This window comes from Aphidius gifuensis, linkage group LG2 (genome assembly GCF_014905175.1).
Source record: "Aphidius gifuensis isolate YNYX2018 linkage group LG2, ASM1490517v1, whole genome shotgun sequence".
Classification (NCBI taxonomy): domain Eukaryota; kingdom Metazoa; phylum Arthropoda; class Insecta; order Hymenoptera; family Braconidae; genus Aphidius; species Aphidius gifuensis.
The window spans coordinates 20,786,546-20,858,634 of NC_057789.1; the positions used below are offsets into that span (position 1 = coordinate 20,786,546).

Consider the following 72,089-nt stretch of genomic DNA (forward strand, 5'->3'; position numbering starts at 1 on the left):
AATTTTTGTATATTTTCTTTTATATTTACTGATATTTATGTGATATTTTCCAATATTTATCGTATTTTTATGTATTTTCCTTTATATTTACTGGTATTTACTAGATATTTTCCCATTTTTATCGTATTTTTCTTTATATTCAATGATTTTTTCTTTAAAATTTCTCATAAATAATTTATATGTTCCCATATTTATCGTGTTTTTCTTTATATTCAGTGATTTTTCCTTTAAATTTTTCATTTATATCGTATTTTACTTTATATTTAGTAATCTTCCTATGAAATTTTCGTATATTTTCCTTCATATTTACGTGATATTTTCCCATATTTATCGTGTTTTTCTTTATATTCAGTGATTTTCTTTTTAAAATTTCTCATATTTATCGTATTTTTCTTTATATTCGGTGGTTTTTCTCGATATTTTCATATATTTTTCTGTATTTTCCTTTATATTTACTGATATTTTCCCATTTTTATGGTATTTTCTTTTATATTCAGTGATTTCTCTTCATATTTACCAAATTTATCGTATTTAAATAAATTAAGGGACTTAGAATATTTTCGGGGGGGGGGGGGGTCCAGCTGAAAAGCGAAAACAATAGGAAATTAAAATTCCCTAAAAAAAGATGTGTGTTATTGTACGCACAGGGAAGTGAAACTTCTTTAGTAATTCTAATAAATAGTAATTGAAAGATCTCTCGTTGCATTAATATATTTTTGACTAGTTGTCTGTTCGCTCACCTTCCGAGTGAACTATTATGTTCATTCAGTCATTAACAATTATGATAGAAACTTTTTAATTTATTGATTAGTTAAAATATTATGGTTCTATGTAAATGAAATTCTAATTTAAAAACGTAACACAGAATATAATTTTATATAAATATTTATATATTGAACAACTAGTCAGCCAAACACTTCTATTACTATTTTATGTATACTTTTTATTTTATGTATATATATATATTCATCAAATACTGAGTTTTTTCAGTTGCTCTTTCATCTTTAGGATTTTTGTCGGGATGATATCTTTTAAGATTTTCCCGATATATCAACTTTAGATGACTTAAGCTTTCAATATTATTGAATATTGAGTCAATTTCAGCCTCGTAATCTGACATATTACAGCCTGAAAAATATAAATGAAATTAATCAAGAGGCACGGTAATGCCTCGCGTCAAGTATGAAAAAAAAAAAACAAGTGGGAGAAACGAGATTAACTACCGTGCCTATATATTATCGACACAAAGCTAACCCTAACCCTCCAATTCCTCGGGAAATTATTTTAAAATATGATTGATCAAATAAATATATTATGTCTTCTGATCATTTTATTAAATCAATATCAAACTTTTTATTAAAAAAAAAATCAGATTTTTTAGTTGTATACTTTTTTTTCAACTTTAAAATCAATTTCAGAAATTGCGTTTTTCTTGATATTTTCTTAAAAACTCAGGGCACTCTGACAAACATTAAAAACCAAAATTAAATCAAAGCATTATGGCTTCCAAGTCCAGAGCAATTCGCCAACCTTATAAAATAAAATTGAGCAATAATAGTAGAATGGTGTGAGAGAACCTTTATTTATATCAGTACAGTACAGTATTCAATATCGCAGCGATGGCGCGCGCGCCTTATGCCGTTGGGATATGGGCGCGAATTCTGCTCATCAGGTGTGCTAATGTACTAATATACAACATACACATGTCTGCTGATAAACGTAACCTTTTGTTTATACATCCTTTTGTCTTTATCGTGCCTTTGTTTTTTGTGCTTTTGGAATATATTATTTGATTGATGTGAAAAATATTCTGTCTTCTGATCATTTTATAAATTAATTGAAACTTTTTAATAAAAAATAAAAACAGATTTTTAAGATGTATACTTTTTTTTCAAACTTCAAAATCATTTTCAGAAATTGCGTTTTTCTTGAAGATTATTTAAAACCTTACTGCACTCTGACAAACATTATAAAACCAAATCAGATCGAAGCAATATGGTTTCCAAGTCCAGAGCAATTTGACAACATTATAAAAATAAAATTGTGCAAGGTCATAGTAGATGGTGTGGAAAACCTTTATATTTACTGCAGTATCCAATATCGCATCGATGGCGCAAATTAAATAATGATATTTTAAGCTATTTTCCCAAGTCACATGTTATTGTTTATTTTTCTTTCCATCAAGTTTAATGAGTTTTTTTTTTACATCATATGTAAACAAAAATATAAAATATTTTTATTTACGAAAGGATTTATTTTCGAATATCTAAATCAGCTGCCAGAAGCATCGGTCTATAGAGCAAGAAAGCTAACATATTTAGATGGTGTGAAAAAACCTTTATATATGTCAGTATAGTATTCAATATCGCATCGATGCGCGAATCAAATAATGATACTTTAAGCTATGTTCCCAAGTCTCATGTTGTTATTGTTTATTTTTCTTTCCGTCAAGTTTAATGAGTTTTTTTTTTACAGGATATGTAAATAGAAATATTATTTATTTTTATTTAAGAAATTATTTACGAAAGGATTTATTTTTGAATATCAAAATCAGCTGCCAAAAGCATCTGTCTATAGAGCAAAAAAGCTAACATTTTTAGATGGTGTAAAAAAACCTTTATATATGTCAGTATAGTATTCAACATCGCATCGATGGTGCGCGCGCCATATGTTGTTGGGATATAGGCACGAATCTCAGGTCTGTAAAGTTAGCACATACATTATAGGACAATCAAACCAGACTATAAAAAAACAAAAAAAACGCACAAAAATTGCGGATTCCGCACAAAAAACGCATATAATTCGCAAGTAACTCCTGATATAGTCCGGTTTGATTGTGCTATAATGTATGTGCTAACTTCACATACCTGCAAATCCTGTCATGCTAATTATGCTAATATATACAACATAAACATGTTTGCTGATGTACGTAACCTTTTGTTTATATATCTTTTCTTTTTTATTGTGCTTTTGGGAATATATCAAGAGACTCGGTAGAGTCTCGCCTCAATTTTTAAAAAACGAGACTCTTTACCGAGTATAAGTATTTTAAGTCAGTGGTCCGTGACGTCGTCGTTTTTAAGTTATCAAATGTCGTTCTAATTATTTTAAAAAAAAAAAAAAAAAAAACAGTTTCATTATATATATCGATGCTTCTCTTTCCAATGAGCCTACTCTCGATTTTTTCCAACAAATAATAAAAAAGATATAAGAGTCAGTAAAAGCCAGGTATTAAATCTTACTAAAAAATAAATTTTCAAGCTGAAATGTCTAATTTCTTCGGATACGTTGCGCATACCCCGCGCTTATCCCTACTCCTGAATTTTTTTTTACATGCATATATGTGCGTGTATGCAGCCGCATGTATTAGTTATTTATCATTGATGGTATAGCAGAATTTGTTTCTTTTTCCTTTTATATTTAAAGCGTACATATATAGTATACATACACGTTTAAATTTTTATATTCCAGAAAATTAGTATTCGATTAGTTCTCTACGACTTCACAGCTCTATGGTGTTATTTATTTTTCATTAGCAATGTACAATTGTAGCTACGAACAAAAGCATTTAGAAAAATGTGAATCGTGTTCATATGCAAATGTTTCCTTGTCGAACGAATTTATGATAAATCTTTTAATACCAAATAAAAATAACACATTCACTTTACAAGAACTTATTGATCAATCACTATCATTGTGGCACGAAGGGGTTGGTACATGTGTCAATTGATTTAGATCAACGAAAATTCTAAGAAAGATTGAAGTCCTTAAAATTAATGATATCATTGTTTTAAGTCTACTCTACATCAATAAATTTAAATGGTCAAGTAAAAATGATAATTGCTTAATCAAAGGAATACCCACTTCTCAAATTCACATTTGTGGTTCTACCAAGAAGACTAGAAAGAAGGAGAGTCAACTCCGTACATTGGAAATGGGACAAAATATGTCCTGTACCTCGAGCTAGCAATAACTGGCGAAGTAATGCAAAAAATGAAGGACTTTACAGAAAGATGTGATATCTAAACAAAAAAAAAACAGAGTTTTTTTTACAAAAAGGAGCATCAAGTATTCGAAATCCCCACTAATTATGTGATTATAGTAATTTTATTTTATATTGATGTTTATTAATTTTTTAGATACAAAAAGATATAATACCAAAATGAGTCAAGAAGGAAATATTTAACGCATATAATTAAGTCTTAATCTTTGACAAAATTTTATACTTGACCCCGCCCGGTTCTTCCCAAATAAAATTTGAAGACTTTCACACCAATGCAGATCTACTGAGATTTAGTAGTCTTTCACTTTCAACATAAATGTATGCGCAGTCACAACCTCGCGACTTTATTCTAGTAGTTTCATATACAAGAGACAAGAATAGAGCGTGACAAGTGTGATTTTTTTGAAAATCTATGAAAAGTATTTGAATGATATTAAATTAATGTCTTAGAGCTCAAACGCACGACAAGCTAACTTTTGCTTGTAAACATGGCTGACGTAATTCTGAGTGATCTAAGCATGCGCAACACGTAAAATTACTAGAAAAACCACGATGGCTACATATTACTAGTTTTATGGGAATTAGGACGGCCATGTTTACAAGTTTGACACAACCCAACTTGTTGCGCGTGCTCAGTGCGCTTTACAAGCAAACGTTAGCTTGTCGTGAGTTTAGGCCTTAACCTGTTACACATGCTAGTGCGCTTTACAAGCGAAACTAGGCTTATCGTGAGTTTAAACCCTTAGCTTATTAGCATTGTAACTGAATTAAACTAGATTTTTTGATGATATCTAGGAAAATTGCATAGTGGACACCACTTTTTACACTGTAAAATATATATTCGGCGCTCGTGTCATATTGTGTCATACGCATTCATTATTGAATTGTTGATTGACGAAAAAAGTATATATATGTATAGATATATATATATTAGGGTGTTTTTTTTTTCGATATTTTTTTTTCTCTTCACCCATCTTTATACAAGTTCATACAACTCTGAATCATGCCCAGAAAAAATTTGAACTCAATTGAAAAATATTTAGAGGTGGTTCAGGAGTCATTTGTTTTTTCCATTTGATTAACATGGGGTTAATACACTTCATTCACTATTTTGATCATGGAGGCTTTAATTTTCGACCGTTCAAGTTCACGTTGGTCTCATTTGATAGAGTATTAAATTCTATAGCATATAATATTCATAGTTTTGATCATTTATAATTAAAAAAAATAGTGAAATAATGCTTCAAAAAGGTAGTATTTAAAATTTTTTTGAAAAACAAAATTGTAAATGATCAAAACTATGAATATTATATGCTATAAAATTCAATACTCTATGAAATAAGACCAACGCGAACTTGAACGGTCGAAAATTAAAGCCTCCATGATCAAAATGGTGAATGAAGTGTATTAAACCCATGTTAATCAAATGGAAAAAACAAATGACCCCTGAACCACCTCTAAATATTTTTCAATTGCGTTCAAATTTTTTCTGGGCATGATTTAGAGCTGTATAAACTTGTATGAAGATGGGTGAAGAGAAAAAAAAATATCGAAAAAAAAAAAAACACCCTAATATATATATATATTTAAACATGCCGACAAGTTAACAAGATTGTACGCTGCCAGTCCTAAGCCTAGATAAAATGTGAAGGGTATATATATTATTATATTATATATATATATATATAATAATAATGGATAATTGGAAAATACCATTTACTCTGTTGTCGAGACGTGTGTAGGTTTTAAATTTTATTTGGGAAGAACCGGGCGGGGTCAAGTATAAAATTTTGTCAAAGATTAAGACTTAATTATATGCGTTGAATATTTCCTTCTTGACTCATTTTGGTATTATATCTTTTTGTATCTAAAAAATTAATAAACATTAATATAAAATAAAATTACTATAATCACATAATTAGTGGGGATTTCGAATACTGTAAAAAAAACTGTGTTTCTTTTTTTGTTTAGATACAAATTATAATGGAAATAAATTTGATTTTAATTCAGTAGCTATCTTCTCAATATTTGTATGAAAAAAAAAAAAAAAAAAAAAAGAAACGAATTATTTGATGTTAAAAAAATTTAATGTCAAATATTGATCGATTTTTTCAACATCTTTTTTATGAGCGAATTAACCACAAACACATGATGGTGCATCATCGCCACCACCATGTATTTGTTCTATTATGATTGCTGTTGTTTATATACGATCAATATTGTTGTTGTTATTTCGATTTCCACTCGGTACATCATTTATTAAATTATTATTTACTCCTGTTGTTGTTGTTTCATTGAATGATTCATCTGTTCCATTTTTTTGTCCTTAACAAATTCATTCAAGATCATGAATTTATTTCGATCATGACAAGCACGAGCACTTGAATAACCACTATCTTGTGTATTATTTGATTATTGGACAGATTCATTTCAAATACTCATTATTTGATCTAAAATGTTATTACAACTACCAGTACAAGTCTCATGAAAATTACCAGACATTGGTATAGCACCTGGTCCTATTCTGAATTTTACTGATTTAGGATTACCAGTACATTTATCAGATGTTTTTGATAATATTTCAGTGTCATTAATTGTCTCTTGAAATCCTATACAATCTAAAATACGAACTTTACTATCTTTACGTTCACGTAGTACCAAATTTTATCCACATATTATTTATTGTTGTTTGGTATTGTGATTATAATGTTGCTGTCGTATTATGTCAAGCACTTGAATAACCACTATCTTGGGTTTTATTTGGTTATTTGACAAATTTATTTTTAATACTTCTTATTTGAATAAAATTATTATAACAACCACCAGTAAAAGTCTCATAAAAATTACCAGACATTGGTATAGGATCTAGTCGTATTTAAAATTTTACTGATTTAGGATTACCAGTACATTTATCACATGTTTCTGCTAATATTTCAATGTCATTAATTGTTTCTTGAAATCCTATACAATCTAAAATACCATCTTTACCATCTTTACGTTCACATGGTACCACATTTCATCCACATATTATTTATTGTTTTTTGGTATTGTGATTATGATGTTGCTGTCGTATTATGTCAAGCACTTGAATAACCATTATCTTGTGTATTATTTATTTATTCAACAGATTAATTTTAAATACTCATTATTTGATCAAAAATAACATAATAAATTATATATTGTATATAATAAAAGTTTTAACCTTAATATTCACCTTTGTCTCTTGAATCTTTTATGTAACTAAAATTTTGAAACAAATTTTAAACAAATTTTTTCGTATCGTTGTCAAGGGAATAAATAAATAAAACAAGATAAAAAATAATTTAAAATTACTTACCTTCATACCGTTACTTTCGTTGCATCCATCTTTTGTTTTTTTTTTTACTGCCCATTCTAAAGAAATTTCACTTCAAAAAATTTTTAAAAAATTATAACAATAAAAAAATTGTAATTAATAATCAATCCTTATCAACAAGAAACTTGAAAAAATCTAATATGTTACAAGAATTATAAATAAATAGATACATAAAAAAGTGATAGAATTTTTTTTTTTATTGATGTTTTAAAATATAATTTTATGAGTGACATATATGCTGTATTCTTCTCACTCGCTCTAAAATTCAACCTTCAATTAATAATATCAATAACTTATCTGGAACTTATGCTTTCAACAGTCAATAATATATTTTTTATTTCAAATATATTCTTTACTATTCAATGTTTTTACTTATTCACTAGACTAGCTATCATTGCATTCAATACTAATTATTTACTTATTTTATATTTAAATAATTTTATATGAATATAATTTTTTTTAAAGTTATTGCTTTCGTCTCGTAGATCTTATAGTCTGTTTTTTCATTTCATACTTTAAGAAGTTGAAATAATAAAACGTGGATTCAAGATCAAAAAGCACAGTCTTTTAGTATTTATCATCACATTTGCATTTGTACCATTCGATATTGTACATATATCGTCTGTATATACACATAAATTTTTCTAATTTTTTTATATTCATGTACAGTCATCGACGGTGCTCTTAATAGTTGGTTAGCTATACCTATGCGTGCAATTGTTATATCATCACCATCAAATCTGTTATATGACCCAGTTACTGTGAGGTATGGCCATGATACCACATATACACCACAGTTGTTGGATCCTGGTTTTTGTTTAGGAATATCCTGTGGTACAAATAAAGTTCAATTTCTCCAATCTAAGTAAATGAAGCATTTGTGGAAAAAATTAACGACTAGTAGCGTCCAATGATTGGCGTTGATGTGAACAGGGATAAACCACAAATCAAAATTATTTTATTTTCTTTGCCCAATTATAAAATCCTTGTGATTATTTTGTTGACTATTCAAAATGTTAACACAAAAACAAGTGTTGAATGAGGCAATGTAGAAGTCAGACTCTCGACCCATTTCATCAACATGTTTCAAAAATGAGTTGATAACGTCACAACATAATTCTTGTTGTGGTTGTAATGATCTCCAGCAACAACCTGCTGTCAATATTTCACCATAACGATGGATATTCTGCTGGATATTCTAAATTTTTATTTATTAAATTTTCAATGAACAAACTATTTTGATGGTATGATTTTATTAAGGGATTTGTTATTATCTATTGATTTATTATTACTTTCAAGTGGTGTATTTGGTGTTATCGTTGATTCAATGTCATCTATTACTTCTTCGTCATTTAAATTTAGAATTATATCATCGATTGCCTTTTATGTATTTGTATCTGTATTTGTATTAAATACTGGCAATTCAATTATTTCTTCTTTTACCTCTTGTTGTACAAGTTTTTTATATTTGGGTTGTTTTAAAAATTTATTTTGACCTCTTTTCTTAGAGTTAATTTTTTTCTCTTCTGGAAACCACTGGTCAATTGTATCTTCCCATGCTTGATTTTCTATACTCTTTGATGTTTTTTTTAGTTTTTATGTTCTTTTTTTTTATTTTACACACTTTGACCTTGGACAATTGATAATTTCTAGCCTTTTTGATTACAAGCTTTACATCTTTGCGTTTAATTATTTTTTTATTTTTTTTGACCTTTCATTTTATTTTTAGTCTCGTGATCCATCGTTGCTTGTTTTATAAATCTATCCAGTTTTTTTTCACGAATTCGAGTTTGTCTTGCTGTTTGTAAAGACCATAACCGCATACAATGATATTTTTTTATTGTTTTTTCCATTCTCCGAATAAATCGTGGACACGAAATCCTTTTTTGATTTTCAAAAAATCATGCTTCACGGTCCTGAACCAATGCTCTACTGTTGCATTGGAATCACGTGTTTGGTACCACTGTTCAAACGTATCATCACTTTTACGTTGTATATGTAAATGACGTAAGATAACAGATGACCATAATGGATAAAATGGTAAAATATATTCTAGCAAATAATTTACGAATTGAGGAAGATAGTAATAGTTTTCCAAGTTTTCAGTTGTTGCTGCACTTTTATTTTCATCATCGTTTTCTTGCTCTTTTTTTTTTGTTTGAATTTTTTTGTTATTTTTTTTACTTATGACATCTTTGAAACTGGTATCATTATCTTGTTTTTTCATTTTTTTTTTGATATTTTTTTTGGTTTTTAATACATTATTCTTATTTTTGGAATCAGGACCATTTTGTTTGTTTCCTATTTTTGTTTCAATATTTTTTTTTTTACTTTTGATAGCTACACAACTGATTTTATTTTTTTGATTTTTTATTTTTTTGTTAGTACTTTTTTTTGGATTTTGTTTTCTTATTACTATCATCTTTGGAATCAGTGTCACCTACTTGTTCTTCTATTTTTGTTTCTTTTTGTTCTTCTCTCTTTTTTTTCTTGTTCTTTTTTAAATTTTCTGTGTTGAAAATATCATTAGTAACTTCTTGAAAAATATTATTAAAATTTATTCAATAAGTGACCCATGTCTCAACTTTTTTCCAATATTATATTCCAGTTCATCTTTTATTGCACCATTATCATCATCATCATTTAGTTCTATGCAAATCACTGGTGTTTTCACTATTTTGACGTAATCTATTACTCTTTTTGATATGTATTTAGTACAAAAAATATTAACTGCATAGGTGAAAATTTGATTTGCTTCATCTGTATTTTCACAAGATATTAACTTTGCCATTAAAGTCTTTGCCAAATGAGATGCCCCCTCATTTGCATGGATATTTTTTAATTTACGTTTAACAGTATTAAATACATGGCTCGAACAAATATGGACAATCGTTGATTTAATTTTTACTTTTTTTTCTTTATTTTGTTCTTCTATATTCCATGCCCACTGTAAGTAATCAGGTGAATTTTTTTTTGAAAACTCTAAAACACATGAATAAATTAACGCCAAACTAAAATCAACCTCGATAACATTAATTATAGTTTCATCCGTTATGTCTCTAATACAACGATTGAGAATAGACAAAGCATATTTAATTGCTGTTCTGTCTTGCCGATTGGTCAAGAACTCTAAAATAGGTAGTTGACCTTGGCCTTCTTCACCAGTACCAGCCAATACCATCGCATAATACATCATTTGTCCGTATGGCTCATCAGGTGAACGACCAGGAGCTTTTCCAGTTGCATCAAAATATACACTTATCATTTTTTTTTCTTGCCACAATTTGTACAAATATTGTATTTGCAATGCTGAAAACATAACAACACAAAATGGATAAATTGATATTGCACGTATATACCCAGGATTAATATCATCTGGCCATCTTTTTTCAGAATCAAACCTTAAAAGTCTTAAATGTTGCATGAAGTCTGGATGCAAATCATCTCGGCAATTATTGTCACTCGAAATTTTTTGAAGAATATTGAATCCACTGGAATAGTTCCTGTTACCAGCAATCATCAACCTGTCTGGAGTGTCTTCTACCAAGTCAGTCAACAGCTCTTTTGGCTTGATGTATTTTAATTTTTCAGAGGATTCTCTTCTTTGCCTGCCAGTACAAAATCTTCGACTGATGAAGGAAGGGTCATGATTTATGGTGCCATGTTTGACTAATACTGTTACATCAGTGTACGGTGGTACAATTGGATGATTGACAAAAAAGCTGAATCTTGTGCATAATGGATTATGGCACCAAGCTCTGGCATAAAAATACGTCTTGCGTTTTTTCAAGTTTTCTGGATGAAAGCATTTATGATTTTCAAAAGTTAAAACACAATCGTATTTCTTTTGAAAATATATGTTAAATTCATGCATCTAATTTTTCTTCATATTGGAGCCTTGTCTCCACCAATCATCCCAAAACTGAGCGTCTACTGTTATTTCTCCTGTATGATTTGTTACTTGATGTATTTTTTTGATACTTTCGTTTGGTTTCATTGTTTTTTCATGTTGATCTGTTATAGAATTATCAATATTTATTGATGACACATCTTGAAGTACTGTATTTTTTAAATTCAAACCCATATGATTATGTCTAGAAGCTTTATTACATTTTGGTGTACTTGAATAAATATTTTTATCCTTATTTAAATTTGACGTCCGAACAGGTAATTTTAAATTAACAATTTCATTTGATCAAGCATTTAAAACACCTTCGTAAAAAGTTAAATCTACTGAACATAATAGTGATTGATCATGTGAATTAGTATTGGATAATTCTTGAATTGAAATTGAAACAGCGTTGTGTAAAGTTAAATTGAGTGATTTTAATGATGATGCTGATGATAATAGTGATGAAGATGGTAATTCTGATGGACCATTTGCTTTTCTTTTCATTTTGTCGTCATTAGCATCAGGTGATTTTTTATTTACAACATGTTCCCATTCAGCTTGGTTCAAAGTATTTAAATAAACAATATTATTTTCCAATGATTGGTTTGAATGATTATGTAAACTAGTATTGGATGATTCTTGAATTGATTCATATTGTTTTGAAGTTGGTGAGCTGGAATATGTATTTTTTGTTCTTTTTGTTATGAGATTAAATTCAAGTGGTGATGGTGGCCTGCTTAATTTTATTGAATTTGATTTTATTTTGACATTTGGAACAGCTTCGTGTAAAATTGAATTGAGTGATTTTAATGGTGACGCTGATGGACCATTTGCTTTTTTTTTATTTTGTTGCCATCAACATCAGGTGATTTTTTATTTACAACTTGTTCCCATTCAGCTTGGTTCGAAGTATTTAAATAAACAATATTATTTTCCAATGATTGGTTTGAATGATTATGTAAACTAGTATTGGATGATTCTTGAATTGATTGATATTGTTTTGAAGTTGGTGAGCTGGAATATGTATTTTTTGTTATGAGATTAAGTTCAAGTGGTGATGGTGGCCTGCTTAATTTTATTGGATTTGATTTTATTGTGACATTTGGAAAAGCTTCGTGTAAAATTGAATTGAGTGATTTTAATGGTGATTCTGATGATAAAGGTGGTAATGGTGGTTCTGACGTAACACTTGTCTTTATGCTTTCATCGTTAGTTGTTGAAGCTAATTTTTGTTTCAAGTTCAATTCATTAATTTCCTTTTGTAATAAATTTGTTATTTCTGATGTTTTGTTTTTGAGTACATAAATAAAAGAATACCAAGATTTTTCTACAGTAGGCAAGCTAAAATCGTTCAGAATTCCATTTAATAAATTTCTAAGAGTTCCTTTTTTTTATTGATTAGTTCATTTATTAGCCAATCGACTAATTCTTTGATGTCACGAATTGCTCTATCATGATATAATTTTATTATACCTTGAGCTATAATTAATGTAGTGACCTGGACCATGCTGGTCACCACAACTGTATAAAAAAAATTAAGTTACAATTAAAGAACTAGATCACAATAATTAAAAATACTGAATACATGAAATAAAAAAAAGAATGATATAAATTAAGCTTGACTTGTAAATAAATGAAAAAGATAATTGAAAACTGTCAGGAAAAAAAATTGTAATAATCAATAAAATAAGAGGAGTTTATTGTCGAACACCAAATTTAATTTATCTAAATTATTTTTTATATTAATTTAATGTAATTAAATCCGAAATAAAAAAAAAAAATACAAAAAAAGAAACCTTAAATAAAAAAATTATTAAAACAGTAGTAGAGAAAACCGAGCGCTTTGGCAACTGAGCGCTCACTCTGTCTATTATTTATTACGATTTTTTTATTGTTATAATTTTTAAAAAAGTTTTTTTTTTATTCCAATTGTTGTTAAACATTATAATTAACAAAAAACTGGCATAAATATTTAGGGGGTTAATTTATTATAGACTCCAGCGTACATCGACTGGAATTTTTTTTCATTTTTTTTTTCCGCGATTTAAAAGGCTTAGAAACTTCAAAAAAAAAAATAACCACCCTAAATATTGATACCAGTTTTTTGTTTATAAATATAAATAGTATCAATTGAAATAATAAATATATTTTTAAAAAAATTAATTCACTAAAATAGACAGAGAAAACCGAGCGCTTCGGCAACTGAGCGCTCGCTCTGTCTATTATTTATTACAATTTTTTATTGTTATAATTTAAAAAAAAATTTTTTTTTTATTCCAATTGTTGTTAAAGATTATAATTAACAAAAAACTGGCATAAATATTTAGGGGGTTATTTTAGTGAAATGTGCTAATTGATAAGTACGCATTTCGTATGATTGCCGGGCATCCGTACATACCTTCTTCTCGCTAACTCCCGGAGAAAAAAAGTCGCTAGTTTCAGTGCGCTGATATTGTGTACGAATATACACATATAATGTCTTAGTAGAAGATCACAATGAAATGTGTCAAAAAAGATGAGTAAGATGAACTTATTTTTATAGCGTTACCTCCACTTTTTAATTACTACTAGCGAGACACTATCACATTATATCAACTACTAGCGAGACCATCACAATTTTATCAACTACTAGCGACATCATCACATTTTTATTAACTAGCGATATCATCACATTTTCTAACAGCAAGCGACCTGATGGCATTTTCAATAACTAACGGCAATCTATCTAAGACAAGTTTGAACGGAATATCGTAGTTAAAAATTAAAAATTAAAAAACAAAAAAATAGAGAATCAATTGAAATTGTTGACATTTTGTTTCTTAATTCATTTATTTATAAGATCATTATTATTTATTATTCATTTATTAATCAAGCATGTTCTTGTTGATTAATGGATAATAAATGACAATTATCTCATAAATAAATAAAAAATTTAAAAAACAAAAAATATATAGAAACAATTAAAATGGTTAACATTTCAGTTCCCAATTTATTTATCTATTTTCATTTATTATTCATTTATTAATCAACATGAACATGATTGAATAAAAAAATTTATTATAAAATTCTAACTTAAAGAAACTTAAGATGTAACAAGAAAAAACAACAACATTTTTAAAATATTATTCATTTATTATTAATAAAAGAAAAAATCTCCCATCTTCATAGGATCACGACATATGCGTCCTCTTCTGGAAACCTCATATGGATTGTACCAGCGATTGGGGTACAAAAGTTCCAAAATGAAAGTTCCAATCAAAAAGTTCCAGACAAAAAGGTCCAAAAAAAAAGTCCCGAAAGAAAATAGTTCCAAAAAAATATCGTTCCAAAAGAAAATAGTTTCAAAAAAATATAGTTCCAAAAGAAAATAGTTGTTAACAAAAGCCAATGCACACATCATTTGGGTAGCTTCTTCGATAGAGCGGTCATTTTCGTCATTGTATTGAACTTGAAGGCCGTGAGATTGTACATTCCGGAATACACTTTGACACAGATGGAATAAACATCCATAAATAATATCTCCAAAGTTCGTCTGAACAGCTTTGATGATAGCGAGTTCAAAATCTGACATAATATATTGCGGGTGAGGTACTGGGATTTCATATTTTGCCATAGCTGCTAACGTCACGTCAAAAATTTTAGAATACGCTTCTTCAGATTTACTTTCGAGAAGCGCATAGAAAAACGGAAGGGCCGATGTTTGCTCTCGTCTATTTACCATTTGAATAACTGAGCCCATGATGGAAAACAACTGCATAAAAATAATAGGAGCAGTTTTGAATGTACCATCTTCGAACCATATTCGTGATTTTAAGAGAATTCTTAAATTTTCTGTTGTAGAAAAGACTAAGATTTTTCCACACTGTAGACTAGAATTTGGATCTTCATACGAATTATAAATTAAAAAATTTTGATCATCCAGGGTATTCCGAAACCTTTCAGGAGTTTCATGGAGCTCATCAATAGTCTGGGGATTAGCTGGCGAACCCTTTAAACGCTCACGCTGAATTCTTTTTCTAATGTTCTGTCTATCTGGTAGTTCAGCCAAGACAGCGGATGGAACGTCCTGCAAACGCCGCAAGACTTGCTCAGGAGGAGCCTCAGGTTGTTCTTTCGCATGATTTTTTATGCCGGCAATTATTTTTAGGGCATCAACCTAATAATATATAATATATATAATATGGTGTATTATATCTAAATACATATATATACCTCTTTCCAGTTGGGTGCATCTTTGTGATTACCTGCTTTGGCACCTTTAGTAATATTGATTATCCCCCCCTCACTGATTGTCGTTGCACGCGCGGAACAACGCGATTTATTCTTGCATCTCCAATATGTCACATTATTATTACCACTGGAATGTTTATAATATAAAAAACCATCAAAATGTAAATATTTTGTTCTTCCAGATTTGATTAACTCTGCCATTATTTTTCACTTGAAATTTTTAATATTAAATATTAAACTTAAAGAAAATATTAAATTTTAAATCATGTTCATATGAATTTATCCACATAAAAAACAAGCGATAAATGATAAATTTGAAATGAAAAAAGAATAAAGTTGACAGCCTTCACGATAAACAAATAAGAGAACAAATTAATTTATTAATTAATTATAATTTTGGAACTTTTGGCATTGGAAAAATGATATGTTGGAACTTTTAGCATTGGAAAAATAATAATTTTGGAACTTTCAGACTTGAACAAATGTTTTGGAACTTATGTATCCCTACCGTGCCAGCAATTATAGAAGTCAGCATCCTCTGACTTTCTTATCAGCTCTTCCGGATCTACAATGATAGTATCATCATCATTCTCATTAAGAGCGATAGGGTTTGGCAAATTGTCAAACTCTTGTTTATCCATAAACTCAGCCGTAGGTTCATCAGGCTCCTCTTTTTTTACTAATAACAAAAAAAAATAAAAATAAGTTAAAAATATAAAACAATAAAAATAAGTAAAAAAAATATGCTGAAAAAATCGTTTACCATAAAGTGGAGGTGCCTCTATAAAAAGAAGCCTTGGGTTGATGGCTTCTTGGTTATAGCAGGTTACCTCTCCATTCTCCTGCTCATCCTGGGGCTCCTTTTTTTTCACTAAAAAACAAAAAATTAAAAAAAAAATAGCGTGTTGCAAGTACGCGCGGGGGAAGTGAAACTTCTTTCAGAGTAGTTTCATGTCACGCTGAATATTAATAATAATAATAATAATAATAATAATAATAATAATATTAATACTGACAATAATATTCAAATATAAATATTATCAGTTAATAATAATTATTAGTATTTATATTTCGAATATTATTATTTATATCGTCACATTAATGGAAGAAGGGCGTAAGTGCCATTTTTAGGAATTTTTTTTCTTCTAAAAGAAAAAGGGCGTGAGTGCGAATTTATAAATTTTCGGGCTTTGCATCCAATTTTAAGGCTTAAAGAAAAAAAAAAAGTGCGTATGTTCAGGGACTTACGCCTTTTTTCCATTCTCAAAATCATTTTTAATAAAAGATGAAGATTTGTAATTATTTTTATGTTTTTCTTATTGATAATAAATTATGTATAATTATCAGTAAACAATCAATAATTTAAAAAATCCTGCCATTAAATAAATTTCAAATAAAATTGAAAATATGCCCTTCATCTTTTATCAAAAATTATTTTGATAACGGGAAAAAAGGCGTAAATCCTTGGACATACGCCCTTTATCCTTTATCAAAGGTTGTTACGCCCATTTTCCTTTTTTTTTAAGTATTAAAATTAGATGAAAAACCCGAAAATTTAAAAATTTGCACTTACGCCCTTTTTCCTTTAAAATTGACGTTTTTGGCACTTACGCCCTTCATTCTTTAATGCGACGATATAATTGATACCATCGATATTATTACTAATATTATATTGATATTATTATTAATCATAATATTATTGGAGTTATTATTATTTATAATAATATTATTCATATATAACCATAGTATAAATAAAATAATAATTTCAAAAATATCATCGATAATAATAATATCAATATAATATTAGTAATAATAACAATAATATTATTGATTTATAATAATATCAGTGATATTAATAATATGAATAATAATATTGACAATAACATTCATATATAAATATTGATAATTATTAGTATTGATATTCAAAATATTATTATTATAGATATTATTATTAATATCAATACTATTGTGAATAATTGGTAATATTATCAAAATTATTGTTGTTATAATTATCATTTATATATATTTATAATAATTTTATTGTTATTATAATAATGATTCTTTAAACCCGCGAGATAACTATTGCTTGATACGTTTAAATGAATTTTTTTTAAAAATCAATTATTTAAGTATTAAACTCAGTTGAACTGTTTAATAATATTTAAATAAATAAACAAACAAAAAGTCGCACACGCATACACACATAGCAGCTGACGCTCCGAGTTTATACGCTATATATAGTGCATGTATAATGCTTGCCGGTATAGCAGAGAGTATAGCAGAAAGTATACAAGCGAACGTCTACAAGGGAGTATACGGGAGAGTAAACGCGAGAGTAAACGCCAGAGTATACGCGAGCGCGTAACGCTAGCAGGGCCTCGAATTTTTTTGCTACCCTCCGTAAAGAAGTTTCACTTCAAAAATGTGTGAGTTAGCAGTACGCGCGAGGGAAGTGAAACTTCTTTCGCAGTCTGTCAAGATATTTGTAACGACTTTAATAATATGAACAATCAATTAATTAGTGATGATATTATTAATATTGATAAAGTTCATAGTATAAATGATATCAATATGATATTTATAATAATAATATCAATCATATCGTTAATATTCAAAATATAAATATTGATAATATTATCAATATTATATCGTTATTGATATTGTTATTATTATTAATACCATTGGTATTATAAATTTTTGATATTATTAAAATTATTATCAATATTATTGATATTAATAACAATATCTATAATAATAATATCCGAAATATAAATACTAATAATTACTAATATTTATATTTGAATATTAATCACAGTACTATTATTATTCTTATTATTATTATTATTAATATTATATCGATATTAATAATATTAATATCAATGATTTTATTATTATCGATAATATTATTGAAATTATTATTGTTATTATTATGGATACTATGAATGAATATATATATTAATAGTATTATTAATAACAATCACTTCAATAATATTATTCAGAATAATAATGACAATAATAATTTTGATAACATTATAAATTAGAAATAATATCAATATATATTAGTCATAATATAAATGATATTAATAATAACATTTATAATTATTAATATTTATACTTGAATATTAATGTCAGTATTGATCTTATCATTATCAATATTATATCGATATTATTATTATTATCATTAATATGATTCATACCATTGATATTATTACTAATATTATATTGATATTATCATTATCGATGATATTATTGAAATTATTGTTGTTATTTTCATTTATACTATGGTTATAGATATTAATAATATTATTATAAATAATAATAATTTCAATAATATTATAAAGAATAATAATAATATCAATTTAATATTAGTAATAATATCAATGGTATTCATCATATTCATAATAATTATATCGATATTAAGAATAAAATAATAACTATAATAATTATATTAATAATATTAATATACTAATAATAATTTTCAATTGAGTATATTCATTTATAATTTTTTGATTCATCATTTTTATAAACGCTGCAAACAAAACCGATCAGCTACACTATTGGCAACGCACACACACACATTTATTCAAAACATATCTTCTTTCTCGCTCGTAGCCACTTAGTCACTCACTATTAGTTATATGTGTCAACGCTTGCTCGGTCTGAGCGTTCGCTTGTTCCGAGCGTTCGCTCGCTCCGAGCGTTATATAACCGACACACTATTTTTTTTTTCACTACCCTGCGTATAGAAGTTTCACTTCAAAAAAAATTCTAATGAGTAAAAATATAACCAAAAAAATAAAAATAAAAATAAGCTAATAAAATATGTTGAAAAAATCCATTACCATAAAGTGGAGGTGCCATCATAAAAGGAAGCCTTGGGTTGATGGCTTCTGGGTTGTAGCAGGTTACCTCTCCATTCTCCTGCTCATCCTCATCAACGACTGCGGGGTTTGAATAACCGGCTTCAGGGAAAAAATTCTCCAGCTCATCCATCGGCTCATCCTGAGCCTCCTTTTTTTTCACTAAAAGCAAATTTAAACAGAATTAAAGTAAGTTAAAAAGTAATAAAAAAAAAAATTGAAAAAATAAAAATTACCTTGATGAGGACAGAGTGGTAGCTCTACCAATGATTCCTTAATCAGACTGTTGATCAACTCATCTGATAAACTGTTTATGATCATTCGGCGGAAGTTCCTTATCAGACATGCTCTATGTAAGAAACTTGTCTGGAATAAAATAATATAATCAATAAAATAAAAAATAAAGTATAAAAAATTAAAATGAGAAAATAAAACACTACAAAGATAAGTCTGAACATGTGTGAATGATAAGAATTTTTCACGTTTGAATATATTAAAAACAACCGAACAATGACAGAAAACAAGAGAAAAGAAAATTATCAAAGAAAATAATTCGCAAAGTCTACAACACCCTTATGTGCACATAGCGCCCTCATATGCATAGAGGGTTCTTATATACATAGAGCGCTCTTATGTGTTTATTAATGGCTAGGTAAAAACGGAAAATGTTTTAAAAAACAATATGACGTCTTACAGAAGAAAAAAAAAAAAAAAAAAATGACATCTTCGGGATAATATAATAATATGATTATATATGATCGCCCCCTTTGCGACATTGCTCTAATTAATGGATGAGAGGAACCCCACGGCGATTCGATCTTATTGATTGACCTGATGAATTAATTGATTGACCTAATTAATTAATTCGCGGACCCCGGAGCGATATCCGCGGAGTCCGCGAAATCAAGCGCGGATCACAGCGAGGGGGGGGGAAGAGGCACACATCGGGGGTAAGCCAGAACTGTCACGTGTACACTACTCTGTATTGAATTTTTAATTTAATTTTTTATGTAAATTAGATTTATTTCTAATGAATGATATTCCCTATATTGTTCGTACTTTTCTTCATATTCAGTAATATTTCCTTGATATTTTCCTATATTTTCCTATAATTATCGAGCTTTTCTTTATTTTTAGTGATTTTTCCTTTATATTTACTAAAATTTTTCCATATTTATCGTTCTCATCTTTATATTCAGTAATTTTTCCATATTTTCCATTATATTTACTGATATTTTCCATATTCATCTTATTGAGATTAAGGGATTTAAGTAAAGTAAAGAAAGTAAATGACCTTGAAGTTTTGCCCTACTATAAACCCTTACATTGTTAAAATCTAGGAAATAAGTTGCGAGTAGTGTATACTTATCTTGATTTAGAAAATCATGCCCCAGTCGTGAAATTCCTAGAAATGTAAATTTTTCTTTATCAGGATTTTTCCTTACTTGATCATTACATTAATTTTTTAATAATTGAGTACTTTGTGTAATAAAAAGATTTTTCACAATTTTTTCGCCCTGATTTTTTGAACCATGAACACAGTGCGCTAAAAATCCATTGTAATTTTTGAATGGAAAAGCTGATACTAAATGCAAAGGACCCCAACGTTTTACACATAAAGCAAGATGCAGTAGCTGATGAACATTATATGTATATTCTCTATCAGTATATAGGTTCTCGATATCTCTAAAGAAAAATTTAAAATAAAGATTGGCCTGAACTAGGTCTACTTGTGTTATTTTTTCTTGTAATAAGACAATAACTAATGTTGAAAATATAGTTCAGGCAACTCACCGGCGAGTGTAGGAATAGAATAATAAAGAATCCACATCAATATCCTCCACGCTTTAAAAAAATAAATCTCAAAAATACTACGTGCAATTCGATGAAAACGAGCTGGAGGTTGTATATTTTTTATATAAAGGATTCGATATCATCATGATAATGACTAATATTCCACGGCCCTCATTTGTTAACCCAAATATTTCCAAATTGTTTATGTTCCGTCGGAAAGAGAGGTAAGTGAGAAGAGAAAGAGAGAGAAAAAGTAAAATTCATTTTGAGAAAATAAAATAAAAGGCAAAATAAAATAAAAAAATAAAACATACAACACATTGAGCTAGCGAGTCTAATCCTCTGACGGCACGAGCCGATGCCGACTAATCCTTCAAACTGACAACTTTTGCCATTAGAAAAATGTTGCAGTTTGAGGACAATGAGGATTAGGCCGCTGACCTCGAAGACCACCCAGTCTTTCGAGGAATACCATAGAATACATGTAAAAACATTTTGGAAGTTTTGTCGGGTCCAAGCGACGCTTGGTTATACAAGCGTCGTTTGGCCTTCTAGAATTTTCCAGATTTTTCATTACTAAGGCCCAGAAGCTGGTTAGCGTCCTGGACCTTTTTTCTAGCATCAGTTGCTTTTGCAATCCCGTAGTCTACGGAGCTCTCTCTTGTCACTTGCTCTTACAAAAAATCAACTTAAATAAATTCAAGTTAATAAATAAATTTAAACTAATTTGATAAACAAGTTAAATAATAATATAAATTTTAAATAATAATTTTGAATGATGATAATTAAAATTAAACGAAAACAAATACAAAAAATTATTGTGTTGATTATTTAAATATATATCCTAAATTTAATACTAGATATAAATCCCTTAACGGGCAATATATCCAACAGTTTACCTACACCAAGTAGCACAGAGTGCAAGAATTCCGGAGTTGTACAGGTTGATAATAGAAGTGATGGTATCGTAGATATAATAGTAGTACCCTTTATTTCTATAACATGAACTTTTCGTGTATTTTGGGACTCGTTAATTACTTGCTCAGCTTCAGCAGCTTGTGCTTTTATATCTGTATCGTTTCTTAATTCACTTGGGTTTTCTGCGAATGCATATACACGAATTTCCCGCTTTCCTGGATTTACTGTTTCACATCTTGAAGTCATTATTTCACAGATATTGCAGCCAAATTTTCCGTTGAAGCTTAGCATATTGAGAAGTTCTGCTCTAGCTGGTGCATCAGCCGTAAATAGAGGAGCCGTTATCTTTGAAACGTTGACTTGCTTTGTCTCTAGATCAATCCAACTTACTCCTTCCTCGTAGCACTTTTTTAACTTGTAGGAGAAAAGACGAAGAAAAGTATTCATCCAAGGTTTTTTATCTGGATCATACCAGAGACCAGCTACAACAAGATGATTTTCTCTCAAATGAGGTAGTAATTCAGCAATCATGAACATTAGTTGCCAACAGTTACTTTTGCTGCTCTTAACCAAAGAGAGACCATCAGTATTTAATATCAGAGTTAAATCGTGAAGTTTCTGGCCAGGTCTTGAATTTACTCTTTTATAATCAGAGCCATCTTTGATATCTGTGATTAAATTTGCGTTAAGAGTTTCATTGAATAGCATAAGTTTGTTTGCCAGACTTTGATGTTCAAACAAATACTTGATTTAACTTGAAATATCTAATTCATAAAAAAAATGTGTAGTCTCGGTTTTTTTACATGAATCGCAAAGCAATGTTCGTCTTTCAATTTCTTTATATGCTCTACAATTTTTACAATAATTATGTTTTATTGCCGTTTCTTTGGGAGCTTTTTGTTTGATATATTCAAATAATTCATGAATTGTTTTAGGCATGTTATTATAATCAGGAAGAAGTTTTTGTATTAATTTAATAATACAGATTAATGTTGATTGAGAGATTTTTTTTTTAAGATATATGTCCATAATTTCGAGAACAGCTCTATCAGTTGTTATTTTACAACCTGGATGAACTGTAACGAAATTTGGCAGATCTCGCGCTCCCGAAAATAATTAGAGGTCTAGTCTGAGGGGTTTTATCGACTAAGACGCTAATTGATACCATCGGTTTGTGAGTGGCCTTGATAGTGACATCTATTTTCGCCTGAATGTCAGTGTTGACTTGGTAGACATCCGCCACGAGCGGATAATCCGGATTCCTACCCACTGAGCTGGCTGATGGCACCAGGACTGGTAACAGTCCGTGGTTGGCTTCCGATGAAGCTAGCTGACTCCTTGGTGGAGTTGATGTAGACATGCTCCTATGGAGGCTAGTTGATATCGCTGGTGGAGCTGGCATGACTTCTTGGTGGAGTTAGCCGACTTAGACGATGACGTCGACTGGGTCCTAGGGTGGAACTAGTTGATGTCATTGATGAGTACAACCAAGCTCCCGATGCGTTGTGCATGCTCCCGAGGGTGATTTACGATGTCGCTATGCTGCATAGGTAGGACGTTGTATATCACTCGATCGTTCGCTCTAGTGTGGTTACTTACGATCAAGGTAACCTATAATCGAGTAGTCAGATGCATAGAGTGGCCCGGCGTGAGACCAGCGTGGCTGCGGATGGACTTTATGTTCGACTACTTGGTGAAGTAGAGAGAGTAGGCAATAGGAGGATATTTGGTAAAGCCTGCGAGGTACGAATATCCTCGTTCTCGTATTGACTTAGGTTATGCGAGTTAGGTAAACCAAAGTTAATGTCCACGGTAATAATCGCCGCCGCTGGGTGAGGTTATTACGCTCCTGGCCAAAACTTCAATCCATATACATTTTAGTAATGGTGCCCGAGTGACGTTTTGGAACCAATATGGTGGACCGCACCCCTCCATCATTTCTTGCTAAACTAGTCGCTATCGAAATGGCCGTCGGCGGCCATTGCTCTGGAAACTACCCCACAGTCCGTTGGTTGCCGTTATACACCAGCTGGCTCCCTCCTGGCGGTAAGAGAGGAGGATGGTGAGAAAACCTCGTTGATCCCATAGTAGCTGACGCTCCTACTTTACCAGTGGAAAAATTAGTTACAAAACATATCCAGACTCTACCGACTTCCAATCATTATTGGTATAATGAATGTGCAAATCTTCAGTATCATCATCCTCATCCTCATCGTCAATATCATATATGTTTTCATCATTCGTAATTGATTGCAAACTTTCAAAGTTGAAGTCTTACTGTATATTTTCACTGAAAATTGTTCAACTTTCCATTTGGTATGATCACATTTTCGGAACTATCATCGGATTAATCATTATCATTATCACTCAAAATCTCGAATACATTTTCATCTCGAATGACGTCAGGTGTTTCATTTTGCTGATTTATTTTGAAAACATTAATTCCATCTATTTTAGTATTTTTTTCAGCTGCTCTTACATATTTCATAAGTGATGAATATGGTATCTGAAAATTGAAAAAATAATGTGATATTACAAAACAATCGATATTATATACTTATATAAAACATTTTTAATGATTGTAAACCTGGCTTTCCTACGTGAAAACATTGCTAAATAAGTTTGAAATTAAATACAGCGTAAGATTCTCCGATATATCGTATAAAATGTTTTACTTTTCACACAGTAAAAATATGCAGCTATGCAAGTCTTTAATTTTATCTGCCGTTAGAATTTGTAGAATATTTTTGCTTTTTATTGAATTATTCAATTATTCTTTTTTTATTGAAATATTTTTACATGGAAGAAACGAAGGTTTAGAGAAGATTTTTTGGAGGACTGTTTTTTACATAGAACCAAAGAAAAAAAAAAAAAAAACTTTAACTGGAATCGAATCCATGCTACCCTTAGCCTTACATCAAATTCTACTAAATGCCTCATTTTTTTGTTCCATAACCGAAAATATATACTAAACGGCTTAATCATTATAAGTTGTATTTTATCAATGACTTAACTTTCAAAATAATTATCTGAATAAAAACACAATAAATAATTCATTGTATTAAAAGAATACACAATTATTTTAGATTTTTTAGAGACTACTGTTCCCAAAAAAAAAAAAATGTTCCCCAATAAAATAGTAATTGTTTTAAAAAATTCTTATAGCTCAAATTTTGCATATGTTTTCCTTTTTTATTTATTTTATTTTTTATTACGCCAAACATAAATGTGTAGAGACATCTGGCTCGGTGCATATTAGATTCTACTTTTTACAACATAATTTGTTGAAGAACAAAAAGTTTATTCATCTGGTATAATATTGTATTATTTTTTTTTGCGTAAGATTTTCGTTAGAACTTATCTATAAGGAATAACCATTACACACATGACGGGGCTTATGTTCGATTTTTTCTAAGCATGTCAAACAACGATTAAATAAATGTTTTTTCTTTTTATGGAATGACTTATAATTATTTCATTTTCATTAAAATAATATTTATAAACTTGAAACATGGAGTAAACAAAGGTTTGGAGAACGATACACTGATAATTGTCAAAGATTTTCAAAGTAAGAAAAGATGATTGTTAAAAAATGCTGTCTATATAGCAATATACCAGGTTCAATTCTGGGTCAATTTCTTTCAAAAAGTCCTTTTAGAATATTTTAAGGATTTCTTTTACCATAAAAAAAAAGTGACTCTAACTGGAATCGAATTCATGCTACTTCAAGCCCCGCCTAAAATTATTCTGCCCAAAATCGTTGTCCTCAATATAAGGTACATCACTCTTTTCGCGAAAAAATATAATTTCAATTTTCAATTTAATATAAGTATTATTTTATTTATTTTAATACTTTTTTAAGAAACTTACATAAATTGTTAAAAATATTTTTTTCCAAGTTACATGTATTGGATTTTATAATTATAATATCATTTTTTCAACATAAGTGAATTTACATCCATTTAATCCTCCTGTGTATGTGAAACGAACCCGTCCTTCTTTAATGCATTTGTTGAAAGATTCATACTCAACAGGATTCGCTATAAAACAATCAACAATTCTCTTCGGCAAGAAAAATTCGGTGTCATTTCCAACTCTAGCAATTATGCTCGGTCCATATTTAGAGGTGGTTATACATATATTGAAATGCCTCAGTTTATTAAAAATAAACGAGCTGTTGTAAATATACAAAATTATGACGAATATTGCTTTTTATGATCAGTAACAGCGGCATTACATCCAGCTAAATTAAATTGTAACCGTGTGAGCTCATATCCAGACTTTAAAACAATATTAAAATATGAAGGCATTCGATTTTCTTTCGCCTTAAAAGATGTACCAAAATTTGAAAAAATAAATAAGTTATCAATAAATGTTTATCGAATAGAATGTGAGAAAAAAAATGAAATAGTACTTTATCGCCAAAGATATATTTATTTTTTGGTTTTCTATTAATTTTAAAATTTTGATAAATACTCTTTAATATATATTTCTCGTTAGTTGAATTAACATCTAGGGGCTTCATTTTTATTGTTCGATGTTTTGTATTATTATATTGTTGTAATATATCTGGTAATATTTTTTGCCATTTATATGAACCTTGAAGAGTAAACTTCTTCCACATGAGATTTTTTAATGTACGATTTAATCGTTCAACAATTGATGCTTTTAAATTGCTAAACTTGTGATATAAATGTATATTATATTCTTTCATCAATGTTTGAAATTCTTTATTCCAAAATTCTCGACCCTGATCAACCATCAAATTCTGTGGATGACGTTTTTGCACTAGGACAGATTTCATGATATTGGTGACGTCTTTACCATTTTTTGATTTTACAGGAATTGCCCAAGCATATTCAGAAAATGTATCTATAATTGTAAGTAAATATTTGTAACCATTATTGACAGATGAATAAGGGATCATTTCAACAAGATCTGCTTGCCACGTTTCATCGAGACCTCTAATATCTATATGATGTCGAATATAATTTCTACATGCTGGTCTATGAAGCTCTTCAACTACTTGAGCTTTTTTGTCCTCTATCAATTAATTCTCTTAATCGAAAATTAATTTCTGAAATATTTATCGTGTTTTTTAAATTTTTTTCAGAGTTTTCTTGAATATTTTTTTTTAAATAACTTAATTTATTTTTTATGTTGTGTGTAAAAATTTTTATGTCACTGTTAGCTCCTTCTAAAATATTAAGCTTATTTTCTAGATTTTTTAGAGATTCAGTGAAGTTTTGATTATCACTTTCAAACTTATTTAAAATTGAAACTCGGTTTCCGAGATTTGTAATTAAGTTACGATAGAATTTTTATTGGTATCCAATTCAACTACTTTTTTATCAGGCTGATAAATTACATCTGTGTTACGTGTTGCAAGAACTTGTAGTGATTCAATCAGAATAGATTGATTGTTTTGATTTATTTTTATTTCACAATTAAGTGAATCTTTGAGTGTAGTATTAGTATCAGCTATGTCTCTCAAAGACAACGTTATTTGTCTCTTCTTTTACAATATTGCGTACTATTTTCACCGATGCTGCATCTGTAATCAATACAGGATCAGCGATATTACACAGTCTTCGATAATTAATATCACAATGTCCGTCTTTTGTTATTTTAAAACCCTCACCAGGAGGTCCACGTGTACCCTTAGCTTTATTTTACTTTGTGTTAATTGGCGTCCGAAAACATCGATGCTCATGTTTGTTTGATCGATGGATATCAACTGAATAAATTTATGTTATGCACATTAATTACTAGATTATTTCAGCCTCTTTTAATTCTTCTATAATTGAAATTATTTAGTTATTATTTCCATGATTTACAGCTGCTTGAGAAGCTATCAAAAGTCTAAGACGATCAATAAGCTCATTGGGATCATCCCAATAAACATAATCGATTGCAGAATTATTAGTCATTTTATATTTACATTTTTTTCAATCAGTGGGGCTACTTGAAAATAATAATTATAGTAAGCTTGGTGTTTCATCATATATATTTGTTCGAATTAGCAATATGAATGTTATTATCTTTAAATTCAACTTGTGAATTTCCAAATTTAAGCATATTATCTTGTTTTGATTTCCGAATAGTATAACCACTATCTGAATGCTTTTGTCTATTAAGTTTCTTTAAATATTTTTGAGTATTTTTTTGGGTAGAGTGAACGTTTGATTCAAACTATTATGAGAGCTCAGAGCACTTTCAAACGATGAATCAGCCATTCGATCTTCTCAACTATCATCATCATCATCATCATCATCTCATATTATCTTGTTTTTCACATGAAACATCATCAAAAATCATAACAGAGTTTGGTTTCGTGTCTTGAGGTTGAAGTACTTGTTCATGTTTATTAAAAGGAAAATAACCGATACGTTTCACAGATTGTAATCATTTTTCTAGCAATTTATATTTCGGCTATCTCGGTTACCTCGTGTTTTACCATTACCAGCAAAAATTGAAGGATTTTTACCGTTTTTAATGCTTTTTTTTGCTGGTTTTAGTGAAGTGGGTGCTTTATCAGGTGGAGCTGCTACAGTAGTAAAAACTATCAATAAAGCAAATGCTGCGAAAAGTAGACTTGAAGAAAATAAACGTCATGATACAAAAATGGAATCAATTGCTTTAGGAAATGGTTTGTTTTCGCAGCCTCATAAAAAAGGATTTGGTTTATTTTTAAAGCCGTCAAAAAACATGTAAAGCTACCACATCGAGCGTTGACTGATATTGATCTCATCGAATATGCAAAAATTTTAAAAATTCCATATTTTCGAGGTGTATTTATGAGAAATGATTTACCTAAACCAGGTGCTAGGAAGTGTGAGTCATCAATAATCAATCTTGATGATAAAGATGGTCCCGGTACACACTGGGTTGCATATAAAAAAAAAAATGATCAAGTTATTTATTTTGATAGTTTTGGAGACTTAAGTACTTCCGAAGAACTTAAAAAATATCTCGGTGTTGGTAACATTAAATATAATTATAAGAATTATCAAAAATATGATACAATTATATGCGGTCATTTATGTTTAAAATTTTTAGCTGGAAAATTATAAATACATATTTACATATAGTTTTAACATTAGTCATGCGTGATTCGTTCACGCTAACACTGTCTGGAGCCTCCTCTATTCTAGAGGCTCAATATTTGCCACCAATAGAATTATCTCAAGATAAAAATTATGTTATGGGACTTGTTGAATTATTAACATTCAATTCAATACCAAATATTGATGAATACAATAATAAATTTCATGTGGGTGACTATATAATTACAATACCTACTGGCACTTATGAAATTGAAGATATTGAAGACTATATAAAGAAAGAATTACTAGAAATTTCTCTGAGTATTAAAGCTAATACAAATGTATTATGTTGTGAAATATTATGTAATAATTTTATAAATTTCCAAGAAAATAATACTATAGGTCGATTGCTAGGATTTTCATCACAAATATTAACGCCAAATGTTGTGCATAAATCAGATTTGACTGTTACTATTATAAAAGTCAATGCTTTGCGTATTGAATGTAATATAACGACAGGTGCTTACATGAATGATCGACCAGTTCCCACGATTCATGAATTTTTTCCTTGTGTTCCAAAAGGATATAAGATTATAGAAGTGCCATCGCATGTCATTTATCTTCCAATCACCGTACAAGCAATACACAATATTCAATTAAAAATTGTTGATCAAGACGGAGACTTAGTGAATTTTCGAGGAGAAACTATAACAATACGTTTGCTTGTAAAGCGCCTATAATAATGGGAATCGTTTTTCCCATATGGTGCTTCAAAATTTAATAATAGTGATGAAATAAGAATTGGAATTCAACATCAAGACTTGTGTTTATTACTAAGTAAAAGTTCACTGCATATTACAGGAAAATTTACAAAAAGTAATGGAACTGCTGTTGCTGCTACAACTTCTCCTGTTAAAATGTCAATTGCTCATATGTTTGAAGAAATTCGTTATGAAATAAATGGCATTGAAGTAGATCGTAGTAAAAATGTTGGTATTACAACTTTAATTAAAAGATATGTATTATTTAACCCCAATCAAAAAGCATTGCTTGAAAATGCAGGCTGGATAAACGATGAAAAAATATTTGATACAGATACAAACGCATATAAACAGACAACTGTTGCTGATGCTGCTGCTGAAAATGTAAAAATTAGTTTGGAAAAAATTGAGTGGATAGTGCCATATATACGAGTGTCAGACAAACAAAAAATTCAATTACTTAATTTTATTGCAAAAGATTCATCTATAGCAATGAGTTTTCGTACTTGGGAACTGTATGATTATCCTTCGCTACCAGCAACAACGAAGCATATTTGGAGTGTTAAAACATCAACACAACTTAAGAAACCAAGATACGTCATCGTTGGTTTTCAAACAGCACAAAAAAATGTTGCAAATAAAGATGCCAGTCTTTTTGATCATTGTAAGATGAGAGATATTAAACTTTTCTTGAATTCTCAATCATATCCATATGGTAATCTTAATATCAACATAACACAAAACCAATATGCTTTATTATATGACATGTTTGCTCAATTTCAAGTTTCGTATTATGGAAAAGAGTCAGAACCATTATTGACTAAAAAAGAATACATGGATCAGGCTCCTCTTATTGTTTTGTTGTCAATGTTTAACTTTTATGGAGTAAACATCGAAATGTTTAAAAAAATAAATCTACTGACGAATATTCTGATGAAACTCCCTTGATCGAAGAGACAAAAGCTGAAAAAGAAGAAAGAAAACAACAACAATACAACGAACCAAAATCCAAAGATTCTAAATTTTTTTCGGCTTGGTCAAAAAAAGAAAAATAATTAAAAAAAAACGTTTTGCTTCAAAAATAATGGATAAGAATACAAGTGGTAATAGCTCCTCGCGTTCGAGTGGAATGCAATACGAATCAAAAGTTGAAAAAGATATGAGGAAAAATTATTTTGAAATATCTAAATCATTGCGATGTTCTGAGCCATATTATGGTTATGTAAAGCAAGGAAAATATGGCTCAGTAGGAGATCATCGACAGAAATATTAATTACGATTTGTGATTGAAAAATAATAAAGAAATGGATAATAAAAATAGAATAAAACCAGAAGAAAACATTCAAAAATCAAAATTAAAATATTTCAAACTTGAATATCCAGAAGATATTGAGAAAACTAATCAAAAAAATTTTGCAATCAATATTATTCAAAAGATGCATGTATCGTTTACTACCACTACCGTACACGTGATGTATATATGGGCGTATGCCTATCGATCAGCAAGACGTGGAGAATCGGAAACAATGGCTCGTGATCATGATAGATTTCAAATGCGGATTAAAAAATTAAGTAAAATTATAGATCAAATATTAATAAAAAAACATAATGAATTTTGTGAAACTAAAAATAAATAAAGAAACATTTTTTTAAAATACAACATTGGTTTATAGATATTTATTTTACTTTTATATAATACATTTTTAAAAATTATTCTTCGCTGTCTGTTTCTTGATCTTGTTCTTCAATGTCATCTTCGCTTTCTCGTTCTTCTATGAATCTCCGATCGATTTTTTCATTTTTATTCCATAGCTCATTCCGTTGACCCTAATTTTTTTAAAAGTAAACATTGGTTAGTCATCATAAATTTTAACGCTCACATAAAATATATATGTGAGGTATCATTATTTCTTTCAAATTATTTTTTTAGGGAATTTTAATTTCCTATTGTTTTCGCTTTTCATCTGGACCCCCCTAACCATGGTAGACCCCCCCCCCCCCACTCTGGAAATTTTCTAAGTCCCTTAATCTAAATACGATAAATATAAGAAACATCATTAAATATGAAAATATCAGTAAATATGAAGGAAAAATTACTGAATATAAAGAAAAAACCGATAAATATGGAAAAATATCAGTAAATATAAGGAAAAAAGCGCTAAATATAAAGAGAACTCTTATAATTATGGGAAAATATCAGGGAAATATCAGTAAATATGAAGGAAAAATCACTGAATATGAAGAAAAATACGATACATATGGGAAAATATCAGTAAATGTAAAGAACAATGTAGAAAAAAATAGAAAAATATCAAAGAAAAATCAGTGAATATAAAGAAAAAAAAGGGAATAAATATAGGAAAATATCAGCAAATATAGAGGAAAAATTACTGAATATGAAGAAAAAATTGCTGAATATGAAGAAAAAACCGATAAATATGGAAAAATATCAGTAAATATAAAAAAAAAGGGTAAATATAAAAAAAACTCTTATAATTATGGGAAGATATCAGGGAAATATCAGTAAATATCAAGGAAAACTTACTGAATATAAAGAAAAATACGATAAATAGGGAAAATATCAGTAAATATAAAGAAAAACACGCTGAAAATAAAGAAAAGTCCGATAATTATCAGAAAATATCAGGAAAATATCAGTAAATATCAAGGAAAACTTACTGAATATAAAAAAAAATACGATTAATATGGAAAATATCAGTAAATATGAAGGAAAAATCACTGAATATGAAGCAAAATACGATACATATGGGAAAATATCAGTAAATGTAGAGAAAAATGTAAAAAAAAATAGGAAAATATCGAAGAAAAATCAGTGAATATAAAGAAAAAAACGATAAATATGGGAAAATATCAGTGAATATAAAGGAAAATATAGAAAAGTGACTGAATATAAAGAAAAAAACGATAAATAAGGGAACACAAACAGGGGACCCCCCCCCCCCGAAAATTTTCTAAGTCCCTTGATTAATCTGAACACGATGAATATGGAAAATGAAGAAACATATGGGAAAATAAAGAATATATAAATGAATAAACAAAAATATAGAAAAATCACTGAATATAAAGAAAAATACGATAATTATAGGAAAATATTAAGAAAATATCAGTAAACAAAAAAGAAAAGTATAGAAAAATATCATGGAAAAATCATATTTTTCAACAAGATTTTTCAACAAAAAGATTTTAAAAAAATTATCAACATAATAAATTATTAAATATTCAATTTAAACAAAATATATACGATCACTGGAGGATTATTGAAAAAATTAATGAACAATGCTCATCAATAAATAATAAAGAAATAATGATACCAGTAGAAGCTAATATAAAATTCGATGACAATGAGGAAAATATAAATATACCAAACATTAATTTCGAGTTTAAAAAAATACAAGAAATTGTACATCTACCAATTAATTCATTTGCAGGCAAAATAATTTTAGCAAAGAAAAAAAAAAAAAAAACAGAAAACTATTCAATAGTAATAATGACATTATTTACATATCATCGCAATCATAATAGCAATAAATAAAGTGGAATTTATATATGCAATGTCAGGACGGTTATTAAAATAAAGATCAATAACATTAGCAGACGACAGTGATTATGAAGTAAAATAAAATTTAAATGAAAAAAAGTTTGATTAAACTAAATAAAGATAATAAATTTACCAAAGAAAATATATTTTAGATTGAACTAACTATATGGAATGAAAAGGCAGAAAATTTCTAGGGAAAAAAGGGTGATATGATAGTATTAAAGGAATTGAAAATAAATGAATATAAAAAAATTAAGAATATAATGATGACTTCAGCAACAACTAAAACGTTAGATCCTGATTTAACCAAGAGAAAAAAGTAAATAGAATAAATACAATCGAACTCGACAATTTTGTAATAAATATTTAACATTGACAGGCTAAAATCATAGTACAACAAAATGAATAAAAACAGAAAGTTTAAAAGGTTAGAAGAAAGTGATTCTGGACATGGAGATGACCCATTAGAAGGAACAAGCAAAATGAATGAAAATTAAATAAATTTTAGCTGTAACAATAATCATTGTAACAATAGAGAATGAAATAAATTTGTAGTCACGAATTTTAATATATATTAAAGAAGAAATTAAAATTCCCCCCGCAGGGAAGGCACAGTTGCTTCAGCAACTGTATGATCATTTTTTTTTATTATTTTGACATGGAATACAATTTTTTTTTTTTGGTAATGGTCCATCAAATGCATCTGTATATAAACCCAAAAAAATAAAATGTTCTTTACAACGACGCTCTTCGACTGATTTATGGTTGTTTTTTAAATTTTCAGGCAATTTATCCCAAATTTCATCCATTGATTCCGAGGCGTATAAAAGTATAAAGTTTTCTGGTAAAAATTCTATATCTTCTTTTCTAAATTTCGATAAATTTTTTAATGCATAGTACAACTGTATAGATTTATTAAGAGATGATTTCTCACCCCAATAATTCTGAAACCATAGTTTTAATTGTTGCACATTGTCAAGTGCACAATGACAATTACGTATAGCATAATGAATTCCTGGATGACTTGTTATTTGATTTTTTATTGTTCTTATCCCTGGAGAATCCATTGAATATAAATCAATTATGACTTTTGAACTGTCAGTGATTTCATCCAACCACTTTTTTTTCTCGTCACCTTTTACATATATATAACAAGCTGATTTCAAGACGTTAGAAATTATCAGTTTCATGTCATTATAAGATACATCACCACACTCCCATGATAACCCATGCCAATTACGTATCAACCACAGATTAATTGACTTGTATTTTGCAGGTAGATGATTCCATGTATTCGGTGGCTTAAATACAAAACAATGTGTTTCGTTGTTTTGAACATTAATTGCAGCAAACTCTTTTAAAACAAATGCGTTGTGAGGTTGCTCAAATCGTTGTATATCTACAATCAATTCCATATTTTTTTTTAACTTCTTCGTCACGAACACGTTTAATGCACTGATAGGTTTTTAATTAAAAAAATCGTTTTGTAGAAACAAATACATATATATCATAATTTACATATACGTAAAACTTGATATTATTATGTTGCCCCACTTATATCTAAATGTTAATGATCAAGATAATAGATGTGAGAAAATGAAAGGGTTGGTAAATTATAAGGGTTTAAATATAGTCGAGTCTGAAGCCATAGAGGATTCAATCGAAAATTTTCAAGACGACAAATTTATCATGTCAAAGGGGAAAAATTAACTTGTACTCATGTCATACAGCATCGTATACCGACAATTGACGACATTCCTGTTTTTATTAAACAATACAGATTTCCGCCGGAACACTCGAGAGAAATTAAAAGACAAGTAGTAGAGTTAGAAACACACGTAATTATTGAAGTTTCTGAAAGTCCTTACTCCTCTCCCATATGGTTAGTTCCTAAGAAAGATTGCCCTTACGGAGTAAAGAAATTCAGACTTGTTAATGACTATTAAGAATTAAATTAAAAATCAATTGGCGATGCTTACCCTTTACCTAGTATATCCAAAATTTGAGATTAATTGGGGGCACGAAATATTTTTTTACATTTGATTGAGCAAGTGGATTCCATTAGATTCCTCTTCATCGGGAAGAAAAACATAAAATCGCTTTTTCTACACACTTTAATCAATACACTCATGTAAGTTTTGGTTTACGGAATGGACCATGCGTCTTTCTGAAAATGGCTAATAAAGTTTTCCGTGGAATGCAAGGTGTGAGTGTTTTCATGTATATGGATGATCTTGTAATTTAAATTACAAGATCATCCATATACATGAAAACACTCACACCTTGCATTCCACGGAATTCTTTCTGCAAAAAATTGCATTTATCCGGCTGAAGTAATTACTGTACTACTTCAGAACAATATATTGAAAAATTTAAAAAGGTAGCTGACAGACTCAGATTAGCCAATCTAAAACTTCAGCCGGATAAATGCAATTTTTTGCAGAAAGAATTATTATATTCGAGTCACGTCATTACTGAGAATGGGGTTAAACCCGATCGAAAAAAAATTAATTGCTGTCAAAGAATTTCCACGACTCACCAAGGTCAAGGAAGTTAGACAATTTTTAGGATTAACCGGGTACTATTGTAAATTTATGTTTAATTATGCTGAAACCTCAAAACCATTGACTGAATTGTTAAAAAAAAATATCAAATTCGACTGGACGCCTGACTGTACTGAAGCTTTTAATAAACTAAAAAATTGTTTATTGACTGCACTGATTTTACAATATCCTGACTTTACTCGCGAATTTATTGTAACAACTGACGCTAACGACGTAGGGATTGCAGGAGTTTTGTCTCGAGGTCCCATACGTCAAGATTTGCCAGTAACATTTATATCACGAGTATTACCAACCGCGGAAAAAAATTATAGTACTACCGAATCGAAAATTTTGGCAATTGTTTAAAAAACCCACAATCGAGATGCGTACGATGGCGATTTAACATGCAAGACTATGATTATGATATTGATAACAAGGACGGGTGAACGCGAACGCGGACGCGCTGTCAAGAAATTTTCCATCAGGGGCTCGATTCTCAAACTCATTTGTCGTGACAACCTCGCCGGTGAGCGCGTTCACTCGTGAGCTGCTGTCGCTCGCTCGGCAAAGTTCGCCGGTGAGCAAGTATCACGGTGTAAACTATAACTCACCGGTGAGTTCGTTTGTTGATGTTTACTATACAAATGTATACAAATGTAACAGTTTATCACAGTGATACATAATTTATTCCATTTGATGTAAATTAAATTACAAACATAATTTATTTTAAAGAATTAATAATGAATCTTCTCAGGTATAATTTTTTTTTTGATATTAATCAATTTAAAAATGACAATGTACCAAGACAAAAATGTTTTGTGCCATATGATCCATTTGAAGAGCTGTCAAATGAAAAGTTTATAAAAATTTATCGTTTGAAAAAAGAAAGAGTAGCAAATATTATTGACATTGTACGTCAAAATCAGCCAATACATACTCATAGATCTGCTCTTGACATACCTCGACAGGTAAGTATCAATCATAAGGTTATCTATATTACTTTGAGTAGTTGAAGGAGCATAAAACAAGGCCAAAAAAGTATAAACAAAATGGTAAAACAAAAAAAGCTTGATCATAAATATTAATCAGCATAATTTTTTTTTAACAGGTCTTAACAGCATTAGCATTTTTTGCCACTGGTAGTTATCAAACGGATATCAGCCTATCAAAATATTCACTTATGAGTCAACCTTCTGTCAGTAGATGTTTACATAAAGTTATTGATGTTTTCAATTATCAACATGTATTTAATGAGCATGTAACATTTTTTAAAAATGTTGAAGAACTTCAAGCATCTAGAAACAGGTATTTTTAATTAAATAGTAACATTCTGATATTTAATGAATCTCATTATTTTTTTTGATGTAGATTCATAGAACTTTTTAATTTTCCTGGAATTGGATGCATTGACTGCACCCATATTGCAATATATCCTCCACCACTTCTTCATGCTGAGTATCCTGAACATGTTTTTGTCAATCGCAAAGGATATCATTCTTTAAATGTTCAGCTGGTAACGTAATTGAAATTAGACATAAACAAAGGTAATTTTTTTACAATTGTATATTTTACAGATATGTGATGCTGATTTTAAAATAGTCAATGTCAACGCGAAATTTCCTGGAAGTACTCATGATTCTTTCATATGGAATAATAGTAATATTGAACCTCTGATGCGCCAAATACACAACAATTACAATGGGAAATATATGTTACTTGGTAATACAATACGTAAACTGACATGAGATCATCAAAAAATAATTCAACTGAAAAAAAAAATTAAAATTTTTTTATAGGTGATTCAGGGTACCCTTTACGACCATGGCTTATGACACCATTTATTGATCCTCCATCTCAAAGTCCTCAAGAAGCTTTCAACACTGCGTTTTGTAAAGCACGATCGATGATTGAACGTGTGAATGGTATTTTAAAAATGCGATTTCGCTGTCTTTTAAAGCATCGAATATTGCATTATTCACCCCCAACTGCTGCAAAAATTATTAATACTTGTGTTGTTTTACATAACATGGCAATTATTGATGGTGTTGATGATGCAGAGGCTGATCAAGTCTGGCTTGATAATAATGCATTTGGTATAATTGATGAGCCAGCTACTAATTTGAATCAACCCCTTGGCCGTGTGGATCCAGATTTAGCAGCAGGCCGACTTCTTCAACAACAAATTGTTTCCCAGTATTTTACTTGTACGTACCTATATTTATTTAATAATTATTTTTTTTATGCATAAAAACTGCTATTTAATTTTTTGTTTTTCTATTTTATAGAACTATCATTCTACAATCAGTGTGCTCTGCTGCCTGTGTTATAAATGATAATGTTTTTAATATTATTGTTGAATAAAATTTTGTATTGTTTGTTCATAACTTTGGTATTTTATCAATTTAAATAAAAAAAATCAATAAATTAGAAAAACAAAGTACGAGTTTTTTATTAATTTTACTTATTGTTACATCACATATTATTTTTAAAATTATCATATCACCATTTATTGCAATATATATATATATATTTGTAATGTTATCTAATCAAATACTTTTTAGTTTTCAGTATGACTAGTGCAACATATAAAGTAAATTTCAGCACAAATAATTATCTGGCTTGTCTCGTAAAAAAAAGAAAAATGATAAATTAATAAATAATATCAAAGAAATGAAAAAAAAAAAAAAGGTTTTTATGTGCCAACGAGCCAACATATTCCAACCTAAAAAGTAACAAAATTAAAATGAAATTACCAAGGTTTGGTGAGCCTATTACTCTTGGCAATGAGAATTCTCAATTTAAAATTTTTTAATTTTGTTTCTCGTGACATTAATAATATTTTTTGTTCGTAGTATAACTTTTTTGTTGATAAATCAGCAGCAGCTACTCCTAACATTTTTTCACTGTTATGTATAGAAGCAACTTGACGTTGAGCTGAGTGAGTTCTTTTTTTTGGTGGAAATGCTGTAAATAATAAAATTTATTATAAAAATTTTCTAAAATATGTAATGCATGTTATTAATGTATAATTATGACAAAAAAATACACTACCTTTAAATTCTGAAGTCACTAATTGCTCATGTTTGACTTCAATCAAAAAAATTAATAATTTACTTTTTGTATCTTCTTTTATGACTGCCAACGTATTAACTTGGTCAAGAAAACTAATATCAAGATTAATATCACTTTTACTTTCCTGTTTATTAACCCTCATCTCAGGCTTTACATTTTTTGGTGTACAATGTATGTCATCACGATGATGCATGTCAACAATCGCTAAAATAATTGATAAAAGTTTACTTATTTATATCCATTTATTAAATTTTATTAATTAAAAACGTGACAGCTTACTTTTTGAATTTTCTTTGATGTCTTTCGAAGTATTTAGAAAATTCAATGGTTTATTTTCATCGTTTGTCCAATAAGAATAGTTATCCACTTGGTACGACTCATCATCACTATCTATTAAGACGTTGTCATATGAAGATGAAATTAAGTCATTTGTACCACTTAAATCATCATACATAGCAGGGACCTCAGTGAGAGTATAATCATGTTTTATGTTTTTAAAGTCCTGTAAATGTTTAATATTATTATTTTCTAAATATTGATATTTAAAATCATCTCAAATTTGACTTACAAATTCAGCAAGAGACTCATCAATCTCAATTCCAGATACAGATGCTGGAGGTATACTCTGTGCAAGTTCTTATTCATGAGGTTTTAATTCGATTTGACGAGGAGGACCACCACCAGTACCAAGCAAATGCTTCTTGTTTTCACTTTGTTTTTTTTTTACAGATCTACGCATATCTGTATACATCTACAACAATAAAAGAATTAAAGAAAAAAACTAAATATTTTGGTTCAACAGCAACATAACCTCGATCATAGTGGTCTTACCTTGCGCCATTGGGTTGGTGTTTTCATTGCACCATTTTCAACAGAATTTAAATACAAACTAACTTCTTCCCATTTTTTTTTAATTGAATCTTTTGTAACTTGAGCACTAAATTTTAATGTCATCATTGACGGATTTTGGGTTACAAACTTTGTCAACAAATCTTTTTGATTTGCTGTTGCTGGCCGAGCAGCTTTTGTTTTTTTAACTTCACTCATGTTATAAAACTTTCTTTAAATATTCAAAGATATTCAAAGTTAACAAAACAACATTAATCATTTATTTAACAAATAAAAATAACAAATTAATGAATATGTGTACCCTACATATGCGTATGCAACAAATTCACTGAAACTCACCGGTGAGTTATAGTTTACACCGTGATACTTGCTCACCGGCGAACTTTGCCGAGCGAGCGACAGCAGCTCACGAGTGAACGCGCTCACCGGCGAGTTGTCACGAAAAATGAGTTTGAGAATCGGGCCCCTGAACTCATGAGCATGAGTGATGAGAGAGTGATGTGTATAAAACAGCTGTTTGTATTGACGGAGGGGAAAGGTAAATCGCTTATCAAAGTCGGTACGAAAAACAAGAGACCTAAATGTACATCATGTGACGACACTGATACTGTAAGGCAGTGACGTACATATAAAAAACGGAAACAGAGTATTGAGTTATCTGACACTCCGAGTGACGAGTGGAGCATTAAAAACCTTAAACAGCCACAGCTGATGGTTGACATCGATGACATTACTAAACTTCCGTGGTACAATAAAATTAAAAATCGAAAAAATGATACTAATAAACCAACAAAAATAATTATTGAACCTGATTTTAAAATTGATAAACTAATTGACCATAGTAATATTACTATAATGAATGAAGATAAAAATAAATTTAATGGGAATGAAAACAAAGATCATAACAAACCTAAAATTTTAACAGATGAAATTTTAAAGAACAAAATAAATTTACAAAATCATGAAATTAACAATCGCGAAAATAATAATGACAATGATAAACGACACGATAAAAATAAAATAGCTGACAAAAATCTAAAACTTGCATCGGAGAACCTTAATAATAAATTTCCTAAAAATAATAGTAATATCGACATGAGCAATCATATTACTGAGGATGGAAGTGAGAATGAAAAAATTCATGAAAATAAATATTATGAAATTGAGAATAAGGAAAGTAGTAATTTAAGTGATAATGAATATGATAATGAATTAATTAATGAAGAATATTTCAATAATAATGAGCCTGATATTGACGTAAATTTAAATTTTGATGATTTAAATGTTAACTCGGAGAAAAGTATGGAGGATGACAGTTATGACGGAGAAGATGAGGAAGATATTTTGATAAATAATAATTTACGTAATAATAAAAATAATGTTGTGGGAGATGACAGTGAAGATAATTCTAATGTTAATCTGAATAAGTGGTTGTGTGAACAAGATGAACATGATATTGAAAACAATGATATAAATAATAAAAATATAAATGAAGTGGATAATAAAATAAGAAACATTCCAAATACTATGAAAATAAATAATAATACTGTGGAGTCTAGGGATGATTTATTAAATACACCCGGAGCCATAGTAATTTTGACTACAATTTTGGGGGAACCCATTGATATCGGAGCTAAAGAAATAATCGAATTAATTAAAATACCTGAAGAAATGACAATCCATAGATCGAGTCGGGTCAAGTACAAGTCACGGACATGCCTAATAATCGCAGTAAAATATCGTTCTAATGACCAGGTGACTGAAAAAGACGTGACTGAAAGTATAGCAAATTTATTAAATGTAGTTATGGGTTCAGATATTAAAATTTTTTGTATTGCGAAAACTCCAAAATTCGACGAAATACCGTGGGAACTTATTCAACAATTATTGATTAACACTTTTCTAGGGACAGACATCAAAATTATTATATGCAATTTACAAGTAAAAATTCCAGACGTAGAAATACGTATGGCCTTGAAAGAGGAATATCATGGGTCATCTGCTGGTGGGCATAAAGGTATGACAAAAACTTATGACGAAGACAAGACTTTTTTTGGACTGAAATGAAAAGGGACATTGTCGATTTTTTACAGAATCGTAGAAAATGTCAATTAAATAAATTAGTCCGGATAAGAACTTGTCGACACATGCACATTACGGACACGCCAACAATCGCGTTTGAAAAATTAGATATGGATATTGTTGAGCCGTTAAAAAAAACAAAAAAGGGAAATACTAGTATACTTACTATGCAATGTCAATTGACAAGATATTTATTAGCTGTACCATTAACTAAAACAGATGCGACACATGTTGCTCATGCATTTGTTAGACGATTTATTTGTGTGTTTGGCCCACCACTAACTATTTTAACGGATCAGAGAACTAATTTCATGTCTTCTCTTTTTAAAGAAGTAGCAAAAATGTTTAAAATCACAATCTACCGTACTACAACATATAGACATATAGACCACAAAGTAATGGGTCTATTGAACGATCACATCACGAAATTAAGGTCGTTTTTGAATCGCATGATCGGGCGACGTTTTGGGTTCACAAGGGAACTTACAAACGCATATTAAATAAAAAAATTATAGCGCCCCCTCATGCCTAAAATCTTTTCACTTGACTGATGCGTCATAAGTAGTGTGAGTGTTGCCGGCTTATATTTACAGACACTAATACTACTCCAGCAAAAAAACATTCAGGGGGAATTTCCAAAACCGTAGATTTCTTCTAAGAGAGGGATAGAAGAAGAGATAGAAGATTGAGCCAGAAGAGATAGAGAGAAGGATAGAGCTAGAAGAATTAAACCGAACGACGGTATTGGAACTTACCCTAAATTTTCAATGTAATTCAGCCGGCTAAAACCCGTAAATTTCAAAAGTGTAGTACGTTAGAACGATTTAGAGGCCTTGCACCCTCAAATAAAATCTAGAGTCGGCACTAATGCCAGTTGGCAACACTGCCTATATTAATAAAAATAATTAGTAATAAATTAATGTCATGAGTGACATCGATAGAATCCTAAAATTATAAGGATTCTGTCGATGCCACTCATATATTATTTCAATAATTAGAAATAATTATAAATAATAAATTAAAGTCGGACCTATAGGCCGACCAATAAGACACAAGCGACATAAGGAAAACGGGAAATGAACCAAGGAAAACCGAACATCCCTGAACGATCCCCTGTCACCCAAAAGGATTTTCCTATCGATAAGGATTATGAGGGGGTCAACCAGTACACCGCTGATCTAGCTCTAAAAGCTTTCAATTTTTTTATAATTAAAACTTAGAATATTTCATCATACTCACAGGCCAATCACGTGACTTATTTTATTGCTTCGCTTTATTTAATTGATTTGTTACCAAAGTTACCTTAAATGGATACAACATTTGGTTTTATATTTTATCATTAAAAATTGTTTTCATATTACAATATCACATTTGTGAAATTTTCGGACCGCATGTTCAATGGTCAATTTTGTCAAGTTAGTAGTTCGATTGGGCACTACAAATCAATTAATAATTATATCATAAAATAAAATACGTTTTGGTTAATTTAAACCACGTTATTGGTTTAAATTTATTAATTCTGTCAAGTGTAGAGAATACGACCACATGGTGTTAGTATCTGATTCTTACAAGTTTTAATAGCAATTATTATTGTCTAATAAATAATCCGGCTACGATATTTCACATGACAACCAACAACGGGAAATTTGAAATGCAACTTTTATTAATAAAATTTTTATGGGGGAAACAATTATTCTTGGAATTTTACCGGAAATTTTAACAAATTATAAATTATATGAAAGCAAAAATTATAAAATTTACAACAACAAACAAATAACACCTTCAAATTTTATAATTGATGACAGACAAATAAAAATGACAATAAAAAATGACTTCATAAAGGAAATAAAAATAAAAAAAGACAGTCAATTAAATCGCGAAAAATATTTTGATATTTTGAAAGACATCAAATATTCCCTAGACAATAATTCACTCTCACACACAGAACGGTAGGTAGTCGAAAGTTCCATTTTTTTTTGTTCCAAATTTGAAAAATCCAAAATTTTTTTTTTCTAAAATTCAAATGTTCCAAAATTTTTTTTTCAAAGGACTACACATATGACAAAGAACGACTACCACGGCCGAATTGAACAAGTAAAAGAATATATAATTAACCGAGGACTAGACGAATTAGTATTACTAGAAACTATTGCTAAAGAAATAAATACTTATTTAATGTTTAACATAAACGGGGATAATATTTTGACTTAAAATTTAGCCGTTAACAATAAAAATGTAATCACACTAAAGGTAGAAAAATACGAGACGACAGATACAGGTAATGACATTAACGAAGTAGTAAACGAGGTGATAATATCAATGCTTGAAACATTACTAATAGCCTTGAAACAAAGTACATTTAAATCTATAAAAATACAACCTAAATTTTTTAGCCAGGTAAAATTATTAAAATTATACTGCAAGAAAATTAAAAATCCGATCTCAGAATATTGCTACATTGAAAAAACAAATGGTTAAATCAATAATCTTGACAGAAATATATTTATCGTGTCATGTACGGTAGGTCACGAAACTACAATAGGCGCAGCTGAATCGGTTTTCACGGCACGTAGTTGAGCGGCGTTAATCATGCTCGGATATAAACAAAATTATATCGAGAATTGAAAAATATAAATAAAAAAAATGGACAAAAAAAGTCAATATTTTGATTATAAGATCCATACTTCCAAGTAAACTTGAATTTTTAGATATTTTCATGTTTGTGAATGGACACTGATTCATTTTGAATTTCACTTCAAATATTAATAATGATTGTTTTATCAATATTTCTCAATAAACCTGTATTAGTAAAATATTTCCGTGTTCCTTATGAATCGTAATTATTTTTTCCATATTTTTAAATAAACGAAAATCCTTTGAACTCCCGGAAGTATATTCCGTTATTTATATCACTTTTTTTTTGATTTTATGATTTTTTTTTCTTTTTTTCCCCAATATGAACGAATACGAATATCATTCAAAAATATGGGAACCTTCATTTTACTGATTTTAAGATTCCTCATATTTGGAAACTGTTTTGAAAAATAAAAACGATAAAAATAGAAAAGTGAGTGTGATTAAAGCTCCAAAAAAAGGGTAGAACACCATTTTTGAGATTACAAATTAAAAGAAATAATAAATAAAATTAAAATAAATAGAATTACAAAACAAACTATTACAATAATTGATGATATTGATAAGAGTTATAAATTTAAGACTCACATAGGAAAAACGTTGAATATAATTCAATGAATATTATAATGAATGCAAAAGCTCTATAAAGAAAAAACATTCAGCAATAACCATCAAATGACGGGAACGATAAAAACTACTGTAAAATTTTGAATTCAGGCTCTGTGTTGTTATATGCGGCTGATATAAAAGTATCTATTTTCGAAAAAATGTACGAAAATAATTGTTTACATTTACATTGGAATTTATCTAAATTGTAGTCATTTAACACATATAAATCATGACACTGGCCTCAAAGTTGAGGGTATATATTCTCTGTTTGTATATTTTGGTAGTAAATGTCAACGGTAGTAAATTGTTATCTTTTTCCGTACACCTCGAAGATTATAATCTTATTTCGATTCACTATCATTTTTAGGGGACTTTTTTCCCCTCTCAAAGAGAAAGGATATTTTTTTGACTTATTCAGTAGATTATTCTTTTGACTCTAGTGGTACACATCGACGCGCACCATGCGCAGTACACAATGGCTGCTTTCTTTCATGAACTTAATGTTCAGAACATTGATGTGATCTCCATCAGCGCACGCGTAGGCGCAGATGCGCAGAATTATTTATTTTTTTTTTAATTGCTGTCCATTGGCGCCGGTATTATATTTATCTTTTTCTTGACAATTGTGTACTAACCTAACGATATTAAAATTTTGAAGTTTGACATTTGACATGTTGATATACACATAACAAATTGTTAAAAAAATATGGAAATTGACAATAACAATGTTGAAGAAGCAGCTGGAGCAGCACATGAAATATTGATGGATTTTGTATTCGAGGTTGCGTCGACGAATCCAGCATCTGAAAATTAATTGACATATGAATGACAATATGTTTTTATTTGTTCCTAGAATAAATAAAAACAAAACAACTTCAACAAATGAAAATATTTTTTTTCATAACCTGTTTGTGTCCTGTCCAATTGTTCTTTTGTTAATTTAAAATTGAATTTTATTTTTGATTGCTCATGAATAATTGCTACGTCATATAATTGTTGGTTTGGTAAACCTACTTTTTTTTTGGGTAATACCATTTTATTTTGAATGAATTATTTATGTCAGTTAAAATTTTGTGGCACAACAATATGCTGAATCTTGATGGCTGATTGACATTGACATAAAATTTCACACACGAATGTTATGATAAATATATGTAATGCCAGTGGTTGTCAGCGCCAATGCACAGCCATTTTTTAACAAATAAATAATTTTGCGCATCTGCGCCTACGCGTGCGCTGATAGAGATCACATCAATGTTCTGAACATTAAGTTCATGAAAGAAAGCAGCCAATATATCATGGCAAATATACTTTGAATTGAATTTGACAAGATTTTAGAGTTAACTCGTTGATTGATTTAATTAAAGACTTGATTTTTGATTGATAGTGAAACTTGTGTTGATTGGCTGCATTGAGTATTTAGAGTACGAAAATTTGAAAGTTGCGAAAGACCCGAAGGTGTACTATGAAAAAAGAAACAACATGCACCACTCTGAAAACATGAGCCATCGTAAAGGAAAAACTTATCAGTTTTTGTTTTTTTATATATATGCAAACCAATGTATTGTCTTCTATCACAGTGTCCCATTTGTTGCTGATGTGTAATCAGTTTATTATAGATTTCAGTAACTATTTTTTTTTTGATTTTCAATAACGAATCAAGAAAACGAGTTTCAGATTCAATCAGCATTTTTATCTGATCATTCTTTTGTTGATATAAATAATGCTAGGGAACGACAAAACGATAGTGAAGAAAAAAAAAAAAGTGAGACAAGTGAAATTAATTTATAATGGCAGAAAATATAGATTAAAAGAAAAAAACAAAGATATATTATTGTAAGCGCTTGTTAAATTATTGAAATATGTATATTAGTTTGTTCATACTAATATTTATTCATTTATTCACGTTCTTACTTGATATATATTGTATATTAATAAAAAAAAGATCCGATTAAAAAAAAAAAAAATTTAAACTTGACCCCACCTGATGTAAAATATATGTCTTGAATACTGAAATCTTATTTGGAAAAAACCAGGTGGGGTCAGTTTAAAATTTTTTTTTTTTTCAATGGTTCAGACTTAATTACATGCGTCAAAAATATGTATTTATTTCTTGAATTATTAGTGTCATATCTACATTAATATAGGTACTTACAATTATAGTGACAATTTCGAACACTTGACTCTTTTTTGTAGAAAAAACTTTGTTTTTTTTTTTTTTGTTGTGATATCACATCTTTTTGTGAAGTTATTTCGTCATATCAAATTGAATAGACCCAGCCCCAAAATTATCATTTTGTAACTTTGACACATTTACACATTTGTTTTGAGTTGATCGACACGTACTTCATAAAAAGTTGTTCCCCAAAAAACAAAAGAATCTCTTGATATTAATAAAATATAGAAAAGTAGAGAGAGAGATATAGCGACTAATAAAAAAGTATAAGAGAGATAAAAAATTTCTGTCCTCAAACGTAAAAACGCACAGTCGAAAAATTCATTTAATTATTAAAAATAAAATAAACGATTAAATAATTTGGTTTTTTTTTATAGCAAAGCTTGATACAATAGAATTTTTAATTATAAAATCCAATGATTTTTATCGTCATTATCATATTTTGAATAAATTTTTAAAAATTAGCGAGGGATGAGGTTACCTCTATTTGATGTATATTAGGCTCGGTAGTGTTTTTCCACTTTCATTTTTTTTTTTTTTCGGTATTATTATTTTTTTCTCACTCTTGACACGAGGCACTACCGTGCCTCTCGATAAAAAAAAGATCGCCAGCATAATTTTTCCAAAGGTGGTTATAACTGTCGGATCTTTCGCGACTCAAATTTTCGCGATGTAAATTCCCAATGAGTGCTGGATATAGTTTTTTTCTTAACTAAAATCTTAAACTTTCCGGTTATACGTCACTTTTGAATTTTGAGGCTGTATATAAGTGTTTATTCATTTATGTTCTGTGGTTTTTTTATTTATGTTTCTTCCTTTCAGTCGTTATAAATGCTCGAATTTGAAGGAGAGAGGCAAAGTCACTATCAAGCTGTCAAAGAGTCTGAATTTAACGACTAACATTGAAATAAAGAATAATTCAATCATAGAACACAACGAAAACGTATGGTTTTCTGATCCGGCACTTGAGAACAAGACAAAATTAGAAACAGGATTTCTCACAACACTTGCCACTAAAAAAAGAGATGAAAAAAAACTTTGCGTTTGATTCAGCTAATACTTTACTTGCCAGTTGATCTTATTGATGAAAATCTGGTAGATTTTTTGGGAAGTAGGTGTGATCCAATAAATGCTCAATATATAACAAAATATGTTAAATATCTCAAAGAAAATTAGATCAACAACAAGACTCGGCCCCTATAGTTTGGTCTATTTACAATAAGTCAAATGCGACCAATAACTTTTCTGAAAGCCGCAATAATATGGCTGTACATTTTGGTCGTCATTCCAATCCATGGAATTTTATTGGTAACATATCTATTGATTATATAATATAAAAACAAGTAAAAATAATAGTAACGAAAGAAAATAGTGACTAAGAAGAAACATATTCAAAAATTGTTTTTTTATTAAAGAATTATCAACTCATTGATTAATTAAATTAAAACAATATTTGAATTAACTTACAACTATTGAAAAATATGATTTATGAATCCGTTAATAATTATTTGATGAAGAAATTATTTTTTAAATAAGTTTATTCCCAGTTGATATTTCTCTTATTGCAGTAATCTCAATAAAATAATTTCTGGTTAAAAGATTATTTTCGAGCTACACAGTATAAAATTTTAATTATAAATTTTTAATAAAGTGTACTTTTACTCTCAGTAATAAATAAATACATATATATAAATATATGTAGGAATATGAATTATTCAGGATAGTAATATGGATTTTTTAGGATAGTAATATGGAATGCACTCGAGAGGCTCTTATTAATTCAATAGTGAGGTATATTTATTAAATTTCAACCTTCAAAACAATACAAAAGTGTCTTTAGGACTAAGCGTTTTTTTCGTCTTACTTATTCACGCACAAGTTACGAACTGAACTCTCATCCCTCGAAATCACCATGCACACCGACAACATTCATTCTTTTCAAACATTCTGCCGATTTCTTTTTACTTCTAGGATATTTTCTTTTTTATTTTTTCTTATTGTCTTTTCGACCTTACACATTTTTTCATAGTCTTAATCCTAATCCTTAACTTTCCTTTACCTTCATATTTTTCGTCACGCCTATCATTTCTACTCACAAACATGCATCTTTCATCCTTCTTTCATCTCTCTCACTCACACTCATTTCACTACTCCTACATATATATGCAAGCAATTGTTTTTACAGATAAATTGACATATATCATGGTCAGGTGTATCGTAAATTTCATAGTAATTAAAAAAGTCGTGAAAATAATACTTACGATAAAAAGAAAATAGAGTACATCAAGAAGTGTGAATTTAAATTAATTCACAATAAATATAAATGAGTCGAGTTTTTAGAAGAAATTGCAGCTTATTGGGATGATGAATAAGAACAAGGTAAATCTAAATTTCTTACGTATATACACAGTTGTACAATAAATAAGTTACTAGTTTTTTTTCAAATACATATTGTGAATTTTATTAATAGAGCAAGCGTTAATAGACTTGATGGATGATATAACGGTTCAAACTGATCATGAATTCAGTGATGACATTGATAATAATGATAGTACTGCTGAAGAAAGTGATGAAGAATTTGAGATGGGAGAAATTGGTAAAAATAGTGAACATGGATTATCTGTTCTTACAAATTATTTTTCTGACTTTGTACCTGTTGTTGATGAGATATTTTTATAAAAATTCGGATAATCAATAAAGCTTTGAAAAAAAAAATTAAAATAATAATATCAATAATATTTTATATTACTAAAAAGAGATAGAATGCTTGTACAATAAATTCATACATGGTAATATGACCATCAGATGGTGGTTCTTTTGTATAAATGATTTAATATAACATTAATTTGATTTAATCTTAAGTAAAATATTTTACATGGAATTTTTAGTATAAAAGGTTTTTTGAAGAAAATTCTTTTAAACTTTTTTGAATTTATAATTTTTATATTTCTTCATAATATTCATTAATTTATATGAATTATGAATATATAATTTTATTATTTTATATTATAGTATTATTGTTTATCTAAAATATGAATATATAAACACAATTTATATATTAATATTCATAAATATCATATTATAAAATATTATAATAAAAATAATGTTTTCAAAAATGAAAATTGACCTTAAAAGAAAAAGTTTTAATTTAGTAAATATGTGTTAATGACAGTGATATTATATTAATATTGAATTTTATTTTGTTAATAAAAAATAAATTTTTTTGGATGTGAATTGAACACTTATTAATTTCGTTACGAGACTAAATGATACTTTACCGATGTTCAATGTTCATAATTGAAACAAGTGATACTTAAAAATGACGTATTTGTGTCTCCCAATTGACCCACTAACAATAGGAGTACTTTTTTTTGTTTCATTTTGTATTAAATATTTTCATATGGGATATTAAAAATATTGTCGTCATGAGAACATTGTCACTGTAAGTATTGTAGAAATTTTATTTTATTGCAGTGGTATTTGTCCAATGACACAAAGATTTCGATTTATATCAATCTTCCTTGTGTTTCTCATCCTTATATTTCTCTCGAAATTACATTTTGGTTTTTAAAATTATTTAAAAAATTTGACGTAAAGACAAATATATTTGCCAATGTTCGATTGAAAATACCCAACGAAATAAAATAAAATATGAGGAAGTTATCATAATTAAAAAAAAAATAATAAATAAATATAAATAAATGAAATAAATGAAAGTCAGCGGCTATAAGTGCTTTTTGATGCTGAACCATTTAATAAATCAATTCATAATAATTTCTGTAAATATATTACTTGAATTTAGAATATATAATTCAATGTAAAGCACAAGGCCGTAACATTTAAAACACCAAAAAGTAAAGAAAAAAAAATATATGTATATCAGAGTGGACTAAACAATTGTTTTTCGTTATTTTTTTTTGCTTTTCGAATATATTTTTACTGGGGTTGAATAGAAATTCTGTAATTTGTGCAAATTTTTTTGATCATATTTCAGGGTAGCGATCTCCCCTTAAATGTAAAAAATCACTTTTACTTTACTTTTACTTTTTTTATCACTAATTTTTTTCTTATATAATTTTAAATTTATGAAAAAGTTGTCAGTAAAAAATTGTTTGTTATTAATAGGTTTATTCGATTGATTAAAACTACTTTTATCGTATTCCTTGATCAATTTACTATAAAAAACATATGTACATACATTTACCAAATTAGTTGAATTTTAATGAAAAAAAAAAATAGATAAAGAAAATTAATGTGAAAATTACATACAGAGCAAGTCAACCAACTAAGGAAGTCGATCTGGGCCTCACTCTCTCGGATCTTCCTGAAAATTGGTCAGTTGTAAGACTAAATTAAGACGGTAAACTCGTATTTTTTATTTTTTTTTTGTTATTATTTTCGGAGTTATTTTCGTCTTCAGGGCATCATTACAAATCGAGTGGGCCTATTCTCAATCGTTATGCAATAAGGTAAGTTCATTAAGATAAGAAAAAGAAATGAAAGAACAGTTTTTTATTTCATTTTTTTTACTTTTTTATTGAATTCTGGTCGTTTTTACGGAGATCCCATCTTAAATTTCTCACTGTTAGAGTAAAATTTCCTTGGCTTTTCGAAAAAAATATTTTCAAAAAAATCAATGTATGGGCAAGCCCACAAAAACAGCATTTTACATTTTGAACTCTCATTTCAAAATTTTTTTTATGAATATACAAAAGAACTAATATTTCCTATAAAAAGATGAGGAACTTCTACGTGAAAAAAAAATATTGATTAAACTTTCATTTTGTTCTCAAAGTCCGAAAAAATGATTCGAAAAAAAAAAATATGAATGTGATGGAATTCCCCATACAATTACCCCAAAAATAATGACAAAAAAAAACAAATACGAGTTTACTGTCTTAATTTAGTCTTACAACTGAACAATTTTCAGGAAAATCCGAGGGAGATATTTTTCATAAATTTTTTTTGTCCATTTTTTTTTCCATTAAAATTCAACTAGTTTGGTAAATGGGTATATGTTATTTGAAATAAATTGACCAAGGAATACGAAAGTAGTTTTAACCCTTAAATCATTTAGGGGTGCTTATAAGGGATTGTTTATGAATATTAATAAAATTTTTTACTTTGAGTGGCTAAAAAGTTATTGAGATTTTTTTTTTTTTACAAAAAAAAATTACAGTCAAATGAACCTATCAATAACGAACAATTATTGTATTGACAACTTTTTTATAAATTCAAAATTTATATATAAAAAAAATAAAAAACAGTAAAAAAGTCATTTTTTACATTTAAGGGATGACCGCAACCCCTAAATATGATCAAAAAAATTTGCAAAAGTTACAGTAATTCTATTTTATCCCCAGTAAAAACATACTCGAAAAGCAAAAAAAAATAACGGAAAAAATTTTTTTTGGTCCACCCTAATGCATATACCTAAGAGTGTTTTCCATTTGTTATAAGAATATTTCCCGGTTACTTATCACTTACTTGTCTGAGTGGACTAAAAAAAAATTCAACCTCTTTCAACGCTGGAAATTTTCTTTCTTTAATTTTTCGATTCCATTAACTATTATTCTAACTGTATAAATTCATAAAATCAGAAAAATGTGTGAGTGTCATCGAAGCAAGAAATATTGGTTGATAGGAAATTGTGATAACAAGATCAATAAATCAGTCAAGACTTCATCGAGCAAGTTTGAGATCTTGAGTCATTTTATTTGTCCACACAAAAAAGAAAATAAAACCATTTATGAATGTTCTCTCGAAATAGCTGAAATAATATTAGGAATTTGCAATAATGCAGAAATTCATGTAATATCCAATATACTGTGGTTCGAAAAATAAAACGAATATATGAAGAGTGGGAGACTTAAAAAAAAAGTAAGTCTTTGACATCTTTTTATCAGGTTCAAAAAAGAAATAATTATTTAGACAATTTAAGCTGCTGTTTTGATACCAATTTATCTACAAAAAAACCAAACAATACATACTGTCTACGTAGTGATGAAACAATTAATAAGACAATTGATCGTGAAACAAAAACAAACAAGAAAGACAATAATAAAAATACAAAAAATTATATTTATAATAAAAATAAAATAATTATTGAAAAATGTAACAATTACAAACGGCCAGAGAATAACCAATCAGACATCATTTTTCGATTAAATACAAGTGATCTGGAGTGCTATTCTTGGTCCCGTATTGCGGAAGTTATTGCGTGTCCCGCAATAACGATTCGCCGACAAGAAATGTTTGTCGGGATAGAAAAATATGTAGGCGCTTGTTGTTGCTTTCATGTGAAGCTGCCATAGTCGTATGCAAATGCAAAAATAAGGTAGAATTTACATGAAAGCAACAACAAGCGCCTTCATGTTATTCTCTGCGACTAAAATTTCTTGTCGGCGAATCGTTATTGCGGGACCTAACTCCCGCAATACGGAGACAAAGGTAGCACCCTCACTTTTGCTGTTATTTTTCATACTTGAGAATTCAGGAAAAAAAATTAGAATTTTAAAAATAAGCGTCGTTTTCTGAGCTGAAAACAAGCCGATAAAAACAAATTTATATAGGTATATTGAATTTTCAAAAATTATTTTCTGTCCACTGACTATTTGCCATCATTCTAGTTACGGTTCCATAAAATTAATTTGATCGCCCATTGAACTCGTGAAATTTTTGTAACGTTACGATAATAAAATAAAATAATTTTTGTTTCTAAGTAGTTTATAAGTTTTTTAAAAATAAAAATTAATGACATTTTGAAAACGAGATAGCTGTAATTGAGCAGTTTAAGAAAACTTTATATACAAGTACTACCGTCCTCGATACTGGATCAAAAAAAAAAAAATAATTAGACAAAAAGAAAAATTTAAAAATCAATAAATTACAATATTTATTTAAAAAGAAATCAATAATAAAAACAAAACATAAATTTACGATTTATGTCCCCGAAAAACCTCAATTTTTAATTACCTGTTTATTGATCATACTTTTAATAATCAAAAGACGTGAAATATCCAAAAAAATGTGAGAATTTTAAAGTATAAAGTTGAATAATTTTCTAGATAAAAAAAAATAAAAAAAAAATTAGGCGCTGCAGTTTTTATTATTATATATTATTATTACCATGTATCGATATAGCCCTTATTTTTTTTTTTTTTTTTTATCTAGAAAATTAGTCAACTTTATACTTCAAAATTCTCACATTTGTTCGGATATTTCACGTCTTTTGATTATTAAAAGTATGATGAATAAACAGGTAATTGAAAATTGAGGTTTTTTGGGGACATAAATAGTAAATTTATGTTTTGTTTTTATTTCACTCATTTTGTTTAAACTAATAATAAATTATATTTGTAATCCGTCTACTTCAAATAACCCGTGATTACCATAATAAATAATGATCGAATACTAATTTTCTTGAATATAAAAATTAAAAAACGTGTATATATTGTAACTGATTTTTCCACCGATAAAGTAGAAGCCTCAGTTACTATGGGATCAACGAAGATTACTCACCATCCTCCTCTCTTACCGTCAGGAGGGAGCCAGCTGGTGTATAACGGCAACCAACAGACCGTGGGATAGTTTCGGGAGCAATGGCCGCCGACGGCCATTTCGGTAGCAACTAGTTCAGCAAGAAATGGTAGAGGGGCGCGGTCCACCATATTAGTTCTAAAACGTCACTCTGGCACCATTACTAAAATGTATATCGATTTTAGTACTGGCCGGGAGCGTTATAACCTCACCCCGCGGCGGCGGTTATTACCGTGATCATTAACTTTGGTTTAACTCACTCGCACAACCTAAGTCAATACGAGAACGAGGATATTCATACCTCACAGGCTTTACCAAATATCATCCTATTGCCTACTCACTCTAGTGCACCCAAGTAGTCGAACATAAAGTCCATTCGCAGCCACGCTGGTCTTACGCTGGACCACTCTATGCATTTGGCTACTCGATTATAGGTTACCCTGACAGTAAGTAACCACACTAGACCGAGAGATCTACAACGTCCCACCTATACAGCGTAGCGACATCGTAAATCACCCCCGTGAGCATGCACCACGCATCGGGAGCTTGGTTGGACTCATCAATGGCATCAACTAGTTCCACCCTAGGACCCAGTCGACGTCATCGTCTAAGTCGGCTAACTCCACCAAGGAGTCATGCCAGCTCAACCAGTGATATTAACTAGCTCTTCCATCGGAGCATGTCGACATCACCAAGTCACCAGCCAACTCCACCAAGGAGTCGGCTAGCTTCATCGGAAGCCAACTGCGGACTGTCACCAGTCCCGGTGCCATCAGCTAGCTCCGAGAGCCGGCCGACGACTGGCAGTGAGATGCCAGCGATCACCAGTTTTATGGACTCTCTATCCTCACTCCCGTTTGACCCACTCCATACGATGATCTGTGCGCACAACTCGATGCGACTCTCCGGTGGGAGTGTCGAAGTAGGGGATACGAATCTGTCGTAGCCAGGGTAGGAATCTGGATTATCCACTCGCGGTGGATGTCTACCAAGTCAACACTGACATTCAGGCGGAATCGGATGTCACTACCGAGGCCACTCACAAACCGGTGGTATTAATTAGCGTCTTAGTCAATAAAACCCCTCAGACCAGACCTCTAATTATTTTCGGGAGCGCAAGATCTGCCAAATCTCGTTACAATATATATGTATGCTTTGAATAAAAAGAAAAAGAAACAAATTCTGCTATACCATCAATGATAAATAACTAACACATGCGGCTGCATACACACACGTATATGCATGTAAAAAAAAATTCAGGAGTAGGGATAGGCGCGGGGTATGCGCAACGTATCCGAAGAAATTACAGATTTCAGCTTGAAAATTGATTTTTTAGTAAAATTTAATACCTGGCTTTTACTGATTCTTATATCTTTTTTATTATTTGTTGGAAAAAATCGAGAGTAGGCTCATTGGAAACAGAGGCATCGATATACATAATGAAACTATTTTTATCTTTTTTTTTTAAACAAATAATTAGAACGACATTTGATAAACTAAAAATGACGACGTCACGGACCACTGACTTAAAATACTTATACCCGGTAAGAGTCTCGCTTTTTGAAAATTGAACTTAAACTCGATCTACAAGAACAACGGAATTCGCGAAAGTTTCGATATACTTAAATATTACAGAGAACACCACTTGCTCGTTCCAATTGGAGATTTTGGTACACCACGAGATTTTGGTACCCACTCAATATTTTTCCAATCACTCATGCAGTTATCATGTTTTTACAATACCCTTTCTACAAAAGAAATGAAGCTTGAAGATCATTGTGTTCTTACGATTTTTATTCAATTTGATTATCATTTATTTTGATAAAATGTTGTTACACGAAGATTTGATATTCATCTTGTGGAATATCAGGTTTCTTACAATTAGTATTTATGATAATTCATATAACACAGGTAAAACTAAGAAAAATCGAACATTGTAAAAAAAATTGTAATACCAATTGAAAATGGGGAAAAAAAAATATTCAGCGATAATAACATTGTTAGTTTGTTACCAAGACGACTCGTGGCTGACCACCAGGCCTCTAACACCAAGAATATGGTAAATATCATATATTCATTTGCCTATTTTTTAATTTTTTTTTTTATCTAATTAATGTTTTCAGTTTTTATAATCTCACATGACTCCTACAGTTTCCCTACCTGTCTAGTATCCTCAATCTTTTCCAAATACTCGCAAATAATCTCTTTACCTGTTTGTTATTCTGAATCACATTTATCACCTGTCCATTATCTCTAATCAATCCGACCAACTGTCAAACATCCTGAATCATATTCACCACCTGTCTATTATTCTTAGCCAAACCATCGAAAGTCAAATATACCGAACCGCATCCACCATTCACTCGTTATCATCAACTACCTGTCCATTATCATCAAACAACTCCATCAGCTACAAGTTATTACAGACATCCTATATCTCATGCACCATATCCATCCGATTAATCATACGAACAACAACATTTATAGTAGTGTATATGTGAGTGTTCTGACTCAGCCCCCCCCATGCGCCACCCTCTTCCCCACAAGACCCGCGACCCCCCGTTATGATCCATGCTTGATTTCGCAGAATCCGCAGATATCGCCCCAGGAGGTCCGCGAACTAATTAAACCCTTCAAACGCCACAGGGGGTCCTCCAATTGGCTAATTGGGTCAATTAATTAATTAGGCCAATTCGCCATGGAGGTCCGATTTTTTTGTAAGACGCCATATTGTTTTTTTGTATTTTGTATGCCGTTGCATCATATTATTATTATCATTATCCTGAAAATGTCATTGTGTTTTTGAAGTGAAACTTCTTTTTGGAGGGTAGATAAAAAAAATTCGTCACGAAAATCGGGGACGGAAGTAGCAACGCCATATAAAACGTTGCATGTAACGTTATGTGGTGGCGTTACCTATGCTATATGTATACTGCGATATACATATAGCATAGGCAACGCCATATAAAACGTTGCGAGTAACGTTTCATGTGGCGTTACCTATGCAATATGTATACTGCGATATACATATAGCATAGGAAACGCGACATGAAACGTTGCATGCAACACAGTATAGTATAGTTTGAGAGAGAGAGAAAATAAAAATAGGCATGCGCAAAACTGAAAAATAAAAATATTGCTTCATAGTATTGGTCTCATGGTTGTCATAGCCGGCACCATAGCATTATTATTGTCGAAATTTTAGTTTGTTGGTTGTTGATAATATTTCATTATCGAATTTTATTTTAAATATTCTCAAACAGATACCTACGGAATATTATAAGGTATCTATTTTGTTAATTAATTTAAGGTGTTAAGTTCAATTTTGGTTACAATAATCCAATGTCAACAAGTGTTGCCCATTCTCTAGCCTTCAAAAGTGACAGTGAAAATCATTATTTGTTGTAAGTATTGATAAATAATAAAATATAATAAAATGTATGTATACATATAAATACAATATAATAATTTATGTTATTATGTGATAATTAAATTTATAAGTATAAGCACACGTACCCATACTTTTATACATACATGCACATATGTTTGTATACCTATCCATAAATATATATATATATATATATATATAAAATAATAATATAAATAAATAAATATAAATATAATAATTAATTGAAAAACCACATGCATAAGTACATGAATGTATATGTATGTTTCCATTCATGTATAAATACCTATACATATTTATATTATTATCTGTACATATATATTATATTATTTTATATATACAAAATAATATAATAATAATAATTACAATCATAAGTATACTTTTATTCATACATGCACATATGTTGGTGCATATCTGTATATATATTAGTCTTATATATATATTTATATTAATTATAATATAAATAAATAAATATAAATATAATAATTAATTGAAAAACCACATGCATAAGTACATGAATGTATATGTATCTTTCCATTCATGTATAAATACCTATACATATTTATATTATTATGTGTACATATATATTATATTATTATATTACTATATTATTTTATATATACATAATAATATAATAATTAAATTCATAAGTACATATATAAAAATATTACGATAAAAAAATTTTATATTAATCTCTTTTTAGAATTGTTCAATATGAACGCAGAACGTTGTGAAGAGACAGAAAAATTGTCATTATTATCACAAATCCCTGATGAATCTAAAATGGATAATGATCCCAACAAATTGAATGTTGATCAAAATAATGAAAACGAAAATGGTAATATCAATACTTATTCTTGACTAAATTGTAATTCAAAATATTACAGTACTAAAACTAATGTTTATTATAATAGGTATGCTTGAAAAAACAAAAAACAATCTAAGTCCATCAGTCGTCGAGACTCAAGTTTGCCATCCTGATTCAACTGATCAAAAACTACAGGAAAAAAAACTACCATTTTATCAAGTACTAAAAGTTCACAGCGATATCCTTCTAAACAACAATAATTCATAACAAAAAAAAAATTTATATCAAATAGTTAATAAAATGAACAATAATATGAATACCGACCGTATATCAATGGTCAAAAACAACCGAAAAATCAATAAAAGAAACTTATAGAGTCATAACCTCAATCACTCCAAAAAAAGTTTCACTTCCCTCGCGCGTACTCGCAACACGCATAATTTTTTTTTTTTTTTTTTTTTCGCAAGACGCCATATTACATTTTACAAAGGTAATTATTGTTATTTTGTTATTATTTTTATTGATAATAAATTAAGTAATTTAACAATAATATTGTTTATTATTATCATTATTATATATTTATATATATATATATATATATATATATACATACAGTGGTGGTTTCGGGGACTACTTCATATATACAATGGTGGTTTTGAGGACGGTCCCCAAAACAACATCTCAGTTAATGGTGGTTTTGAGGACGGTCCTCAAAACCCCATTTGAAAAATATGCTTTGGTGGTTTTGAGGACTTTTTATTTTACCAGGTATAATTTTCATAAATTGAAATGTGAAGTAGGTATTACGACCGATTTATCTTCAATTGATTCCATCTTAAACTATAAATAGTGATGATTCGATGAAAAAATTCAATTATTTACCAAAATAAGAATTTTTTCATGTGTCCCTGAAACCTCCATTTCAAGAACATCATTTTTCGATCTACTGGAGGTTTCAAGGACTTTTGATAAAAAAGCAACATTACTGCGCTAAATGCATTTTTACGATTCAATTCAAACTACAAACATGTTCTCAGTGAATTTTCAGTATAAAGAAAATATCACTATGCTTTATAATAACATTTAACATGATTATATCTGTTTTAATATTGCATGTCCCCGAAACCACCAATAACTACCTTTTTTTTTTCACACAGAGGCAGTTTTGAGGACTTAATTTTTGGAACCTCAATTCGATGGAACAGTCGAATTTATGAATTTCGATATGAATTTTCTGGCAGTTCTCAATAAGATTCTTCCCTTTTCATGAAATTCATCGTTGAAATTGCAGTCGACTGGATAATAACTTTCGATTCTACTTTAATCTAAATGTCGCCAAAACCACCATTTTACGGATTTCGTATCTGCAGCTATTGGCAGTTTTGAAGTCATTCTGTAAAAATAGAAAATGCACAGGAATACGCAGGAATAGTGTACTCGTTTTAAGAATCTTTACGGATATCTGTAATCTATAAGACATAACAACAAGTTTTTTCGAAAACAAAAAAAATTTTTCATCAAATATTGTTGAAAGTCCTCGAAAGCACCGTGACATACAACTTTTATAATTGTGGAATGATTGTTTCGAGGACATATGCTAAAATTTGAATAATAAAAAGATATTATATTTGTTACGAGTTCTACTGAAGCTTTCTTTGTGTCCACAGAACGTAGAGGTTTAGAAATTCCATAGAACCTTTCTGATAATCTCAAACGATACTCAAATATAAACGGAATTAACGACGTAGTTAGTTCAAAACCACCATACTACGAAATTTTTAGTCGTAGAACGGTGGTTTTGAGGGACTTGCAGCCTATACCAGCAATACGTAACTGAACGAAGTACACTTAAAATGGAGCCATTCTTCTACACTGTAACTTGTTATAGTTTTAATAATTTATTTGACAAATCAAATCCTAAAGACTATCACACGAGACCAGAATATAAGGAAATTCTCCGACGAAAAACGCGTTGACTGCAAAGACGGTCGTTCTGTATTTTTTCGACATGGAAAGTTGAGACAATTTTTTCCGGTTTTCCGAAACCTCAGAAATGATTGATCACCTTGAATCAGTAGCCTGAATAACGAGATACCGCCTTAATTTAGTAGCATTAGAAATTCTTAGATACCGTCGGGAAAACCGAAACTTAATTCGTTTTGATAACAATAACTGAAACTATTTGTTAGACAGTAAGATTTAGAGAAAGACCGTTGTCTATGTTACAAGTTCTACTCAAACTTTCTTGGTGTCGACGGAACGTGCGGGTTTGGAAATTTCATAGAACCTTTCTAATAATCTCAAATCATACTCAAATCAAAACGGAATCAACGACGTAATTTTGAGACGTCCTCAAAACCACCATACTACGAAAGTTTTTTATTCGTAGAACGGTGGTTTTGAGGACTTGCAGCCTATACCGAAAATTATAAAATAAATCTTTGAAACTTGAAATGAGGCCATTCTTCTGCACTGTAATTTGTTATAGTTTTAATAATTTATTGGACGAATTTAATCATAAGGAATATCACATGAAACCAAAATATAAGGAAATTCTCCAACGAAAAACGCGTTGACTGGTCGTTCTGGATTCTTTTAACATGGAAAGTTGAGACAATTTTTTCCGGGTTTCGGGATCTTAGAAATGATTGATCACTTTGAACCAGTAGCCTTAGCAACGAGATACCGCCTTAATTTAGTAGCATTAGAAATTCTTAGATACCTTCGGGAAAACCAAAACTGAATTATTTTCGATAGCGAAAACTGAAACTATTTGTTAGACAGTAGGTATTCAGAGAAAGACCGTTTTCTTTTTTACAAGTTCTACTCAATTTTTCTTGGTGTCCACGGAACGAGCGGATTTGGAAATTTCATAGAAGTTTCTGATAATCTCAAACCATACTTGAATCAAAACGGAATTAACGACGTAATTTTGAGACGTCCTCAAAACCACCATACTACGAAAGTTTTTTATCCATAGAACGGTGGTTTTGAGGACTTGCAGCCTATACCGGAAATTATAAAATAAATATTTCAAACTCGAAATAAGGCCATTTTTCTACACTGTAATTTATTATAGTTTTAATTATTTTTTGGACGAATCGAATCATAAGGACAATCACATAAAACCAAAAGATAAGGAAATTCTCCGACGAAAAACGCGTTGACTGGAAAGACGGTCGTTCTGTATTCTTTCAACGTGGAATGTTAAGAGTTTTGATTCCGGATTTCCGAAACCTCAGAAATGATTGATCACCTTGAAACAATAGCCTGAACAACGAGATACCGCCTTGATTAAATAGCATTAAAAATTCTTAGATACCTTCGGGAAAACCGAAACTGAATTCATGTCGATAGCAATAACTGAATTTATTTGTTAGACAGTAGGTATTTAGAGAAAGTCCGTTTTCTTTCTTACAAGTTCTACTCAAACTTTCTTGCTGTCTACGAAACTTGCAGGTTTGGAAATTTCATAGAACCTTACTGATAATCTCAAACCATACTTAAATCAAAACGGAATTAACGACGTATTTATCAGTCCTCAAAACCACCATACTGCGAAAGTTTTTATTCAGAACGGTGGTTTTGAGGACTTGCAGCCTATACCGAAATTATAAAATAAATATTTCAAACTCGAAATAAGGCCATTCTTCTACACTGGAATTTATTATAGTCTTAATAATTTATTGGGCGAATCAAATCATAAAGACTATCACATGAAACCAAAATATAAGAAAAATTCTCCGACGAAAAACGCGTTGACTGGAAAGACGGTCGTTCTACTTTTAACATGGAAAGTTGAGACCATTATTTGTTTTCCAGAACCTCCGAAATGATTGATCACCTGAAACAATAGCCTGAACAACGAGATACCGCCTTGATTGAATAGCATTAAAATTTTAGATACCTTCAGGAAAACTGAAACTGAATTCGTGTCGATAGCAATACTATTTGTTAGACAGTAGGTATTTAGAGAAAGACCGTTGTCTTTGTTACAAGTTCTACTTAATTTTTCTTGGTGTCCACGAAACGTGCGGATTTGGAAATTCCATAGTAAAACCTTTCTGATAATCTTAAACCATACTTGAATCAAAACGGAATTAACGACGTAATTTTGAGACGTCCTCAAAACCACCATACTGCGAGAGTTTTTTATCCGTAGAACGGTGGTTTTGAGGACTTGCAGCCTATATCGGAAAGTATAAAATAAATATTTCAAACTTGGAATAAGGCCATTCTTCTACACTGTAATTTATTATAGTTTTAATGATTTATTGGACGAATCGAATCATAAGGACAATCACATAAAACCAAAATATAAGGAAATTCTCCGACGAAAAATGCGTTGACTGGAAAGACGCTCGTTCCGTATTCTTTTAACATGGAAAGTTGAGACAATTTTTTCCGGTTTTCTGGAAGCTCAGAAATGATTGATCACTTTGAACCAGTAGCCTGAACGAGATACCGCTTTGATTAAATAGCATTAAAATTTAGATACCTTCGGGAAAACCGAAACTGAATTCATGTCGATAGCAATAACTGAATTTATTTGTTAGACAGTAGTTATTTAGAGAAAGTCCGTTTTCTTTCTTACAAGTTCTACTCAAACTTTCTTGCTGTCTACGAAACTTGCAGGTTTGGAAATTTCATAGAATCTTACTGATAATCTTAAACCATACTTGAATCAAAAGGAATCAACGACGTGTTTGAGACGTCCTCAAAACCACCATGCTGCAAAAGTTTTTTATTCGTAGAACGGTGGTTTTGAGGACTCGCAGCCTATACCGGAAATTATAAAATAAATATTTCAAACTCGAAATAAGGCCATTTTTCTACACTGTAATTTATTATAGTTTTAATAATTTATTTGACGAATCAAATCATAAGGACTATCACATAAAACCAAAATATAAGGAAATTCTCCGACGAAAACCGCGTTGATTTGGAAGACGGTCGTTCTGTATTCTTTTAACATAGAAAGTTGAGACCATTTTTTCCGGTTTTCCGGAACCTTGGAAATGATTGATTACTTTGAACCAGTAGCCTGAACAACGAGATACCGCCTTAATTTAGTAGCATTAGAAATTTTAGATACCTTCGGGAAAACCGAAACTGAATTATTTTCGATAGCAATAACTGAAACTATTTGTTATAGACAGTAGGTATTTAGAGAAAGACTGTTGTCTTTGTTACAAGTTCTACTTAATTTTTCTTGGTGTCCACGGAACGTACCAAACCATAAACTTCTTCCGTTAGTGCTTTTAGGAACATGAAGCCCATACTGAAATTCATACAATCGTTAAGTATGACTTAAAAAATGGCCGCATTGTATGTTTACTCTCAGAACTCTTTAATTGCAAGTTCAAAAATTTTTCTTCTAATATTTTTTTTATTCTATGATATTTTTCCGTTTTTCACTGATATTTTTCCAGTTTCTCGGATTCAGTCTACTTCGTAGAAATAGATGATGTTATACACGTATTCCAAACAGTCATAACTCTGTCCTCTATTTTCTATCATTAGTTCGTTTAAGTTCTATGAAAAGTCTTCAGGACGACCAACATAATCCGGATAAAAAAATATAATAAAAGGGTTCGAGGACATCATGTAAGATATATAAATAGTGTTTTATCTTCAAGTCCTATCATATGGCCCTATCACATTTTATAAATTGTCATTCAAAATAAGTATTAATCAACATATATAAGAAATATTGCAACCATCAAGGCAGTCATTGGGTTGAATTAAAGTGATAATTGAATTTTTGAAAGAAAAGTCCTTGAAACCTCCATTACATAGTTTTTAAAAATCTATCGGAGGTTTTGGGGACATCAAGTTAAAATGATAATAAAGAAGTCCTATCATATGGCTCTGATACATTTTATGAATCATTATTCAATATAAGTATTAATCAATAGATATAAGGACTTTTGCCGCCGTTAAACCGTCATTGAGTTATTTTAAGGAGATAAGTAAATTTTTAAAAGGAAAGTCCTTGAAACCTCCATTACATAGTTTCAAAAAAAAATCTATTGGAGGTTTTGGGGACATAAAGTTAAAACGATAACAAAGAAGTCTTATCATATGTCCCTGATACATTTTGTGAATTGTTATTCAATATAAGTATTAATCAATAGATATAAGGACTATTGCCACCGTCAAAACAGTCATTGAGTTTTTTTAAAAAGATAAGTAAATTTTTAAAAGAAAAGTCCTTGAAACCTCCATTACATAGTTTCAAAAAAAAATCTATTGGAGGTTTTGGGGACATCAAGTTAAAACGATAACAAAGAAGTCTTATCATATGGCCCTGATACATTTTGTGAATTGTTATTCAATATAAGTATTAATCAATAGATATAAGGACTATTGCCACCGTCAGAACAGTCATTGATTTATTTTAAGAAGATAAGTGAATTTTTAAAAGAAAAGTTCTTGAAACCTCCATTACATAGTTTTTTAAAAAAATTTATCGGAGGTTTTGGGGACATCAAGTTAAAACGATAACAAAGAAGTCTTATCATATGACCCTGATACATTTTATGAATTGTTATTCAATATAAGTATTATACAATAGATATAAGGACTATTGCCACCGTCAAAACAGTCATTGGGTTATATTAAAGGGATAATTAAAATTTGAAAAGAAAAGTCCTCGAAACCACCATTACATAGATAAATTCTTCATGCATCGGTTGTTTTGAGGACTTGTGTCAAATCTTAAATTTTATGTATTAAAAATGTAAAATTTACTACTTCTATTTTTTGTACCTTCTAAATTCATGCCAACACAATACTTAAATACAAAGGATTCGAATAAATAAGGTAAGTGAAGGGTTGAAACAGTGTCATAACGATAGTCCTCAAAAGTACCAATCGATGAAAATTTTTTTATTTTGGTGTATACAATAAAATCGTCTTATACATGAATGTACATTGATGTACAAAGTTCAATTACTGAATAAAATCGCAAAAAAAAAAAATGTCCCCGAAACCACCACTGGATATATATATATATATATATTATTATTAATGTAATATATTATTATTTTTTCATCAATAATAATAATAATAATAATAATTTAATAATTTTCATAATATGACGATTCAAATTCTAGTAAAATGTAGATAATGTATTTCCCGTTTTTATCTTTTAGTTTATATGAGATGATTAGTAGAGCGCTGCAGTCTCATCTATCAACGTTGCGAATGTCCAACGATTTTCCTAAAGTGCGGTCCGTGAAGTTATGCGGTTGGTTGATAATACTTTTGGAAGAAAATATAAAATGAGTGGAAGAGTTAACAAACATGTAAGTTATTTATTTATTTTATTATTTAATTGTATTATTTTCTTCTAATTTATTTTATTTGATTTATTTTTTATTTAATAAATTAGTTGTGTGACTTTTTTATTATTTATTTTTTCTTCGCTGGACACGTGTACAATCTCATTTACGCACGTGTTTTGTGAAGAAAAAATATTCCTTATATAAAAAGGACAGTTGTCATCGATCTTCCTAAGATTTGATTGGTTATTTGGTTCTCTTTGTCATTCTCATGTCATTTGTCATTCTGTCTTTGTTGGTTGTTAATGAAATAAATAAACAAATTTTCTTTCTCAGTCACTCACATTTTTTTTTTTTTTCCTGTCGTTAAGGTAATCAATAAATTTATTTGTTTATATATTTTGAAATCAAGATTTGACAGATCGCTTGAACAAAAAATAGTCTTTAAATTATAATAACTGTTTTTATTGATAATAAATGAACTGATTTATATATAACTTTATTAATATGATGATGGAAAAATCAATAGGCTTATGTACAAGAAAATAAAAGTATGTATCTATATAATATCCACATACATTCTATTAAGAAACAGAGAAAAAGAGAATCATTTTATTCACAATTTTATTGACAATTGAGAATGTAATCATTCTATTTTGACAAAAAAAAAAACTGATTATTTCAGTATAACTATTGATAAATATATGACTGTTATAATTTATTGATGGAACTGGTCATGTTGATATGATTAATGGCATAGGTGTTTATTTTTATAATTTCTTCTTTCACATCTTATAAATAATTCACGAAAATGAGTAATGTCACACTTTGTTTAGAAGTTGTGGTGAATTATGTAATGAAAAGAAATTGAAACAAATAAAATGAGGATTCGAAACTTTAAAGGTAATAATATGTTGGTGTTGTCTTGATATTAGTCATGATCTCACTAAAATTTCATTGGAAAATATTTATTAGTCTTACAAAATTTTCATGTATCTAAGCTAGGCAATTTTTTTGAAGAAGTTCTTTGATCAGGCTGGCCTTAATAAAAAGAAGTTAAGGTTTTCTTCATCAATTCTTGATCAGGCTGGCCTTATTAAGGATAGATTCAGGTTTTCTCGATCAATTCTTGATCAGGCTGGCCTTATTAAGGATAAGTTAAGGGTTCCTTGATCCAATCTTGATCGAGTTATCCTTAATCAAGAATCTTGATCAAATTTCGATCAGGCTTTCAGTGTTAAGGGAACATTGATCAAGTCTCAATCAAGACTTGAAGTCAAATCGGGCTAGCCTGACCAGATTTCCACTCGGGATCATATTTATAAAGAAGAATTTTTTTTTTAAAAATACTTAAGAACATAATAATTCGCTCTGTGTGAATGAATGATTAATTAATCAAAAATATACATACCCCTGAAAACGGAATAGTAAAATGGAAAATGTTTGAAGTAAGCACAAAAATGTTATAAAGAAATGGATTTTTTTTCGACAAGGGTTGCCGGAAATTTCATTGTTTTATAAATTATATGTTATTCGTGAAAATATAATGTCGAAATTTTTTTGAAAATTAATAATCAACATAAATGAAAAATAATTGAAAAAGAAGATTTTAGAATAGGCGCATGATTTTTCAGATCTTTAGTTTATGATTTGACAAATGGCTCAAGAAAAACGAAATATTAGCCACTTTTTGAATTTATTTTATCTACAAGTCGTGGTAAATATAAAACTGCATAAAATAAAGAGTTATAATCATTTCATGAAATTGTTTGGAGATTTTTATTGAGGGTGAGTTTGAAGTCTCAGATTCATAGTTTCACAAAAATTCTATTTAGAAATATATGTTTTATGTACATGACTTGAAGCAGGAAACGTCGTATTTCGTGTACAAGTTATAGCAAATATAAAAAAGAGTCAAAATTGATTTTAAAATTTTTTAGGATAGAAGTACTGCACGGACAAAAATGAAAAAAAAAATTTATCATAAAAAAATTGTATAATTAATATTTTACGGAGGAAAAAAAGAATCTAAGGACAAAATCAAATGAAAATTACCTATTAATAAAATGAAAAAACGGAGACGTGTTTTTATATTTTTTTAATATGAATTTTACAATTTAAAAAAATAAAAAACAAGCTTAACCATATTAATTTATAAAATTTACATTTTTTTTTTCCTGTAGTTTTTTTCATGAGGTGTTTTTTGAATATAGGAATCATGATTTCGGGAAAATTCTATTTAGAAATATTTTATTATGAACATGAGTAATTTTGAAATGAATGTTTAATTAATTGATTGGGAATTGCATCACAGAAATAAAAGAATCGAAAATAAAGTGATCGAGACTTTGATGAATAAAGTATTATGGGTAAATTATGAGAAGGGTTTTTTAAAAGACATGAGAAAACATAATTATAGTTTGCTCTTTTCGTAACTGAATGATTAAGTTATCAAAAATACTCAGCCATGAAAAACTGAATAGTAAAATAAAAAATATTCGAACTAAACATCCACAAAAATGTCATAAAGAAATGAGTTTTGCTTCAACAGTGGCTGTACGAATTTGTTTAAACTCTTTTAAAAATTGTCTTTTATTCGTGTAAACGGAGTGTTGTTTTTTTTTTCAAATTATTACTAATAATTGAAACATAAATGTGAATTACTATTTTTACAAAATAGCTCAATGAATAATGACATCAAGAGAAAGTATGATTGTGATAATATTTTTTAAAAAACTATCTTCTCATTTTTATAAGGAAAACAGGCGCGCGAAGCGCGCCCAGTGATCTCGTATAATAAAAAAGGCACACCACTTATTTATTGAATGAAAAATAAATAAAATAAAATAAATTCGAAGAAAATACATAAAAAACATAAAATTAATATGAGAAAACAAAAAAGATTGGTTAAACGGCATGCTTGAAAAAATTACATCACGCAACCACGTGTTCTCACGAATCTTTTTTTTTGTTTTTTTATTATCAATTTCATTGTATTTTTTTTTAAATTTATATTATTTTATTCTTTCAATTTTTTTTTTTTGGTAATCCATCATTATCTTGTCAATTTTTGCATAATTTTCAAAAAGTTTTAAGTCAATCACAATATCATTTTGCATAGATTGAAAACTTATCAAGATTAGTAAGTTCACAAATTTCTAAACATAATGGAAGAAAAATAATTTGTGATCGTTGCTCATGTTATTTTTATTCTCAACAATCACGCGATAATCATGAAAACGATGTATTGAAAAATGTAAAAGTACAATGATATTACCAACTGAAAAAATAATATTTTGAAATTCATCAGTTATAAAAATCAATTAACGATACCGTTTATAATTTATGGGGATTTAGAATGTTTATTGAAAAAGTGCAGATTAAAGAACTTGAAAAATCAAATTTATCAAAAACATGTTCCAACTAGTGCAGCATATTATTTAAAGTAGAGTTATGATGACTCACTTTCCAAGTTCAATCTTCATTGAGGTAAAAATTCAATTAAATGGTTTATTACAAAGCTTGAACAAATTGCTCATCAAGTCAATAAAATAATATTGATATTAAACCTATTCATCGTTTTTTTTTAAATTTGAACAAAGTGCATGGCTTAAATCTCATATTGATCTTAACACTGAGTTACGGAAACAAGCTCGTAATACATTTGAAAAAGATCTTAGAAAATTATTCATCAATGCAATTTATGGTAAAACTCTAGAGACTGTAAGAACTCGTAAATCAATAAAACTTGTACAAAAATATGGTGGTAAAGGTGGAGCAAGATTTTATATCTCAAAGCCAAACTTCCAAAGTCATTTAATTATTGATGATCTTGTTATAATTGAGATGAAACCAACAAGTATACTTTTCGATTAAACAATTTATCTTGGATTTTCTCTTCTGGAACATATATGTATGATTTTCATTATAATTTTATAAAACCAGAATATGGAGATAAAGTCAAATATTAGTCATTTTTTTAAACAATAAATTTAATATTTTTTTGAATAATAAATTCAACATTTATTTAAAACTTGTAAAAATGTTGAATTTATTGTTTGAAAAAATGTTAAATTTATTGTTTAAAAAAATATTGAATTTAAATATATTTATAGTATATATATTTTATATCTACTTTTTATATTCTGCAGATCTATGCTATACATATATATTGCATATCTTTTTTATATAGATTATGATATATATATCCAAATAGGAAAATATATAAAATCGGTTATTATAAAAACTAAAAAAAAATCTATAAAGTATATATAGGGGAAAGCGGGGCAAAATGGAACACTTAAGGAAAAAATATAAATCGATGTATGACAATAGTATTTTCCGATTAGTTTTTCTCACTTATTAATAAAAAAAACATAAATAATTTTTAACAATTAAAAAAAATAATTGTTATTATAAATTTATTTATCGTTGTTTAATAAAATGTGATATTAATCACAAAAATTAATTTTTTTTTATTTCTCTCCATTTATAATTACGAACAATTGCTTTTAAATAGATTTATCACCATTTTTCTCGACGAACAAAAAAAAACATATAAAAAATAAATTTCTTTGATCTTAAAAAAAATGCTCAAAAAATTTTCTAAAAATTTTTTTATTGCATCTATTTTCTTCCGGCTTTTTAATCGAAGAGTGACGAAAAAAATGAAAATTAGAGTCAAAATATTTTTTGGGTGTTCCATTTTTGCCCCGCTTTCCCCTATATTCCATATTTTTTCGTCAGTTTATAATTTCGTTATTTATATTTTCCGACTTTAGATGTATATGAATAATTTTTTTCTACCAGGAATATAAAAATAATATATAATATATATTATTTGGATATATTCGATATCTTTTTTATATCTCCTCCATATCTGTCGCAATTGAGATATAATTGAGATATAATTGAAATATATTTTAGATATAATTTTTCTACGTGGGACATTGCTTTTTTATTTATTAGTTTATTAATTATCTATCCACTGATTATGACTATTGTCAAATCCAAGATATTTTACATACATTTTATTCCCTTGTCTTTTCAAAACTTTTTCAATCAAATAAATGTTAGAATGTCGAACTTTTTGTAGCTCTTCAGTATAAAAGCTTCCTTGTATTGGATTCTCTTGATAGTCTTTGAGCTTATACGTTACAGGTGATGTTTTATTAATTTTAGTAATTGTGAATATTTCGTTTGTTCAATTTGGTTTATAACCTTTATCAAAGACATGGTTATATTTACTTTTAAATACAGTTTGTTTTAATATTTTAATACTTTTACCAACAACTTTAACAGGTTTCATTTTAATTGTGCGATGTTTAGTATTATTATATTTTTTAATTAATTTTGGCAGCAATTTTAACCATTTATAATTTCCTTGCATGCTAAATTTAAAAGACATATTGTTTTTTAGTGTTCTATTGAATCGTTCAACTATTGATGCTTTTAAATGAGTGAATGTTGAATACATACGAACATTATATTTTTTCAACATTGTTTTAAATATTGAATTATAAAATTCTGTTCCTTGATCCACATGAAGATTTTTGCATATTCGACCTTTTTTGAATATTGATTCCATTGCTGCTGATACCACTTCTCCAGTTTTATTTTTAAGTCCAACAGCCGAGCTGAATTTTGAAAAAATATCAATGACTGTTA

General features: G+C 29.2%; 2 protein-coding genes across 2 annotated transcripts; both read right to left on the reverse strand.

Annotated features, from left to right (window-relative positions):
• Window positions 1-15,381: 15,381 nt before the first annotated feature.
• LOC122849493 lies at window positions 15,382-22,101 on the reverse strand. Its single transcript, XM_044148204.1, has 7 exons — window positions 22,038-22,101; window positions 19,577-19,706; window positions 19,323-19,502; window positions 16,244-16,351; window positions 15,989-16,159; window positions 15,463-15,607; window positions 15,382-15,406 (listed from the first exon to the last, which is right to left on the reverse strand). The coding sequence occupies exons 2-6, from the start codon at window positions 19,659-19,661 to the stop codon at window positions 15,591-15,593; spliced, it is 561 nt and encodes a 186-aa protein (XP_044004139.1). The 5' UTR covers window positions 19,662-19,706; window positions 22,038-22,101; the 3' UTR covers window positions 15,382-15,406; window positions 15,463-15,590.
• A 2,298-nt stretch (window positions 22,102-24,399) lies between these two features.
• LOC122850507 lies at window positions 24,400-27,982 on the reverse strand. The gene is made up of 4 exons (XM_044149642.1): window positions 27,890-27,982; window positions 27,729-27,789; window positions 26,563-27,095; window positions 24,400-24,558 (listed from the first exon to the last, which is right to left on the reverse strand). Exons 1-4 carry the CDS (start codon window positions 27,980-27,982, stop codon window positions 24,400-24,402), a joined length of 846 nt encoding a protein of 281 aa, XP_044005577.1.
• Between the last annotated feature and the right edge of the window lie 44,107 nt (window positions 27,983-72,089).

What these genes read in the sequence shown, in the direction of transcription:
- LOC122849493 (XM_044148204.1), bottom strand. Translation starts at nt 19,661, where the DNA reads ATGATCATAAACAGTTTATCAGATGAGTTGATCAACAGTCTGATTAAG. An exon ending in ACCACTCTGTCCTCATCAAG is followed by an intron (nt 19,503 to 19,576) that starts GTAATTTTTATT and finishes ATTTGCTTTTAG; the next exon opens with TGAAAAAAAAGGAGGCTCAG. An exon ending in GATGGCACCTCCACTTTATG is followed by an intron (nt 16,352 to 19,322) that starts GTAATGGATTTT and finishes TTTGTTTTTTAG; the next exon opens with TGAAAAAAAAGGAGCCCCAG.
- LOC122850507 (XM_044149642.1), bottom strand. Translation starts at nt 27,982, where the DNA reads ATGACTAATAATTCTGCAATCGATTATGTTTATTGGGATGATCCCAAT. An exon ending in TGATAGCTTCTCAAGCAGCT is followed by an intron (nt 27,790 to 27,889) that starts GTAAATCATGGA and finishes AAATTTATTCAG; the next exon opens with TTGATATCCATCGATCAAAC. An exon ending in TAAAAATGAAGCCCCTAGAT is followed by an intron (nt 24,559 to 26,562) that starts GTTAATTCAACT and finishes TTCAATTTTCAG; the next exon opens with ATACCATATTCATCACTTAT.